This window comes from Adiantum capillus-veneris, chromosome 23 (assembly GCF_014529385.1).
Source record: "Adiantum capillus-veneris isolate H3 chromosome 23, ASM1452938v2, whole genome shotgun sequence".
NCBI classification, from domain to species: Eukaryota; Viridiplantae; Streptophyta; class Polypodiopsida; order Polypodiales; family Pteridaceae; genus Adiantum; species Adiantum capillus-veneris.
This window is the reverse complement of record NC_140953.1, coordinates 146,949,953-147,022,041: the sequence shown is the minus strand read 5'-3', so window position 1 is coordinate 147,022,041 and position 72,089 is coordinate 146,949,953. Positions and strand designations below refer to the sequence as shown.

At 41.8% G+C, this 72,089-nt stretch overlaps 1 protein-coding gene across 2 annotated transcripts; it reads left to right on the top strand.

The window, feature by feature from the left end:
* Window positions 1-12,984: 12,984 nt before the first annotated feature.
* LIP1 (lipase 1) lies at window positions 12,985-49,612 on the top strand. Of its 2 annotated transcripts, XM_086496393.1 has the most exons (10): window positions 12,985-13,173; window positions 35,084-35,194; window positions 35,267-35,407; window positions 47,572-47,682; window positions 47,795-47,938; window positions 48,053-48,093; window positions 48,217-48,296; window positions 48,375-48,470; window positions 48,649-48,968; window positions 49,230-49,612. In XM_086496393.1, exons 1-10 carry the CDS (start codon window positions 13,033-13,035, stop codon window positions 49,233-49,235), a joined length of 1,191 nt encoding a protein of 396 aa, XP_086352519.1. In that variant the 5' UTR covers window positions 12,985-13,032; the 3' UTR covers window positions 49,236-49,612. The 2 variants fall into 2 exon arrangements, with proteins under 2 accessions (XP_086352519.1, XP_086352518.1); XM_086496392.1 differs by lacking the exon at window positions 49,230-49,612 and having other exon boundaries at window positions 48,649-49,101.
* Window positions 49,613-72,089: the final 22,477 nt, after the last annotated feature.

Sequence of the window (72,089 nt, the reverse complement as noted above, 5' to 3'; positions counted from 1 at the left end):
CATTTTCTACAAGTGCATCATATTCGGATTACATGGCAGCCATCCAATTCTATGCTTCGTCAAAAGATAAAAGTTTCTCAACATCACATAAACTAGAAACAACCAAACCATAACAATCTGATGCATAAGATGCATGGCGAGAACTTGAACGAGTACGACTATACATAGGTGCATCCAATTTACTATCATGCAAAGTATGCACCATTTATTTTTGCATACCTCTAGCCTCCTCATTCTCAACCCTTTCCACATCAAGTACATCATGTACATCTGCATCAATAATAGGCTGACCCATAGCATTTTTTTGAAACCTCCATAGGTTGTACATTTGCCTCATTGCAATTTACATTGATGCTTCCGAGAAATAGTTTGGTAGATCTTCTAAGCTTTATATATGGAGATTTGTGTCATGTGCAAGATCATGCAAGTTTTTTCAGAGATCGAGCAATACTTGCTCCGCGGAATAAAGAGGTGGATTTAATCAATGACTATGCATTGCAAAGAATGCATGGAGTTTGCAAAGAGTATCTGAGTGCAGATTCAATTTGTATGTCAGAGGAAAACACACATTTGTACACAATTGAATATTTGAATAGCCTTACTCTTGGTGGTGGTTTTCTACCTCATGCTTTAGTTTTGAAATAAAATTCTCCTATCATGTTGCTGCGAAATTTGGATCCAAGACGTGGATTATGTAGCGGAATTGGATTGATATGCAAGCAATTTTCATCAAAAGGTAATTGAGGCAGAGATAGTTACATGATCGAATATTGGAGAGAGAGTTTTTATTCCAAGGATTGACATTATTGTTGGAAACCATCAAGGGCTTCCATTTCAAATGAAGCGTCGCCAGTTTCCAATCAGGCTTGCTTTTGGGATGACTATCAACAAAGCACAAGGGAAAACACTAGGAATTCTCGGTCCATATCTTGCATCATTGATCTTCTCTCACGGACAATTGTATGTTGCAATGTCACGTTGTCGAGAAATTTGCGGTCTTGCCAGGAAAGCACCAGGCTTATGGCTGTGAGAGTTTGTGAGAGAACTCAACAAAAACTATATGAAGGAGTTAAACCATAGATGCCATGAAGACTAGGGTTTGGAAAGAAGTGCAATCAAAGAAGACTCACTCTTTCTCTCTTGCACTCACACACACAAAGAAAGAACACAAAAGAGAATGTCAAAACAACACAAAGATGAAAACATCAAGGCTATGGTCATATCGTATCATGGGTAGTATGAAAGGGTTAATAGATGAGTTAATGGCATTCAATCTTGGCTGACCAAATAGGCTACGAATTGTTCTTTGGAATTGTAGCTTTGTGCTTATCGTAGTATATATATTTTGTCTAGTGATTGGGATTAATTGTGTGTACAAATCCTCTTGGTTCATAGCAAGATAACTACGCTTACATCAAAAGAAAAATTATAGTCTATGAGAGGTAGTATGATGGGATCCGGTGATAGAAGTATTTCATTGAGCCTTTCTGGGCTAAAGAGAAACACTATACGTTGTTGAAAGTGTATTTTACGGCTAATCCATACGTTAATTCTAATAGATTGTACAGAGTGAAAGCGATAGAAATGATCATCATGTGGGTTATTCATCTAGGATAGTATGTGAGAAATATTGATATGAGAGAAGTGAAGAGATGAGAAGTTTCCCTCCCAAGCCCTATTCTTGCCCGTAGGCAATAAGGATACTGCGGGGAGAGATGTACCTGTAGCAAGAGAACCTAGAGAGGATGAATTACTAAGAATGAGAGAGATAGGTTTGGTTAAGGAGATGAGATTAGAGATATATATATATATATATATATATGTTGGATTAGAGATGAAAAAGAAAACAACAAGAAATCAAGAAAACATCAATGTAAAACACATCTTACTTGACAAACCCTTTGGCACCATTATTGATGGAGAGAGAAGAAGAGTGGATAATTCCACTTTGATTGATACATCAAGTGCAAGACCTTCTTTGATTAGAGTTGATCTTCCAAGGTTAGCTTGTTGCAAGAATGGCTAGTCTCCCTCTAGGAGAAAGTGTAAGCTTGGGCTTATGTTAATGGGGCTAAGTACAATTAGGCATTACTACTCACTCCCTCAAGAATTCCTCTTATCAATGGCTTGAATGCTTGAGTTCCCTTTTCAAGGAAGAAGAGGTCCCCTTTTATAGGTGAAGGGAACCCCCAAGGGTTTACACAAGAAGAGAGGAGCCAGTGTGAACAGGAATTGGAAAAGTTGGAAATGAGCTGCCCCTGCATGATGTGGGCAGACTGGGGTCCAGTATTTTGATCATATCTCCTCAACCGTGGCTCTAAATAAAAAAGTAAAAATATGGGCAAAAACTTCAGTTCATTAGCTACGATTTTCATTTTGAAATCGTTTTCCAATTCGGATTGGAACCTTGTGTAAAAAATTCATCAAAATAGGGTCCATTTATGGCATCAAAAGTCTTCATGTGGTCTCCTTAGCCTAAACTTTCATTTAATTCCAAAGGACACCTCATGCCATATGAAAGCATGACATTGCTCCTTGACAAAGTTTTGTAATCATGCTTGCAATAATGCATTAAAATAAGTGTATCTTTGAAATCATGCCACCTAGTGTCCCACTAGGATTTGATTCTCTCCTAGTAGCTATTTAAAAAGAAATATAAGAAAAGTATAAAAAATACATAGAATATATATATATTGGAGTTTACCCTAGATATAGGATCTAGCTAGGGTGTGAAATGATAATGAAATAGTAGAAATAAAGAATCAATTCTTTTTGCCCCAAGTTAAAGAGGCGGAGCTATTGAGCTTTTCCCATAGTATTTTCTGATGGTAAAGTAAGGATAGGTTACCCTTGAGAAAAATAATAGGATGAGATAGAAGGCTTATTATTATACTTAAATATGCATATGTACATTATAGGAAAGATAATTATGTATCTAAAAAATTACAAGATAACTCTTGTAGCATGCGTTCCCACTATGTACGTGTCACAGCACGACATCCACCCCCTCTAAACCTGCACATCCTCCGGCATATGCCAACCTCATGGTAACTTGTGAAAGCAATTGTATCCCCTGTCATCCCATGACCTCCTCGAGGATCATATGGGTAACTCAAAAACTTGTATTGTACTAAGCATTGAGATTCTCCGCATATTTTTATTGCTCTCAGATCAGAAGGAATTGTTATATACATCTGTCTCCAAAACATCTGTAACAAATCTCCATTATGCGCAAAATCTTCATGACGTAGAGACATAAGTTCCTCATCCTCCTCTTCAAAAAACACTTCCAGGCTTCCTGTAATATACTTGAAAGATTTTTGAAACTGCACTTCAACCTTCTGACCAACCTGTAAATCCATATGTACCTCTTTCGCATAGAAGTCTGAATCTGCATCTTCATTCTCAAAAGAATCCTCTAGATAGCCTTTCTCAACATCGAGAGAAACTTCAGAAATGTGCATGGTAAACCTCTCATCAATTCTCTCACCTTTTACCAAATACCTCTCCAGATTTATAGCATAAAACTTTGCATACCTCTCAAATATGGTGTCTAATTCCCTTTCCAAATCATCTTAGTAGGTATGCTCCCGGTCACTTGTAACCGACTGCTCAAAAACCTCCTTGGAGTTAGTCTCTGACACAATATCTTCACCCCTTCTTCCTTTTTGACTCATCGCTAAATTATCTTCAACTGAATCATGTCTCCACTCATCTAGGGAGAACCCTTCTTCATTACATGACTCTGGTGTCAGCATAGAGCTAGCATCCTCTTCTTGCTTCAAGGAATCACCATGTATACCCTTCCTATCCATAGCAGATAGATGCTCACAAACCTGCTTGCAATTTATACCCTGTGACACAAGACCTAAATCCCTTTTATGCCTCAGATATTGTTTGCATTCCTGCAGGCAACCGAATTTCTTAGAACCCTGTATAGTAGGCACTTTATGGCAAGCATCTTTATTTGCATCTTCACACAGATAAGAAATATCACCCCCATCACAGACCATATCCGAAGAGGTTTCCTTCTCTTCTACTCTATCCTCTAATGTCACTTCAACCTGTATAGCATAACCAAACACTTTTCTATCTTTGATTTGTGAATCTTGAAGATTCATAGCTTCAACTGCAGAACCCCAATCCTCATGCAGAGAATCTGCATCTGTCATTCCTTCCTCTACCATGGAATTGTGAAAGCTTGTTGCATCTAGCTCTAAATAAGGCACAATTTCATGAGTCATCTGCATCACATCTGCTACTCCATATATACAAGACATACATATTACTATGTCAATGCACTCCTCTTCTTCCACCTCGTCTAACTGAGGTACTTCACAATCCGCAATGCTACTAGCAGAGCTATACTCACAAAGGAAGAGATTTTCAGTCACCCCCTCTAAATTAGCACTTTTGCAGCTAGGCATATCCATTTGGGTAGTACCACATGCATCAAACTCGCATAGGAAAGCATTGATAATGGCTTCTTCATCCTGGTATATGTCTTCGGTATAGGCATCCGACTCTTCTAAAGTTGGTAAAAGTTCCTGGATCTGCTCAAAAGTAGATTGTAGCACATCACTAATATAGCCGTCTTCCACCTGTTTTCCCTTCACATCCTCTGTCAAAACCATAGCATCCTCATCCTTGTATATACACTCATGTGCATCTTCAAACGAATCAAAAGGAGCGTCCAAATCATCTATCATAGCCGACGAGTTTGCATCATCCTCTAAGTCGCTTTGAGCCGTTTCAGGCGCTTGGATAGCATCATGAGAGTCATTATCTTGAGATACGAAGGTTACAAGACCCAAACGTGCATAAATAGCTTGCACTATGTCTGCTTCATCTGCATAGAATAAATTTGCATCTTGCAAAAGATATTCATCTATTACTGCTTCTAAATTGGCCTGTATGGATGTGTTGACACTTGCATGGCTTACAGGAGACACCAACTCTAGCTGGTCACATCCAGTTCCACTCTGCTCCATCTCTTGGTCTTGATGTTCCAAGCATACCTGTGTTATAGCTGTAGAAAACTCACCCCAGTTGCTTGCATATACACTTGCATAGTCTTGAACTTGGTGCTTGAAATCATCACTCACAAGTTCAACAAATGTTGCAATCATTCGAGCTTCTGGAATTGCTTGAAGCCTCATCTCTGTCACATAGCACTCAAGATATCCTTCTGGATCATAGCCTTCGAATATATTAAGCTCATTATATACGGATTGCATAGCGCTTTCAATCGCTTTTTGAATCCGGTCTTCTTCTTCAAGCCATTTGCATCTGTCTTCAAGCTCTTTCAATTCAGCATATAGCTGCTCCACTTTGCTAACCATCTTTATGTACTCTCACCCTGGCTTGTTCGCGTCGGGTTCACCAAAAATATGTCGAGAAATTTGCGGTCTTGCCAGGAAAGCACCAGGTTTATGGCTGTGAGAGTTTGTGAGAGAACTCAACAAAAACTATATGAAGGAGTTAAACCATAGATGCCATGAAGACTAGGGTTTGGAAAGAAGTGCAATCAAAGAAGACTCACTCTTTCTCTCTTGCACTCACACACACAAAGAAAGAACACAAAAGAGAATGTCAAAACAACACAAAGATGAAAACATCAAGGCTATGGTCATATCGTATCATGGGTAGTATGAAAGGGTTAATAGATGAGTTAATGGCATTCAATCTTGGCTGACCAAATAGGCTACGAATTGTTCTTTGGAATTGTAGCTTTGTGCTTATCGTAGTGTATATATTTTGTCTAGTGATTGGGATTAATTGTGTGTACAAATCCTCTTGGTTCATAGCAAGATAACTACGCTTACATCAAAAGAAAAATTATAGTCTATGAGAGGTAGTATGATGGGATCCGGTGATAGAAGTATTTCATTGAGCCTTTCTGGGCTAAAGAGAAACACTATACGTTGTTGAAAGTGTATTTTACGGATAATCCATACGTTAATTCTAATAGATTGTACAGAGTGAAAGCGATAGAAATGATCATCATGTGGGTTATTCATCTAGGATAGTATGTGAGAAATATTGATATGAGAGAAGTGAAGAGATGAGAAGTTTCCCTCCCAAGCCCTATTCTTGCCCGTAGGCAATAAGGATACTACGGGGAGAGATGTACCTGTAGCAAGAGAACCTAGAGAGGATGAATTACTAAGAATGAGAGAGATAGGTTTGGTTAAGGAGATGAGATTAGATATATATATATATATATATATATATATATATATATATATATATATATATATATATATATATATATATATATATATATATATATATATATATATATATGTTGGATTAGAGATGAAAAAGAAAACAACAAGAAATCAAGAAAACATCAATGTAAAACACATCTTACTTGACAAACCCTTTGGCACCATTATTGATGGAGAGAGAAGAAGAGTGGATAATTCCACTTTGATTGATACATCAAGTGCAAGACCTTCTTTGATTAGAGTTGATCTTCCAAGGTTAGCTTGTTGCAAGAATGGCTAGTCTCCCTCTAGGAGAAAGTGTAAGCTTGGGCTTATGTTAATGGGGCTAAGTACAATTAGGCATTACTACTCACTCCCTCAAGAATTCCTCTTATCAATGGCTTGAATGCTTGAGTTCCCTTTTCAAGGAAGAAGAGGTCCCCTTTTATAGGTGAAGGGAACCCCCAAGGGTTTACACAAGAAGAGAGGAGCCAGTGTGAACAGGAATTGGAAAAGTTGGAAATGAGCTGCCCCTGCATGATGTGGGCAGACTGGGGTCTAGTATTTTGATCATATCTCCTCAACCGTGGCTCCAAATAAAAAAGTAAAAATATGGGCAAAAACTTCAGCTCATTAGCTACGATTTTCATTTTGAAATCGTTTTCCAATTCGGATTGGAACCTTGTGTAAAAAATTCATCAAAATAGGGTCCATTTATGGCATCAAAAGTCTTCATGTGGTCTCCTTAGCCTAAACTTTCATTTAATTCCAAAGGACACCTCATGCCATATGAAAGCATGACATTGCTCCTTGACAAAGTTTTGTAATCATGCTTGCGATAATGCATTAAAATAAGTGTATCTTTGAAATCATGCCACCTAGTGTCCCACTAGGATTTGATTCTCTCCTAGTAGCTATTTAAAAAGAAATATAAGAAAAGTATAAAAAATACATAGAATATATATATATTGGAGTTTACCCTAGATATAGGATCTAGCTAGGGTGTGAGATGATAATGAAATAGTAGAAATAAAGAATCAATTCTTTTTGCCCCAAGTTAAAGAGGCGGAGCTATTGAGCTTTTCCCATAGTATTTTCTGATGGTAAAGTAAGGATACGTTACCCTTGAGAAAAATAATAGGATGAGATAGAAGGCTTATTATTATACTTAAATATGCATATGTACATTATAGGAAAGATAATTATGTATCTAAAAAATTACAAGATAACTCTTGTAGCATGCGTTCCCACTATGTACGTGTCACAGCACGACAACGTGTGCAAAGTGCAGCTGCTATGAGGATTGTTGTCAATATTGAAAACACTCAAGAGGAGTGTTACTACAAACATTGTATTCAAGAAAGTATTGCAACTAGCAAACTCAGAACAATAAGTTCAAATTGACATTGTGGCTCTCACTTAAAGTTAGACACACTTGATATTAAATTTTATTGATATCTCTTAGATCAAAGTATTGGCCACAAATGGATCCTTGAGACAATGCATCCTATGTAGTGGGTCACATCACTGAATTAATTCGAGGTATTTATCTTCTTTTTAAAATTAAAGTATTAACTTGACCTATTATTTTCTTGAGAAGATTGGCTTATACATTGACTTAATTTGTTGAAGATCCACTGCGATGGAGGGAAAGTGTTCTTGCTATGTTTTTGGTGATCTTATTTCATAAACTCTATTATATTGTAAGAGTTTTTATGTGGTATTTTGGTAGTTTTAAGCTATTCTTACTCTACATAATTCATGGATGCCTTTGCAAAGATCATTGCCATTGAGGATTTATCATCGTAGGTGTTTATGAAATGCTATACTTAGATAGAGATATGTCTATGAAAGTTCTTGGATACTACCATGTTGCCTTTTCTTTGGACCATGAAACATCGTCAAATTCAAGTTAATGTTTGGTTTGTGAGTGATGAAAGGCCAATCAATGCACAATAGGTGGGGGTTGCTGAGACCTCACTACACCATATTGATTGTGGATATTTACTCAAGTTGAAACACCCCCCTGTATCTTGCAAAATGTATATAACATAGGTCCTTGGACTTATAGAATCCCTAACGTGGTCTTTCGAAGGCTACACTTTGAACTCTTTTGTATTGTCTCTAGTACATTCAAAATATTCAAATCATCTTTGTGAAGTTGTGAAATTTCAAAGTCTTTTGAATTGCTTTCGTTCCTCTCTCTCTCTCTCTCTCTCTCTCTCTCTCTCTCTCTCTCTCTCTCAATATTTTAAATCCTTCTTTTAAACAAAAGAAAGAAGGACACAATTCTCTACGGTATGATCGTCAAAGTCTTCTTTATTCTATTTCATCTCTCTTCCTCTTAAACTTCTAAATTTCTATTGTTAGAGCAGATAAATAATGGCATGATACATCATGGTTTTGTACACCCTCAATGATGTAATTCTTATATTAGAGGTATGCAAAATCTTATCTTTGACACTTACTTTTACCATGACTGAGAAATTTATGGTCCTTATTTTGTGTATTTACACGTATGACATTTCCTTCTAGATCCTCCATTGTGGAGGGGTCCTGCACATGCTGAGGATATTGTTTGTATTATTGAGGATTTTGAGATCTTTCGGTTCGTATAGCTTGAACTTGAATCCATATGATGCTAAATAAGTTGTTACTTTTTATGCCCGATTAGCTGGTTGTTATCTTCATTGCAGGCTTCAGTATTATTGCAGACATTCTATCATTCTACGAAGCATGATATTTTAGAAGTGTTGTAGGTTATTATCACATAAAGTTTGATATAGATGATATGCGAGTCACCGTACCAGAGTTAGGTATGCAATGGCCTCTCAACTGCAACTTTTCATACGGTCCATATGGAGTGAATGAATGGATGTTTAGAATCTATTCTTTGGGTGACTCACCTCGACGCCTCGATCGCAGTGTTTGACTTGTTGGACCTTGGATCTTGAGAGTTCCAAGATGAGTGTATCGTAGGCTCAACTTCTCTAGATGATCGAACACTCTAATCCATTGTCTATGCTTTTTAAGAACCATATTTTTTACTTACTGTTGGCTTATTGAAGTGGGTTTTTATCTACTACGTAAAAACTACATACGTTAGAGAGAGAGAGAGAGAGAGAGAGAGAGAGAGAGAGAGAGAGAGAGAGAGAGAGAGAGAGATTTGCAAATTGCTAATGTAGGTTAACATGGGTCATGATGTATTGGCTATTCTCCCAATAATATAAAGATGCTTATTTATTTGAAAGTTAAGGATGAGTACATTTGTCAAAGAAATGGTACATGGTGCTGGTGGCATCATTGGATGTATTCATATGCAGATGTGTGGTATGGAAATTGTGGACGCTTAAACATTTCACTATGCAAAGTGTCACAAGTATTGAGCGAGATAAAATTGATGAGAGTCCTACAAGACCTACATGTGGTCGATATTTATTATGTCAATGTTTGTGGTTGTCATATTCAGTTGCGAAAGATATATCACAATCATAAAATCTTATATTTTAGATGGAGAGTTTGAAGTTTTGAAATCAATTGTGAAGTTTATCAATGGGATATATTGGAGTGATCCTCAGCCGTCCAACTATAGAGTAGAATATGAGTTGTTGTAAACAAAAACATTGAGGTTGTTGTAAAGACTTTGACTTAATGGATCTCTTGACACTTTTTGGCAATGCATCTCTATTTTGGCATGACTTTGAGTAATGAAAGTGTTTGTATTGCGCTTATACTTTTTTATAGTGTTTAAGTGCACGTTTAACAAGTGGCCATGTTGATCATCTCTCTCTCTTTCTCTCTCTCTCTCCATAATTTTAAGATTGAGTACTCTTGTTGCCCCCTTTTTTTGCAGCCAAATAAATGATCCACAAAATTGTGAATATTTTTCCAAGTGTAAAAAAACTTATTGTTGATGTTTTTGAAGAAAATTTGTTACCTGTTGAATGGGGATGGCAATGGGCATGGGAAGTGATTGAGAAAAACTACACTATTTGGGAGTCATATGTAGATGAAGAGTTGGACACGATTTACATCAGGTTGCTTGATCACTATTTCTTTACCAATCTTAAGCTCATGCTCTTAAAGCAAGAGCTTGGGTTGATTTTTCATTACAAAATTTACTTGAGCTGGGTTCAGAAAATAGATTTAAGAGAAGTGTGTAGAGCTCCAACTCAATATCTTGATCCTATTGAAATAGCACGACTAAGAGTGCTATGTAGATATATTCCTGAGCCTTTTTGGCAATAATGTTTTTTTTTTTGGTTTGAAATATGTCTCTTTAGTGATGTGCTTTTATATAATCTCTCTCTCTCTCTCTCTCTCTCTGCAAAAGGGGGAAGGAGAAGAGAAAGATGCAAAAAGGTTAAATGTAGCAAGAGTAGTCTAAAGGGACCAAAGACAGAGTGAGACAAAAACTTACATTTGAACAATGGGTAAATAAGTATTCGTAGGTTATTGGTGATAGTGTCGATCGTGTGTATGTGTGTCATGAAGAGATGTATAAAGATACACACACACAAACACATACAAAGTGAGGTGATAAGAGCGAACGAAACTCGTCGATAGGCGGATCGCACGAGCTAGTAAGAGTAAAAAGCTATAGCAAGTCGCATTTGGGGATAAAGGGGATATAGGAAGTTGGATGTCCAACGGGTAGCGCGAACTAGTAAGAGTAAAGGGCTATAGCAAGTCACGTTTGGGGATAAAGGGGATATAGGAAGCTCGATGTCCTTTTTAAGGGCCCTCCAAAAGCTAATGGGCTCATGCCGCTTAAGGAGCCTATGGGGGAGTTGAAGGTCCCGTGAAGGGGCCTATGGGGGACCCTGTGACGCCCCAGAATCTGGGCGCGTCGGGGAGGGGTCTTCTTGGGCCTGGCTCGGACGGGACCGGCTGAGGTCGGGGTGTTTCTTCAAGGGGTCCTGGCGCAGACGGCACCGGCTCAGGAGGGCCCGGCTTGGACGGGACCGGCTCGGGTCGAGGTGTTGCTTCAAGGGGTCCTGGCGCGGACAGCACCGGCTCAGGAGGGCCCGGCTCGGACGGGACCGGCTCGGGTCGAGTTGCCTTCACGGGGGCCCGGCTCGGGCGTGGTTGCGTTCCATGGGTCGACGGTCGTTTGCGTTTCGCGGGTCTTGCGTTCTGGGTCCCTAGCCCCACGTAGCCTCAGGCTCCGCCGCACTCACGGAGGGTCATAGCGTGCCCCGGGGAACCTTGCGTGGAGTCCCCACGGTGTGCGAGTGCGTGGAGTGAGGCTAGCGTGTCTAGGTGGGGGGTCCCCTTCCGTGGCCGTTCTCGGGAGGCTCATACCCCTTATATACACCCCCGGTTGAAGAGAGTTCGACGACCTCGTCGAACGGAGGGAAAAGAGTGTTTGGCTATGCATGAGGCCAAGGGACTAAGGGGTGCATATAAGTGCAAGTGAGCAAAACTGTTCCCAAAATGCAAGTAAGTAGGCATGCTTTGTTTTTGTACTTTTTGAAATGAGTGAGTGTGTGTATTTTTGGGGTTTTGGCAGAAGGCTGAAAAAGTATGCTTTGAACACTCAAGTAGAATTCCCCATACTTGAGCATTCCCCGAATAGGTAACCCGATGTGCGCGGAGCCACCTGCTGCGTTGGCCCGCGCGGAGACTTCTTGAAAGTCGAGTTGGAAGGAGAGTCCGTCGCAATGCAGCACTTGCGAAGTTGGTCCCTGTGTGGACGTCATTTGGAGGGCAAGCTCGGGGCCCTGTGGTCTCTTTGTAGACTTGAATGGGTCTTCAGCTCAGCATGGGCCACAAAAGTGGCCGGGGCGCGACGAACACCGTTGGCTTGGTTCGTCGCGTTTTTGGTGGTTCTCTGTTTTTGTTATAAAGAGCCCTGTCTGGCTCGCATCTTTCATGTTGGAGGTGTGACGGCCCGCGGGTTGGGCGCGTCCTGAAGAGCCCTGTCTGGCTCGCATCTTTTCCTTTTTGTGTTGGAGGTGCCCGGCTCGGATCAGGGCCGGCGCGGGTCACGGGTGACGGCCCGGGGTTTGGACGTGTCACGGGGACGGAGGGCGTGGGTTGTTTCTGGAGCTCTTTTGTACCAAGATTTTGACGACCCGGGCCATTGCGGTTGGAGTCGTCGTGAGGATCGTGCGCGTCGGGCACGTCGGTCTGCAGCTCTTTTCCTGGAGCTCTGGACGGAACATGGAGCTCTGATACCAAGTGTGACGCCCCAGAATCTGGGCGCGTCGGGGAGGGGTCTTCTTGGGCCTGGCTCGGACGGGACCGGCTCAGGTCGGGGTGTTTCTTCAAGGGGTCCTGGCGCGGACGGCACCGGCTCAGGAGGGCCCGGCTCGGACGGGACCGGCTCGGGTCGAGGTGTTGCTTCAAGGGGTCCTGGCGCAGACAACACCGACTCAGGAGGGCCCGGCTCGGGTCGAGTTGCCTTCACGAGGGCCCGGCTCGGACGGGGCCGACTCGGGCGTGGTTGCGTTCCATGGGTCGACGGCCGTTTGCGTTTCGCGGGTCTTACGTTCTGGGTCCCTAGCCCCACGTAGCCTCAGGCTCCGCCGCACTCACGGAGGGTCATAGCGTGCCCCGGGGAACCTTGCGTGGAGTCCCCACGGTGCGCGAGTGCGTGGAGTGAGGCTAGCGTGTCTAGATGGGGGGTCCCCTCCCGTGGCCGTTCTCGGGAGGCTCATACCCCTTATAGACCCTCCGAAAGGTAATGGGCTCATGCCCCTCGGGAGGCCCCCTTAGATGCTTAATTTTCTCCACAAGACCTGGCATATTTAGGCCTATGTACGACGCCGCTTTTAATAGAGCCCTTGCCTTTGGAATTTGTTTGACGACGAAGTTGTAGATGAAGAAGTTTCGGCTCTTCTGCGTGTGCTTGCTTGTAGTGGGGTTTTGCTTTTTGAGAACCTTCGGCCTCGCACGTAGCTACGATGGTCTTTGCTCTGCAATTCTTCATCCTTGGGGTTACCCCTGCCTAGAATATACGGTCTCTCTCTCTCTCTCTCTCTCCCCCCCGCCCCCCGCCGTTAAACTTTAGTGCGAACATTTTGGTGTTTGTGTGCTGAATGTCTGAGTGAGACTCTCCACGTTAAGCTTAGTGGTAACATTTTGGTTTTGTATGTGCTCTCTGAGAGAGAGAGAGAGAGAGAGAGAGAGAGAGAGAGAGAGAGAGAGAGAGAGATTACGTTAATGTGCTCAATCATATTAATATCCTCTTGAGGCAGAAGTTGGCCTATAGGTCAAAGTGGATATTATCATTGTCAGTTTATTCCACTTTGGGATGACATGAAATAAGGGGGGGAAAGATAAAACTGCTCCACATAGAAAATGCTCTCCATGAGGATGAGCTACTACATATTACGTAGTGGTGCACCTAACTAATGTTCTGTATCCTTCTTTGTTCCTTTCTTGGAGTTCTTTTGTTGTTGCTCTACCTCATGCCCCTTTGCTTTGTTTTCAGGCTTCCTATAGTTTGGCAAGTTCTTGTTTCTTGTTCTGCAATTGTGTGAGTTGTGTGGGTGTGAGCCCATCTGCCATCCATAGCGTGGTCCCTTGTAGTATTGATCTTGTTTGCTTCATCACCTCGATCTGGTCATGTAATTATATGAAGGGGAGAGAGAGAGTAAGAGAGAGCCACGGCCATTTTTTAAACTGGTAGAGCATCTTTGGTAATATTGAAGCGTGAAGCCTTGTATTTTTGCATGCATGGAGAGAGAGAGAGAGAGAGAGAGAGAGAGAGAGAGAGAGTTTGAGCCACACCAACCTCACAATCTGCAATTTTTGGAATATACCATACTCCAAGGTGCCAAAGATGTACTGCAAAGTACGTTGAGCTGACAACACATTGCCGATGTCGCTATCGAGGCTTGGTAGAAATGAACTCAAGAATGAAATTGAGTAGGCAATGTTTGAGCGAGAGTACTTCTACCATACAAGACAATGCACAAATTGTGAGACAGTGATTGATCAACGAGGGGTATGGAATCATACAAAGATACATTCTTTCTGCGGTCAAGAGGAGTGTTAATAATTCTATATGGCTCATCTTGAATTTGTCGAGGATGTCCTAGAATACTTTCGCTAAGAGAAGAAAATGCCTTGTGTAGTTTGATAGATCTCAAAACCGAACAAGAAGTGTAACCGGCCTGTTCAATCCGAAAAGGGCGGTAGACTTTACTTCAAACCTTGATTTAGCTTTCACCCATTACTAGTCGTCTATTATACCTGTGCTATAATGACACAAGAGAGGGGAATGGGATACAGATGCTAGAATGCACCTGTATGAGAAGACCGACACCAGATTGGCCCCTAACTTAGGCGCCCCTTTCGGTATTTCTTTATTGTTCAAAAGAGGGAATAAAACGCTGAGGTTCTTTCCAAGCTGCCCCGCACCACCTTGGCTGAATTTTGTTGGTTCTGGCCTGATTTCGACAACATAACTGTACTAGAACCCTTCACGGTCAGTACTCCCACGCATTAAATGACTTTCCCGATGCATACGGGCACTTTGCAAAACCTGGCGAGAATCTGCAGCACGCTGAATTCTCTGTTTTCAGCCCTGAAAATGCGCCAGAACACCTGTACAGCGGTCCCCTTGCGTCCCCGAACCTCCTGGGGGTATTAGGGTCCGTTTAGGGCCAAAACCCTAAACCTGCAAAAATACACAGTAGGCTGTAATTTACTGTTTCGGGCTCCGTTTCGCGTGCCGGTCGCATCCGTAGCAAGTCCTCGAGCTCCCGCACCTGTAGGGCCACTTGCCCTTTGAATCGGACGAGATTTCTGGCGTGAAACCTCTCCGAATTCACCTGTACCTGCGGGGGGATTAGCCGCTAGCTAATCCAGTACCTGTGCAAGAGGCTCTTGCCTCGGCAATCGCGCATGAACCCACACAACTGTACATTGGTCAAATGAAGAGCCCACTAGTGGGGCATAACATACTGCCAAAGGGGAGAGAGAGGGCAGTGCGTAGCGTGCAGGGCATCACTCCTGGCACCGCACTATGCATAAGAGGGAAAGCAAGCACTCCATAGCTCTTAACCTGTGACAAAATCAGCAAATGAGCCCTTCTTCCCTTTAAATTCAGCGCCAACTCCTTCTTGCATTGGAAACTGCACCAGAATGTGGCACTTGACACATTTACAAGCATTTTCTCGTTTTGGGGTTGCCGCCTAAAAATCTCCCAACCGGTTGCCCAGTTGACTTCACGGCAGAGTAAGAAAATGTTCCCCTTGTCATTCCGAAGGTAATGACGCCAACACATTTTCAGGTCCCAAAATAGCAGTTCCCTAAATTTTAGGAGATGCTACCATTGTATCTTTCTAGGTCATCCGACCCTCTTTGTACACTGCGGCCACTTCCAGAACTGAAATGTAGCCTCTGTAGCAAAGGATTCCACTTTGGCTAGTCAATGACCCCACTTGGCTAACCATAGTCCTCGTCCAACCTTAGTGCTCTCTTGCCCTTAGGCCTAGACTCCCTCTGAACAGTTCCACACTAGCTATGCAATGCAGGGCAGTTAGATTTCCCGAGGGGTGCTTCCAAAAAGTGAAAGTAAATAAATAATAAGAAAGAAATCAACAAAAAGGATAGATAGTAGTCACACGCTGGTGACATACGCCCCTCTTGAAATCTCAAACGTCCTCGTTTGCATCTATGTCGTACATGCTCATAGTCAACACTGATGTATTCAACACCTGTCGACACATATATCACACATACATGCTCGTTGTCAACCCTGGTGTATTCAACACCTCGTCGACTCATGTATTGCCTGCGTGTGAACCCTGTTCTAATGACATAGTGGTAGCTGGCACTCTGCCATTGCTTTGAGTCAATAACTTTCCAATGACAAAATGGTCGTCACACATTTTGCCACTGTCTTATAGTACACGTTGGATTCGTAACACTTTCGAGCATACCAAACCAACAGTTTAAGAATGCAGTCACACATGTACCCTTTAATAGAAGCAATTACTGTATCCTTGACAAAGTGACAAGAAATACTCACTTCTATAGCACTAAGCACACTTTTGGACATTCCATAAGAGCAATTGCCAAACTGACAATCTGTACAGCTCTAACATTCATGTAACAGGTATTTCATTTGAGCTCACTTTAAATACCATGTACATCATTTGTTTCAAAAGCCATTGTCACATTGACAATCCATGTAGCTTTGAAACTCATGGGGTCAGGGTAGGTTGCAAATCGAAGGCTTCCAGGTAAAGCGATAACACAGTTGGTGACTCTGCAAGTTCACCTTCTTCCATCCACTTAGCATCCATTGGTGGATAGTTTCTGAACTTTACCAAGTACCGCCTAGCAACCTTGCCTTTCACTTTCCTTTCTTTGTGTGCCAAAACCTGTTCCGGGACCAAGATCTCGTCAAGTTCCTCGACTTCCGGCTGATCTTCAGCTGGCATATCCTCTGGCACATCACCCACATAGGGTCTGAGAAGACTCACATGAAACGCATTGTGAATCTTCCAACTGTCAGGCAATTTCAGCCTATATGCAACATCACTGATTATGTCGCATACTTGAAAAGGCCCATGGTAACGCATGCTGAGCTTTGGAAACAATCTTTCCTTGCCCCTCATCTTCTTTAACCTTGCCTTTTCAAAGCGTAGAAGCACCCAATCACCAAGTGAAAATACCACTTCACGACGGTGACGATCAGCTGCTTTCTTTTGCTTTGCCTGAGTCCTTTCTAAGGCCACTTTGACCTTCTTATACATTTCATCCATGTCCTGAACATACTTATCTGCTTCAAATATCTTATCCTTTGTATGCAGTATGGGAGGAACTCTCTTGCCACCTTCAACTATCTCGAAAGGTGCCTTGCCAGTTGATGAATGCACTGTATTATTGTATGCATACTCCACCAATGGCAAATACTGCTCCCACTTTCCTTTATGCTCTGACACATAACACTTCAGCAGATCTAGGACAGTAGAATTTGCCTCTTCTGACTGCCCATCTGTTGAGGATGAAATGACGAAGAGAATTTGAGCGTTGTGCCCATATTCTCAAACAAGCCTCTCCAGAACAAACTTGTCATGCGTGGATCATGGTCGCTAATAATCGACTGTGGCATGCCATGATACTTGAAAATATTGCTCATAAACAAGCGTGCCATCTGATCTGGCTTTATCTTCTTCCTGACAGGAATAAAATGAGCCTGTTTGCTAAATCTGCAAATAATGGTCCAAATGCCATCGTTTCCTGTCTGCGTTCTCGGAAGATCAAAGATAAAATCCATAGCAATACTTTTCCATGGTTTATCTGGAATAGGTAGTGGTTGCAATAGCCCTGGTGTCTTTTGCCTGTCAAACTTGACCTTTTGGCATATTAGGCATTCTCGCACAAAGGCATCCACATCTCTTCTCAATGTAGGCCAGTAGAAGAATGTCTCAACCGCTTTAACTGTAGCATCGATACCACGATGCCCTGCATACGGTGGGACATGACTCTCTTCCATAACTTTGCGTCGTAATGGCTTTGTGACACACAATCTGCCATGCATCATCATGAACCCATCTTTGAGAAGATAGTGTTCATGACGTTGTCCATCCATTAGCTGCTCGAAGACCCTTGCAAAATCTTCATCATTTTCATACTGTTCCCTCATATCATCAAGTGCATGATGATAAGGAATTGACACAGCTGAAATTTGTGGCTTCCTTGACAAGGCATCAGCCACAACGTTCTTCTTGCCTTCCACATGCACAATCTGAAAATGGAACATAGACAAGATATTTGCCCATCGCATATGCTTCTCAGATAACTTTGTCTGTGTTAAGAAGTATCGCAAGGTCTGATGGTCCGTTTGGACAACGAAATCTGCTCCCAGCAGATAGTGTTTCCAACTTAAGAGCGCATGAATCACAGCCAGTAACTCTTTCTCATAGACCTGCATGGTCATTTCTGGCCCTTGCAAAATTCTGCTCTCATAGGCTACTACCCTGCCATCTTGCATTAGCACTGCACCAATGCTACTACCGCAGGCGTCACCCTGGACCACAAATGGCTTCCTAAGATCTGGCAACACAATGACTGGATCTGAAGTCATCTTTTCCTTTAAGAGATTGAAAGCTGAAATCTCTTTCTGTGTCCATCTAAAGGTGACTGCCTTCTTTTGAAGAGCATGTAAAGGTGAAGCAATTTCAGCGAAATTTCGGATAAACCTTCTGTAATAGGAGCATAGTCCCAAGAAACTTCGGACATCATGCACCGTCTTCAAATTTGGCCATGACTTGATCGCTTCAACTTTTGCAGGATCCATTTTGACACCATCCTTTGAGACAATGTGTCCCAGAAAGTGAATCTCTTCCAGAAAAAATTCACTTTTCTTTGCATTGACGAGCAACCTATGACTGCGTAGCTCCTTGAACACAATGGCCAAGTGATGCCTATGCTCCTCTTCATTCTTAGAGTAGACTATCATGTCATCAAAGAATGTACCAACAAACTGTTGATGTGGACGGAAAATTCTGTCCATCATCCTATTGAACGTAGCAGGAGTATTTGTAAGACCAAAGGGCATCACTAAAAATTCGTAAAGGCCAAACGTTGTTCTAAAAGCAGTCTTGTGCACATCCTCTGATCTAATGCGGATCTGATGGTACCCACTCTTTAGATCTATCTTGCTAAACATAGCTGCTCCTTCTAATTTGTCTAGAATATCATCAATTCTAGGTATAGGGAACCTATTCTTGATGGTATTCTTGTTCAGTGCACGGTAGTCGATGCATATACGCCACGAGCCATCCTTTTTCTGTACCAACAACACTGGAGAACAGAATGGAGATGAACTGGGCTGAATCAGCCCCTTTTCTAACAGCTCCTGTACTTGGCCCATTATCTCTTTCTGCTGAGCCGCACTAACCCTGTACGGAGGCTTATTTGGTGGGCTACTGCCTGGCACCAAATCTATCGCATGGTCCTCGGGTCTCTCTGGCGGTAATTGAGACGGTAATGAATCGGAAAAACAGTCACTATACTGTTGTAAAAACATTGACCTTTCTTTATCTAGCATAGATAAATTTGATTCATCACAATCTGACACTTCACGTGCAAAAACCAAGTACGCAGAAAGATGCTTTTTCATTACAGAAGTAATAGCAGAAGCTGATATAGTGGGAATAGACTCCCCTTTAAGCTTTACATCCAGAATGTGAGTCTTTCCCCTGCTCTGTACAGTGATCTTTTTGTTGTAGGCATCCAGGATTCCCTGTACACGAAACAACCAAGGAATACCTAACAACACATCACATCCGTCCAGTGGCATGATGTAAAATTCTTCAGCATCTACATAGGACTGGATATGTAGACGCAACTTTCCGATGATGGGTGTCACAGCCTCTGTATGGCCAGGGCATGTCAAACCTACCTCTGCTGTATACCCCATCTCCTCAAGTCTAATTCCCAACTTTGAAGCCAATTCTGGGGAAATAAAGTTGGCTTTGGCCCCTGGATCAAAGAAGATAAGCACTGTTTGATCCTTGACCTTTCCCCATGCTTTGCAAAGCTCACTTGCATCTGAATTTGGCTTATCGCCCACCATATCGGGCACTAGACCAGCCATGGGCTTCTTTCCTTTCTTGTCTTCCTTGTCATCAGAATCAGCTGGCCTTTTCTTTGTAGGACAATTGTAAGCAATGTGGCCAGGTTGCTCACATATAAAGCATTTGTTCTCTGTCCTCAGGACCTTCTTTTGCTCTTCCGATTTACGAGGAAAACGTCTTTTCCATTTCTTTGTTGGTCCCCTTTCTGATTCAGCCGTAGCTTTATCTTTCCCTGCATTGGCTGACTCCTGAGTCCCTTTAGGAGCCTCATTAGGAACGTACTTCTTGGCTGAATTTTTCTTGCCTGATCCTGCCTTGACGCCAGTGTTAAATTCACAATCTTCTCCCTTGAGCAAACCATTGCCAGTGTTTGCTACCTCGATGAGCTGTGTCAAAGTAGTGACTTTTGTCTTCGTACAGTACTTTCTCAATCCTTTAGGTAGGCCACAACAGTATTTTTCAATCTGTTCTGTCAATGGCACAAACCTATAGGAAGTTACTGGAAGTAGAGCTTTCCAAAACTTCCGATTGTAATCATCCAGATTTCTGCAAGTGGCAGCATTAAGCTGGTGCCATTGTGTCATGACATCTGCTTCAAAGTCATCAAATAACCATGCTGCTGCAAAAATCTGCTTGAAGTAAATCCATGTGGACGGAGCTTGCCCTTGAAGCAATAAAGTTGTCCACCATTGTCCCGCATTCCCTGTCAAGAAAGTGGCTGCCTTGCGGACCTTTGAAGCCTCTGTAAAGTTTCCCCCTGCATAGGCCTTGTCAAACTGCTGGAGGAATGAGAGAGCCTTCTTCCTGTCATCAAACCCTGTAAAGGTCGTGAATGACACACCTTGCCACCTTCTTTATACGGAGTTGGCTTCTCTAGCGGCGTTAAATTGTCATATGGAAGTGACTGAAACATAGGAACACTGTTAGGGTTCATCTGTGTTCCTTGGCCGCTATTAACTGGACCTGGAAATGCCATATTTGGCTGCTGATTTGTAATTCCAGTCATACCAAAATTTGCCTGTGGCATCCCAAATTGGCCCTGAGTGCTTTGAAACCCTGGTTGCATACCCATGACAAGGTTGCATAGCTTGTAAGTTGCTTCCCTGCCCATTAGAACCAGCTATAGGCTGCTGAAAGGTGGTGGGCTGAATTGGTACAGCTTGAAAGACTGGCATTTCAGCCACCTGTTCTTGCACCTTAAGCACTGGTTGTGGAGACTGCATATTCTCCGTCAAGTGTACAGGTGTTTCCATTGACTCTGCAGTATGAATCACCTGTGCTTGAGCCTTAACAGGCTTTTGAGTATGATCCAGTGACCCAACTTGCTGCGATTGAACAGGAGGTTGCAGAAAAGCTAAAAACCTCGGGTTCTGCATTACTTGTGTGAACATAGTGACAGCAGTAGCCAACTGGGTCCTGAATATCTCATCATCCGTCTGTGGTGGTCTTGATGACTCGCCCACTTCATGTGTCTGTTGACCCTGTGAAGAGGAAACCTCTTCAGTCACATCATCTGGTCTGTCAGCCATAATTACAATTCCCTATGTCTGGTCTATGATCCCCTGTGTCTTCAAGCCCAATCTGACCAAGGATCACTTCTATGGGAAAAAGTGATTTAATCTCGGCGATGGAACTATGTAACCGGCCTGTTCAATCCAAAAAGGGCGGTAGACTTTACTTCAAACCTTGATTTAGCTTTCACCCATCACTAGTCGTCTATTATACCTGTGCTATAATGACACAAGAGAGGGGAATGGGATACAGATGCTAGAATGCACCTGTATGAGAAGACCGACACCAGATTGGCCCCTAACTTAGGCGCCCCTTTCGGTATTTCTTTATTGTTCAAAAGAGGGAATAAAACGCTGAGGTTCTTTCCAAGCTGCCCCGCACCACCTTGGCTGAATTTTGATGGTTCTGGCCTGATTTCGACAGCATAACTGTACTAGAACCCTTCACGGTCAGTACTCCCACGCATTAAATGACTTTCCCGACGCATACGGGCACTTTGCAAAACCTGGCGAGAATCTGCAGCACGCTGAATTCTCTGTTTTCAGCCCTGAAAATGCGCCAGAACACCTGTATAGCAGTCCCCTTGCGTCCCCGAACCTCTTGGGGGTATTAGGGTCCGTTTAGGGCCAAAACCCTAAACCTGCAAAAATACACAGCAGGCTGTAATTTACTGTTTCGGGCTCCGTTTCGCGTGCCGATCGCATCCGTAGCAAGTCCTCGAGCTCCCGCACCTATAGGGCCATTTGCCCTTTGAATCGGATGAGATTTCTGGCGTGAAACCTCTCCGAATTCACCTGTACCTGCGGGGGGTTTAGGCGCTAGCTAATCCAGTACCTGTGCAAGAGGCTCTTGCCTCGGCAATCGCGCATGAACCCACACAACTGTACATTGGTCAAATGAAGAGCCCACTAGTGGGGCATAACATACTGCCAAAGGGGAGAGAGAGGGCAGTGCGTAGCGTGCAGGGCATCACTCCTGGCACCGCACTGTGCATAAGAGGGAAAGCAAGCACTCCATAGCTCTTAACCTGTGACAAAATCAGCAAATGAGCCCTTCTTCCCTTCAAATTCAGCGCCAACTCCTTCTTGCATTGGAAACTGCACCAGAATGTGGCACTTGACACATTTACAAGCATTTTCTCGTTTTGGGGTTGCCGCCTAAAAATCTCCCAACCGGTTGCCCAGTTGACTTCACGGCAGAGTAAGAAAATGTTCCCCTTGTCATTCCGGAGGTAATGACGCCAACACATTTTCAGGTGCAAAAATAGCAGTTCCCTAAATTTTAGGAGATGCTGCCATTGTATCTTTCTAGGTCATCCGACCCTCTTTGTACACTGCGGCCACATCCAGAACTGAAATGTAGCCTCTGTAGCAAAGGATTCCACTTTGGCTAGTCAATGACCCCACTTGGCTAACCATAGTCCTCGTCCAACCTTAGTGCTCTCTTGCCCTTAGGCCTAGACTCCCTCTGAACAGTTCCACACTAGCTATGCAATGCAGGGCAATTAGATTTCCCGAGGGGTGCTTCCAAAAAGTGAAAGTAAATAAATAATAAGAAAGAAATCAACAAAAAGGATAGATAGTAGTCACAGGCTGGTGACAAGAAGTGTGGAAGTCCAAGAGTCGTTATCTTAAAATTCGACTCAGGTGTTTGCATCATGTTTCAAATCTTGTCAAACCATGAACATGCAAAGATGAGGTCATTAACACATGATGATAATGTCAAATGTTGTTTGTGGGAAGCAACATAGTTGTTTGAATCTCCAGGAGTACGTTGTAGCCCTAAACGTGTGAATAAATCGTCAATCCTTGGGTACTTGGGGCCTGCTTGAGGTTGCACAGTGCCTTGTGCAATCGATACACATGATCCTCTTTGAAGTTTGCCTACAACTCTGAAGCCAGGCGATTGCTCCAAATAAACCTCTGTGGAGAGTGCGGTTGAGTGACAAACTCTTTACATCCATTTGATATATAGGCTGCTTATGGTGGGTTGCTAAAGAGATCACTATCCGAATGGTAGTCATGCGAGCAGTAGGAGCAAACATGTTGGACAACCTATACTGATATAAAAGCGAGCTCTTGTTATTTTTAGTTGATGGCAGGAGGTTTTTTAATTGTTTTGCCGACTCATGTCTCTTGGAAGTTAAGTACTAACTGTAAGTCTTGAATTTGATACTTTTGTAAGTGAAACCCCTAATTGAATGTGTCTATGAATGTTTATGTCATGTCATACAGTTCATGGTACATATATCGTACCTAACTTATGTCTAGGGCTATGCAAGAAAATTATACGACATAAAAAAATCAGGTTGCTTGTTGAAAAAGACATTTAATACACGTATTATACTTCAATGTACTATGCTTCCTTTCCCATGCTTGGTTGCTATGGATGGTGTTGCCCTTAGCCACAAGTCTTACCTTGTGCTTCTTAATGGAACGGTGAGTGTTGTATCTCGTCTTGAAGATTCTATTTGGTCTCGATGACTTTCTGCTTTGTAGTCTAAGGATCGAATCCAACATTACCATGCAGTCTTGGACTTCCGCATCATGGGCCTTGAACATGTAGATGCTATCTTAGACATGCATGGTTTTACAATAAGATAGCTTCTTTGTCTATCGATTATGCATCGCATACAGTTTTCTTTGAGCTTGATGGTGTGTAGCATGTGGTCAAGGGATCCGTCCATTATGATGTAAATTTGCTTTCAGCTAATGAATTCAATGCGTTGTCTCATGATCTCGGTGTAGAACTTGCAGTTTGTTGGATTAAAAATTCTATTGTTAATCTTCCATCTCATTGTCATTCTCTTCTTTCAAAGAGTGTTGTTTATGCATTAAAAACTTCTGAGTCTTCGTGTGATCATGATGTAACTATTAAGCTTTATTTGGATTCCGTTTTGGCTGAATTTGCAGACGTACTTCCGTCGGATTTATGGATTTTCTTGACGGGCTTCCATCGTCTTAGGGACGTGATCTTGGTCATAAGATAGAGCTTTTGCTCGGTAGCCATCTCGTCTCTCGGCAACCTTATAGGTTAGCATGAAAGAGGAGGACGAGATAGCTAGGCAACTTCAAGCCTATCTTGCCAAAGGTTTATTGAACCTAGTCAGTCTCTGTGGGACACTCTGGTTCTTCTCGCCAAAAAGGACGGATGGATGCGCTTATTCGTAGATTACAAAGGTCTCAATAAGGCCATTGTCAAGAATAAGTATTTGTTTCCTCGCATGGACGATCTTATGGATCGACTCTTGGACGCTCGTTATTTCACTAAGATCGATCTACATTGTGGATACCATTAGATATGGATATATCCACATGGTGTTCCGAAGTCCGCGTTTCGTACACGGTATGGATATTACCAGTTTTTGATTTTACTCTTTGGGTTTAACCAATGCTTTTGCCACTTTCCGACAGATGATGAATGATCTCTTTTGTCCATATCTGGGAAAGTGGGTGGTTGTGTTCCTCGACGATATCTTAATTTACAATAAAGCACTCAAGGTGCATTTGCAACACCTTTGTCTTGTCATGTGAAACAAACTAAGTGCGAATTTTTTAGAATTATTGTATTTAGGTGTCAGGTGCAACGCACACAGAGCTCTGATACCAATGTCAGGTGCAGTGGAAGAGAATAAGGATTTGCTCGGATCTAGTACTCCGCCCACGAACACAAGGGGCACTTTACTTCACTTGAAAGAACTGACCTGAATTGAACTGAAAGAAAGTGAGAGACGAGAGAGAAAAGAGACGACACAGGGATGTCGGGTCCCAATCCTCAAGGGCCCCCTTGCTCTGTTGCCAGAGCAAGTACTTTCTTTATTCTTGCACAATGTTGCTACAATGACTAAATGTTGAGATGTTGATGCTAATGGGTATTGATACTATTGATGCTGGATACCGAGGTATTGAAGGGGACTATGTCGAAGATGATGATGTCTGTGACGGGTACTACGGGTTCTATGTCGAAGACGGGGAGCTCGAAGACGATGAAGTCGACGACAAGGTACTAAGGCTCTTTGTGGATGACGAGGTACTAAGGGTCTTTGTCGACGATGATGAAGTCGACGACGGTATCGTGTCGAAGAGGGTGATATCGACGACGGTGGTGTGCCGAAGACGATGATGTCGACGACGGGGTCTATGTCGAAGATGATGATGTCAACGACTGGTACTGCTCGTCTATGTCAACGACGACGACGATGGTGACTGTGATGATGACGATGATGGTGTCGTCGTCAAGTGCGGGATTGTGATGACGATGACGTAGGTGTCGTTGTCAAGATAGGGATCTGCGATGACGATGACGATGTCGATGACAAAAATGGGGTCGACGGGGTCTATGTTGAAGATGATGATGTCAACGACTGGTACTGCTCGTCTATATCGACGACGACGATGATGGTGATTGTGACGATGACGACGATGGTGTCGTCGTCAAGTCTGGGACTCCGATGACAACGACGAAGGTGTCGTTGTCAAGATAGGGATCTTCGATGATGATGACGATGTCAATGACAACGATGGGGTCGACGACGACGACGTCAAGGCTGAAAAGTGAAAACGCTAGATGCTCTGCTATGGATTTGCTACTGTGGCGGTACTGCGGCCCGCGGGGTTCATCTGCAACCGCCGAGTCATGCAAAGGTTGATCTGGGCTGGAATTGCAAAACGTTGGCTGTCTTGGTTGAAAATTGAAAAACGCTAGGTTGATCCACTGTTGGTTGGTCAATGCGGCGAGGAACTGCAACGGGGGGTTGCAGTCCGGCGAAGCTAAGGGTTGAAAACTAAAATGCTAGTGGCTGTGGGCTGAAAACGTTGAACTGTTGAGAAAACGTTGGGAGCCTGAGGGTGCTTGCCGGTCTACTGCGGTGCCTGCCCTTTTTGTGTCCCCGCTTCTTCTGCTTCTGTTGAGTGCCCAATGGGTTCCTTTTATAGATCTTTAGCAATTTGCCCTACCTACTTTTTCAACAAACTTATAAAAAGAATTCCAAAAGTCACTTTTAATAAAATGACTTATAAGAGGTGGTTCACGCGGTAAAATACTTGCATGATGAAATGACCGTTCTTGTGTAAGAAAGGGTATGCAAGTGTGACTGGCCTGGACATGCACGTCCTGCTAGAGAATCACAAAGGTGCCAGGCTCAGTCCTAAGCTAAGATTGACGCTAGACTATGACGCAAGTGAAGTGCGCACGTAACATCCCCCCTGTTAAAAGTGAGGCACAGTTGCCGAACTTCTGTCTGTACTTCTGATGCTGTGGATACACAAACCAATGCAGATTCCTCCGAAACCAGGGACTAATGGTACTGCGGGTGCTATGGATACTGTTGGCGATGCAAACATCATGTAAGGGTCACTGTCCAGCCTTACTACGTGTAAGGTGCAGCGGAATGAATGTTGAACTTTGCTCAAGATGAGTGCTCCGAACTGTGCTCAAGGTTTCTTTTGACTTATGGCAGGGAGAGCCTTTCATTCTTAATGAGAGAGTGCAATGGATACAAACAAAGTGAATGGACACTGTGAGTGAAGGTGCATGAGACTGAGAGATAGAGAGAGAAGAGAATACGGCATCGGAAAGTTGTCAAACCCTCCTCCACGGGCCCCACTCTTGATGGCGAGAGTGGTCTACTATTGATTGCACAATCTGGTACAATGGCTGATGCAAAACTAAATGCTTGCTATGTCGATGTCGATGGGTGGAAGACAAGGACGAGACTATGGCTGAAAACTGAATGCTTCGAACCGGTACTGTTGTACTAAGTTGGGCCGATCTGCTATTGTGTCTTTGTATTCCAAAAACGCTGTCTTTGCTGGGTCTTCAACCACTGAATTTGCTGATGCAAACGCTGGTATAGCTGAGTGGAAAACGCCAGATCTTCAGGCTGAAAAACGCTAGGGGTTCTGGTTCAAAAACGCTGAAGCTACTGGCTGAAATGCTGGTGTAGGAAACGCCAATTGTAGGGCTGGAAAACCGCTAGATGTAGGGCTGCAAAACGCTGGGTTTTGTGGTGAAAACGCTGGCCTTCCTTTGCTGAAACGCCAGGCTGACGGGGGTCCTTGTCTTGCTTGAGAATTGGCGTGCTGAGCAATGCTCCTGTTGCCTCCTCTGCCAGAAAGTGCTAACGCTAGGTTTCTACTTATACAACTTAATAAATTTGCCCTACCTACTTTCCAACAAAAGTCACTTAAAAATAATAAGTGAAATGTCAAAAATAGGGAAAATAGGTCTATGCATTGTAAAAATGCTCTTGATGGGTTCTGATGTAAATCTGATGATCATGCTGTGTGCAACCAGAGGATATGCATCTAATCTAAGTGTCTAGACATGCACGGTCTGCGAACAGGCTCACAAAACTGCTAGATCACTTCCTAATCTAGACTGACTTGACTGAACTGAACCCTGGTCATGCTGTAGCTTGTCCACAGACACATAGGGTTGGATGTGTCACGTGACATCCCCTCCTTTTCAAAGTGAGGTATTGGTACCGAACTATATGGCGTCGAGGGAGATCGCCAATAACATCCGGAATCTTGGAAAGGACTCTTCGCCGGTCCACTCCGATGCGTGGGTCATGCGATACTTGAACTTCATAAAGGTCTGCAACGCTTGCTTCTTTGGGCGCGCCGAAAGCGACAAAGTCTGTTGTGGCTCCTTCAATGCTTCAACTTCGTCTAGAGTCATGCTTCTTCCTTCTTCAAGAATCTCCATGGCTGAAAATTCCTGAAACCACTTCCAATACAAAAACATGAACATACCTATTCCATGTAAGGTGACTGGAAAAAATCTCGTCTTTCTAAAAGACTATGCATGCAATGTCGATGAACAAATAGATGGAGTGCCAAACCGTTCACCACACACACGCAAACGATGAGATCGAATCTTTCTCTTTTGATCTGAATCAATCAACTGTGGCAATTCACAACGGAAATGCCCATGCTTGGTGCTCATACTTTCTTGTGCTCTTTCTACAACTGTGTCGTGCCAAGGAAGAGACATGGAATGTGATTTCCTTGAAATCATACTTTTCAGCTTTTCATGAATAATCCGCATACATCCGTGCTCATTCATGAGTGAAACGTGCTCAACGTACAATATGTCATGCCTAGGAAAAGGGACCATGTAAAGACGTTGCCTAAAGTACAGGAAACGATCACGAATGAAACACTCGGCAAATGCGTACTGACGAATCGTTCGAACACATAGCACTTCCTGTGAGGGTTCTTTGGACCTAGGCTTGAGAGCCAAGATCGGTTCTTCCTGAGGGGGTTCTTGGGACCTCGACTCGAAAGCCGAGATCGGTTCGTTATGTTTGATCAAATCTGCAATGAGGTTAGCTTCACTAGAGAAAGTATCAACTAACACATCATCCTTGTGAACAATCACATCATCTTCATGCAAATCATCATGCTTGTGAGAAATCACATCTTGATCATCATGCAAATCATCATGCTTGTCATTGTCATCCAAATCATCGTGCTTATCATTGTCATTCAAATCATCGTACTTATCATCATGCAAATCATTATCATTCAAATCATGTGTGTCATGCTTTGGAGAAGAGACTAAGAGAGTCTCCTGTTCTTGATTTTGTGCAAACTGCGCCTGCACAATAGAAAAGAGTCGCAAGAATTCTTTCATGTGTTGGTCGCTCTTTTCTTTTCTTGCTTTGTTCTTGCGGTCAAATTTTGCTTGACTTTCTTTGGCTTCCAAGTCGTACTTACGCTCTATGGCTGCCACTCTTTCTTCGTAATCACGATGTATGGCTGCCCTTCTTTCTTCGTAGGCCTTTCTTTATGCTTCTCTTGCTTCACGTTCGAACTTGTTGTCCATAAACAACTGCGTCAACTCCTTCATAGGAGTTAGTGCAATCCTTGGCGTAGATGAGGAAGGGGGAGGGTCGGAAAAACCTCTTGGTGGGGAAAATTCTTCTTCGCCTCTCTCATGCTCATCACCTACAAGTGAAGTATCCATTCCGCTTCGAGTGATGACCATCCAATGAAGTCTTGACTCTTGGGTTCTTGTGGTCTTGGGTTCTTAAGTTCATAAGGAACTTGGGTCTTGGTTCTTGAGGGTCTTGAGGTTCTTGAGTTCTTGAGGTTCTTCTTTCGCTTGCAATCTGTGTTAGAGAAGGATCTTCTCTTCACTCGAGTTTTGCTCTTTTCCGCGGGCGCACACCTTGGCGGCCTTGCGCTCACACCAAGGTTGCTTTTTCCCACCTCACGTCGATTGGCCGGCTGCTAAGTGCACGGTCCACTCTCAATGAGTGAAAAGAGACAGAAGGGGGAGGCTGGACAAGCCCTTCTTTCTTGGGTTTCCTGTCACTCTTCAAAAACACGATTAGGAATCGACACGCCCAAGTGAACTTGGGTTCGTGCGACCTCAACAAACAAAAAAAGTTCTGTGGTTCTCGTGGTTCTTTCCTTGAGTGATACAGAACACTGCCAAAGCTCTGATACCAATGTAAGGTGCAACGGAATGAATGTTGAACTTTGCTCAAGATGAGTGCTCCAAACTGTGGTCAAGGTTTCTTTTTACTTATGGAAGGGAGAGCCTTCCATTCTTAATGAGAGAGTGCAATGGATACAAACAAAGTGAATGGACACTGTGAGTAAAGGTGCATGAGACTGAGGTATAGAGAGAGAAGAGAATACGACACCGGAAAGTTAAACCCTTCTCCAAGGGCCCCACTCTCGATGGCGAGAGTGGTCTTCTATTGATTGCACAATCTGGTACAATGGTTGATGCAAATCCAAGTGCTTGCTATGTCGATGTCGACGGGTGGACGACAAGGACGAGACTATGGCTGAAAACTGAATGCTTCGAACTGGTATTGTTGTACCAAGTCGGACTGATCTGCTACTGTGTCTCTGTATGCCAAAAACGCTCTCTTTGTTGGGTCTTCAACCGCTGAATTTGCTGATGCAAACGTTGGTATAGCTGAGTGGAAAACGCCAGATCTTCAGGCTGAAAAACTCTAGGGATTCTGGTTCAAAAACGCTGAAGCTACTAGTTGAAATGCTGGTGCAGGAAACGCCAATTGTAGGGCTGGAAAACCGCTGAGTTGGCTGGCTGAAAACGCTAGATGCAGGGCTGCAAAACGCTGGGTTCTGTGGTGAAAACACTGGCCTTCCTTTGCTGAAACCCCAGGCTGGTCCTTGTCTTGCTTGAAAATTGGCCTGCTGAGCAATGCTCTTGTACCCTCCTCAGCCAGAAAGTGCTAGCGCTAGGTTTCTACTTATACAACTTAGTAAATTTGCCCTACCTACTTTCCAACAAAAGTCACTTAAAAATAATAAGTGAAAATGTCAAAAATAGGGGAAATAGGTCTATGCACTGTAAAAATGCTCCTGATGGGTTCTGATGGAAATCTGATGAACATGCTGTGTGCAACCAGAGGATATGCATCTAATCTAAGTGTCAGGACATGAACAGACTCACAAAAGTGCTAGATCACTTCCAATCTAGACTGACTTGATTGAATGGAACCCTGGTCATGCTGTAGCTTGTCCACGGACACATAGGGCTCGATGTGTCACGTGACACTACAATTGCCGAGTATCAGCCTGGTGTTAGGTGCAGCGGAATGATTGTTTGTGCTTTGCTCAAGATGAGTGCTCCGAACTGTGCTCAAGGGTTCCTTTTAGTTCTTATGGAAGGTAGAGCCTTCCGTTCTTAATGAGAGAGTGCTATGATCACAAACAAAGTGAATGGACACTGTGCGTGCAAGTGAATGAGACTGAGAGATAGAGAGAGAAGAGAGATACGACACCAGAGACGTAAAACCCTCCTCCGAAGGCCCCACTCTCGTCGGTGAGAGTGGTCTGCTTTTGATTGCACAAAGTGGTACAATGCGGATGCAATGGACTGATGCAACTTGGGACTATGCCGATGACGACGACGACTTTATGGCTGAAATCTGTGTTTTTCTAACTGCTGAAAATCTGCAAATCTTTGGGCTATTTTGGGTGGCTGAAAATGACTGTTTTGGCTGCGTTTTTTGAGGCTGAAAATGGGGTGTATCTGCAACCAGTTAGGCTGAATCTGCTGGTTTCTAATGGCTGAAAACGCTGGTTCACCTGCAGCATATGAGGCTGAAAATGAAAATGCTGATTTGCTGTTCTGTAGCGTTAGTAAAACGCTGCTGTTCTGCTTCATTCAAGGCTGAAAACCAAAACGCTGATTTGACTTCCTGCTGTAGTTGTTGATGAAATCCAAAAACGCTAATGCATCTGCTGCATTCACGGCTGAAAACCAAAAACGCTATTGCCTTTGCTAGCGTTAGTGAATTTCTGAGGTTCTGGAGGTGATAGCGATGCCTAGCAGGAAACGCTAGGGCTTAACTGTTGATGGCGATGATGCAAGGGCTGAAATCGCCAGGGATCTGGGGGTACTGCTGGGGAGGTCCAAAAACGCTAGGTTGATGGGTTCTTGCTGAGAAGGTGCCTGTTGAGCATATGCTCCTGCTGCCTCTTCTGCCAGAAAGTGCTAACTTGGGTTTGCTTATATATTAACTTAGCAAAATTGCCCTACCTACTTTTGTTGGAAAGTCACTTAAAAATAATAAGTGAAAAATACCAAAAATAGGGAAAATAGGCTAAATGCACTGGAAAATTCCCCTGACTGAATCTGATGGATTCTGAAGGGAATACTGATGATCATGCTGTGTGCAACCAGAGGATATGCATCTACACTAAGTGACTGGGCATGCACGGTCTACGAATAGACTCACAGAAAGTGTTAGATCACTTGTAATGTAGACTGACTGGACTGATTGAAACCTGATTATGCTGTAGCTTGTCCACGGACACATAGGGTTGGATGTGTCACGTGGCACCTGGGCTCTATACTAGATAGTGCTGATTCTTCCTGCTGTAGTAAGAGCTGTCTCCGAACACTCACTGTGGTGAAAACATTACCGATGTTGATGGATCGAGGTTTGGTTCCAGAGTCCTATCCAAAGGTTCAATGACGAGGGAAATGGATGCACACTACATACGAATGCGAATGCAGAAGAGGTTAGGGATCCTGTCTCCAACTCCTTCCATATCCGCATAAAAGGCTAGGAGATCTTGGTACTCAAGATCTGGGTTTTCGTGTATCCGATGTCGATCTTCCTTCAAAGACATGGCAATGAAGATGGGATGTAGTAAGTCCATGGTCGGCACTCAAAGATTCTTCAAGAAAAAAAAATTGAGAGGTTCCTTGGGTTCTTGGGTTCAATCTGGGTTCTTGATGGTTCTTGGTTCTTCTTTAGGTTCTTCCCTTGAGTTCGTGAAGCCGAAGCACACAACGAGCTTTGATACTAATGTCAGGTGCAACGCACACAGTACTCCGCACACAAACACAAGGGACACTTTACTTCACTTGAAAGAACTGACCTGAACTGAACTGAAAGAAAGTGAGAGACGAGAGAGAAAAGAGACGACACAGGGACGTCGGGTCCCAACCCTCAAGGGCCCCCTTGTTGCCAGAGCAAGTACTTTCTTTATTCTTGCACAATGTTGCTACAATGACTAAATGTTGAGATGTTGATGCTAATGGGTACTGATGCTACTGATGCTGGGTATTGAGGTACTAAAGGGGACTATGTCGAAGACGATGATGTCGACGATGGGTACTACGGGTTCTATGTCGAAGACGGGGAGGTCGACGACGAGGTCTATGTCGAAGACGATGAAGTCGAGGACGAGGTACTAAGGGTCTTTGTCGACAACGATGAACTCGACGACATACCTACAAACTTACAAAAAGAATTCCAAATGTCACTTTTAATAAAATGACTTATAAGAGGTGGTTTACGCGGTAAATTGCCTGCATGATGAAATGACGGTTCTTGTGCAAGAAAGGGTATGCAAGTGTGACTGGCTTGGACATGCACGTCCTGCTAGAGGCTCACAAAGGTGCCAGGCTCAGTCCTAAGCTAAGATTGATGCTAGACTATGGCAAAAGCGTGTCCACGTGGCGCAAGTGACACTGGGTCATGTCATTTCGGCAGATGGCAATCGCATTGACCCCGAAAAGATACGTGCTATGCTTGATTGGCTCATTGTCCGCACGATTAGGCAAGTGAGATGTTTTTTGGGTTTCATGGGCTTCTTTCGGAAATTTATCAACAACTATGCTCGTATTGTCACGTGAAGCAGAATTGAAACGGTGAAGATCTAGGTTTTACACTTCCATAAATCTTTTACTTCATTCCCTGCGTTAATGATTGCTTCCTTTTACTTTTCTTTGTAGAGAGAGAGAGAGAGAGAGAGAGAGAGAGAGAGAGAGAGAGAGAGAGAGAGAGAGAGAGAGAGAGAGAGAGAAGGGGTCCCAACCAATCCTCTCAAGGGTCCCCCACACCATTGCCGATGTGGCATTTGCTTTTGATTGCTAAATGGAATGTAAATTGATTGCTAAATGGAATGCACATACATGTAGTACCTCAAGTGCAGACTCTGTTGACTCGAATGGGGAACTCCTCAAGATGAGGTACCTCGGGGTAGATTTGATGCACCTTTGGATCCTTCTCGATGTGGGATTGCGGATGGCCACCAAGGATCTGGGGCTGATTTGCGCTCCCAATGAGGAATGAAGGGCTGAAAGCTGGCTATAAAAATGCAGATTTGGCATGCAAAACGCAACAGATCTATCGTGTAAAGCAGGGCTGAAAACGCAGATCTGGATGATGGAGAAACTGATGGGCAGCAATGGGAGTGCTCGATGCGGCGAGGGAATGACCAAGGAGAGGCTTGATGGGCTGCCGATAACTCTGGGCTGCAATGGGAAGGTAGTGTCAGCGAATTCGTGGTGTCTTCGACGAGGAGATGGGCTTAAAACAAAAAACACTGGGCAGATTTGTTGCAGTTTGCACGAGTTGGGCTGATCTGGAGCTTTTTGGAGCAGAGCTGATCTGCTAGTGTCAAGTGCTAGCTACAAATGATCCAATTGCTAGTCTCCCCTGTTCCCTTTATAGGCGAGAATTGGGCTAAAGAACTTCTGAAGGATTAGGTAGGGCAAAACTAGAAGACAAAGTTATAAAAATAAACCATAAAATGATTTTTCAATAAGCTTGACTTTCGCTAGATTTTTGGGTGAAACTGTCATACATTTGCCCACCCGGAAATCCGATTGACGCGGGGAATGGCTTGTTGGATATCTCTAGCCTAAAACTACATGTACTTCATGCCAGATGCCCACCATAGTGTAATAACATTTGTCAAATCGCGTGTACAAACCATTTATGCAAGAGGGTTTCAAAATTGGAAAATTGGCTCTAGAGGTCGACGAAGCATGTCCACGTGGCACATACAGCTATGTGCATGTGATACGTATTACCGAACCCTTTACTCGTTTGTTGAAGGGCATCCAAAGCAAAAAGCGTAGTGTTAGTGCGTTTGTTTGATGAACCGATGAGCTTGAGCCTTGATCAATGTTCCCAAACATTAAATGACTTGTTACTATTGCACTGGATGTTGCAAGTTGTGGATCCGAACAAACACTTTGTGGTGGAAACGGAACGAACGCCAATGACTATGCAATTGGTGCTGTCCTATACCAAAATGGGCGGTCTGTAGCATTTGAGAGTTGCAAGCTCACAGACGTGCAAACACGTTATTTCACATAGGAGAAGGAATTGTTGGCGGTCATTCATGCTTTGAAGGTCAGATTACAACTTATTAACAGAGTGTATAATTTGATTGCTAACTAGCTAATGTTGCTAGCACCCATCAACAATGTTTGGCGTAATAAGAACTTGCATTGAAAGAATTTTTTTTTGAATGTATATTTTTGTAGCTTTTAAGGTTTTGCTAATTTTGTCTGTCCTGTCGTTAGGTCACCACAGATGATGGCTTTATCTTGGGAGTACAAAGAATCCCACATGGGCGTGTGGAAAATGTCATAGAGTCACGACGACCTGTGTTTTTGCAACATGGATTATTTCAGGTCAGTTTCTAGGTTGAGATTTATTATTACTGTGATTTCTTGCTAAGAAACTTTTGTTCTTCTGTTTTGTAGGGTGGTGATACATGGTTCGAGAATTTTCCAGACCAGTCCCTAGGCTTCATACTTGCTGATGCAGGCTTTGATGTGTGGGTCGGTAATGTGCGTGGCACACGATGGAGTCATGGCCATGTCTCTTTGCCAAGGGGTGCTAAGGTCAGTTTGTTTCTTAGTCCTTTTACCATATCTTCTTTCTTGATACAAGGGAATACTACCGGTTTCGTGAGCAGAATTTGGTTTCTTGTTAGTGTTAACAAAGCTCTCTCTCTCTCTCTCTCTCACACACACACACACACACACACACACACACACACATGTGGTAGATTGGTTATTTTAATCCCTTTTGAGTAATTGGTCTTGCAGGGATAGATCTTTGACGTCTCTTGGGTTTGTTCCTACGACGCTAATATTTTTCTTCTTTTCTCCCTCCCTCCCCCCTTCTTTCCAATGAAATGGACCTGATATTTATTACTTCAAAGGCTCCAAAATGCCCAGACAGTGTGAATTTTGAGGGTGCAAAACTGTTTACTAAGCAAGCTCGAAGGCAATATCTGGAAAATATGACTAGAGCCAAAGCTACAAAAAGCCACCAGTGGTGATGTGGAGTAAGAAACATCTGCAATGGCGATAGCTCGATTTTGGGCAAACGCCCACCAACTAGTACCATCCGATAGCAAAGATAGGGGAAAACAAAACGGAGGGAGCAATGGATGATGAAGATGATAGAGAAAAAACAACTGACATCACTAAGAGAATTGCACAAGATGACTACAAAGCGCTTCACTGGAGTAGACAAGGAGTTTTCTCAGCTTTTCTATGAGGATAGTGACCAATCCATTTGTTGGTGGCTCTTGAAATCTTTTTCTTGGGTTTGTGTTCTTACTACCGGCGGTTCATCCAAAAGTTTGCAGAGGTAGTTTCTCCTTTACACATAAAGGAGTCCCTTTCTCGTGGGAACCCACAGAGGTGACTGCCTTTCAGACATTGAAAGAGAAATTGACGATTGGACCAATATTGACTTTGCTGGATTTGCAAAAGTCATTTGAAGTATATTGTGATGCTTGTGGTCGTAGTCTGGGAGCGGTCTTAATGCAAGAAGGCCATGTCATTGCCTATGAGAGCCGATTGTTTTCAAGGCCAGAATTGACAACACAGGTTTTATGAGAAAGAGCTTTTGACAGTGATCCATGCTCTTACTCAGTGGTGGCTTCACGGTTTTCACTGATCATCAGAGTTTACGCAACTTCTTGTCACAGAAACAACTTAGAAAAGCAGATGCGGTGGGCTAACAGCTTGTCACAGTTTCACTTCTAGATTGTCCATGTTCAGGGACAGAAGAACTTGGTGGCAGATGCTTTGTCTCGGAAGCCGCTAGTCTTGGCTATTTTTGCGATTCATCATAGAAGCTTAGAGGACATGGTTGATCAGTACGCCACAGATCCGGATTTTTTTGACGTTTTCACTCGAATAGAGAATGGGGAGGTAGTAGCGCGATATTCCATACGGGATGGCTACTTGATGAAGAAAACGATGTTGTGCGTTACATAGCCATTGAGGGAAAAGGTTTTGATTGAGTGCCATTGTTCATCTTGTATAGGTCACCGCGGCATTGTGTCACCACCTTGAAAGGTGTGGAGCGTTACTTCTTTTGGCCGAGACTCAAGAAAGATGTGGACGACTTTGTACGCAGTTTGGTATGCCAGAAGGTCAAGTTTGACAGGTATAAGGCACAGGGATTGTTACAGCCTTTACCCATTCCCACCCGCCCCTAGGGAAGTATAGCAATGGATTCCATTTTTGATTTCCCGAAGACACAGAGTGGGCATGATGGCATTTGGACTGTCATTGACATATTTAGCAAGCAAGCTCACTTCATTCCAGGAAAGAAAACAATCAAGCCAGATCATTTAGCGAGACTATTCATTGCACAGATTTTTAAACTACATGGCATGCCTGAGACGATAGTCTCTAAGAGAGATCCCCGATTCACGAGTTTGTTTTGGAGGGCTATTTGGGAGAACATTGACACGGTTGCAGTTCTCATCATCTTTCCACTCGCAAACAGATGTGCAATGTGAGATTGCAAATTCAGTTGTATTGGAGTTATTGAAGTCTTACATTTCTGATCAGAAGACTCAATGGAATTTTTTTTTGCCCTTGGTGGAATTTGCCTACAATAACACGATCCACTCTTCGACGGGGAAGGCGCCATTTGAGATCATCGAAGGTGCTCCAAAGGCTCCACCCTTCCTTAGCACGAAAGGTAAATTTTTTGAAGCCGACTAGTACACGAGGGACTTGGACACTGCATTTGTCAAGGTCCGGGAGGCTTTAGCGAAATCTCAGGAACGACACAAGAAGGCAGCAGATTGACACCGTCGCAATTTGAAATTAAAGGAAGACGTTGCGTGCTCTTACATTCTGAGAAGGCACGCCTAAGAAAGAAAAAGGGAAAGGAGCGGCTTTTTCCAAAGTTTCGCATGAGGTATTATGGCCCTTTCCAGATAAAAGAAAAGATAGATGATGTCTCCTTTAGGCTGAAGCTGCCCGATACTTGGAAGATTCACAATGCATTTCACGTGAGTCTATTGAAGCCTTTCAAAGGCGACGTGTCCGATGATGGGGAGCCAGATGAGCAACCCGAAGTGGAGGAAAGCGAGGAGATACTCCTTCCAGAACAGATATTGACACACAAAGACAGAAAGATAAAAGGTAAAGTGATTAGGCGGTTCTTGGTTAAGTTCAAGAACTATCCTGCGTTGGATGCGAAGTGGATGGAGGAGGAGGACCTAGCAGATACTCCTCTCATTTTGGAACTTTACCTTGAAGCATTCGGTTTAGCATAGTCTACTTTGATAGAACCCCGACTTCAGCAAGGGTGAATCTAGTGCAGCCGGTTTGCACAAGAGGGGAGTCACTCCGCTCCTATGTCAACGGATTACCCCGATTTTGAATAGAGTCACCGATGTCTTCTTTGGGTTTCAGGGATACTAAGGGACTGAGTAGTATTCTGCTGTATGACTTTATAACTGGAATTCCCGAAAATGAAAAATGATTGATTTGTACTTGACTTGTTAAAGTGCAGGAATTGAAAGACGAATTGACTGCAGCATTTCGGTCTCATAGATCTCTATAGACATGATTGCAATAAGGATTAGTTAATCGGACATCCGTGAGGTCTCGGAATGGATCTAGATGCGATTTCTAAATACGTTGCCGATTGATCATGGTCTAAGATTTGGAATGAATTTGTATGTGATTTGTCATTTGATGTCTCGTGATGTCAAGTGATGTTCGGTGATGTGATTGTCGTCTTGTACAAGTGCTAGATAATCGGGCAACCATGAGGTTCGGAATGGATCTAGATGCGATTACTATATACGTTGCCGATTGATCATGGTCTGAGATTTGGAATGAATTTGTATGTGATGTCAAGTGATGTTCAGTGATGTGACTGTTGTCTTGTACAAGTGCTAGATGTCACAAGACGGGGGCACCACATGCCAATAGAAAAGAACAGACTGAACAACTTTAAGCACTTCAAATAATGCATCAACACAGTACAAGCCGGAACTCCAGGTTCTGCACCTTCTCCAGAGAGCATGCCAGAGAATGAGCCGGAACTCCAGGTTCTGCACCTTCTCATATCTAAAGGCCCTTGGCCTGAAAAGCAGTTATAGTGAAAAGCCTTCAAAACTCAAAAGTGAAAAGCCTTCAAAACTCAAAAGCTTATGGTCCAAAAGCAATGCCAAAAAGCTGCCAACGAGTTTTGCGGAATTCCACACAACTGCCACGTTCGTCGTCAACGCAAAACGTGGAGCGTCCGTACAGTTGCCACGTCATCAATTTTTGCGTGAGTGTGTGTGTGGGTCCTGCTTTATTTTACTTCCTTTATGTCATTGGGGCCCCTTCGGACGGGGTCCCTATAAGTTGGTAGGACTTCTTCTTCTGGCACTTGTTCTTCTTAGGGTTTAAGCCCCTCGGCCATGATCTGCAAGTTGGCTCCATTCTTCAGGGCTTTGACACGTCAGTAGTTTGTGACACTAGATGTGTCGTGTCTAGTGCGTTTGTACTAATAGTCAGTGTCTACTGGCCTCTATGTGTTTTGCAGGTGTAATCGAGGGCGATTACAATTCTTTCAAGAGGGGTGTATGTCACAAACTGGTGACGTGGTAGGCGGACACACACACACACACACACACACACACACACACACACCCTGCTGACATAACAACAACATTTAAAATGCGCCGACAGGCTAACGGGGCAAATTGTACGGACCCTCGTAAATTGCGCTGACTGCTGATGTGGCAGATTTTTGCAAAACGCGTTGACTTGCTGACGTGGCAGTGCGTACGGATTTTTGGAAATTACGATGGCTGAATTTGTGAGCTTTTGGGTTACAATTGCTTTTGAGTTTAGACTTTTGGGGCTTTGCTCTTGAGCATCAGTTGTAAGAATAAATATGTCCAAGGGCCTCATTACTCAAGGCATCTGGATGCAGAGTCTGAGTGTGAGTTCTCGCGGACTCTCTTGTACTTTGCGCACATATTAATATAAAATGAAATACCGAAAGGGGCGCAAGTCTTTGGGACCAATACCTCTTGGCATGGAACTATGTCAGGCTGTGTCGTCTTTTGTGAACTGTTTTTAAGTGAATCACTGTTGTGTCGCGGTAGAATCTTGACTTGGGGTGTCCAAGTTTGTTACATTCCTGTAGTGGAAAATGCTAATGCTGAGTACCGATTACTGATGCTAGTGACATGGGTTGTGCAATCAGAGGGTATGCAGCCACTCGTGCTTGGACACGCACGGCCCGTGTACAGACTCACAAAGGTGCCAGAACACTTCCTAGGGTATTTAAACCCTAGAAGTAAAAATAGCTTGTCCACATGCACATAGGGTTAGATGTGCACGTGACATCCCCCTTTTCAAGGTGAGGTATTGGTACCAAGCTGTATGGCTTCCATAGAGTCCGCCAACAACTTCTGGCATCCTACGAAGTACTCTTCGCCGGTCCACTCTGCTACGTGGGTTGCACGATACTTGAACTTCATGAAAGTCTACAATGCTTGGTTCTTTGGGCCGTGCCGAAAGCGACACAGAATAATCTGTTGCAGCTCCAATGCTCTAAACTTCGTCGATGATCTCGGGTTCATCTTCTTCAAGAATCTCAGCTGAGGAATATTCCTCAAGCCACTTCAAACACAAACCATAAACATATTTCTTCCTTTCGAGTGACTGGAAAAGGACTATTTCTCCTAAATAACTGTGCATGAAATGCAGATGAACAAAGTGACAGAGTGCCAAACCGGTCACCAAATACATGCCAAAAGTGAGATCTAAACTTGACTTGTGGTCCTAAAGCTATCAAATGTGGAAAACCGCAACGGAAATGCCAATCATGCTTGTGCGTTTTTAGTGACTGTGTCATGAACATGCAAAAGCGACTGACAAAACAAACAATCGTGACACATTGTGAATTCCTTGAATGCAAATTTTCTTTCTTTTCTAGAGTGATCTGCATACATCTGTGCTCATCCGTGAGTGAATCATGTGCATTGTGCAATACGGCATGCCTATGAAAAGGAAACACATAAGGACGGTGACAAAAATACAAGAGACCGTCACGAATGCGAAACTTGAACAATGTGTACTGACTAATCATGCGAACACAAAATACTTTCTGAGTGGGTTCTTTGGACCTCAACTCGAGAGCCAAGATTGGTCCTGTGTGATTGATCGTATCTTCAACTGGGTTAGCTTTACTAGAAACATAATCATCCAAACCACCAAATTGCTCACAAGACTGGAATTATCTAGCTAGACAATCACTCCAAGGTGTACTCAGTATAGACTGGAGCAACATGAAGGTTTGATGATCCGGACAAACAGTCACAGTGCTATCATGCAAAAAATGCATGTCGTGCTTTGGAGAAGGAATGATAGAGAGAGAATCCTTTCCATGCAATGACTGATTCTTTTCTAGACTTTGGGACTGTGTACTGAGAGAAACTATGATGCTACGTGTTTTATCCTCTGTCAAAACATGAGAGTGAGAAACTAGTGGCAAAGACGGAATGTTCTTGTCACAATGAAGAACCATGGGAGGTGCTCAACTGAGAGAGAGAGAGAGAGAGAGAGAGAGAGAGAGAGAGAGAGAGAGAGAGAGAGAGAGAGAGAGAGAGAGAGAGAGAGAGAGAGAGAGAGAGTTTTCTTTCCAATCAATGCGTGGATTATAACCTTTAAACCACTTAATGCCAAAAATCAAATCACATCCTTTGAGAGGAGAAACCACAAATCTACGACGAAGACCGACATTTTGAACTAACACAATCACATCAGTTAATTCATGCGTGAAAGAAGAGTGCATGCCAGGAGCAAAACCAGAGATCACAATGAGATCTATGGATAAAACTTCTAAACGTGCTCTCGTCAGGAGGAGTCACTAATCACATTATGCATGGTACTCGAATCAAACAAGATCACAATGCGTTGACTATTCACATGACCATAACACTGCATGAGAGACTCATCTATATGATCATGAGAAACTGGGGACACATTAGTGTTCTCACTGAGTGGATTCACAGATGATGTGGATTCTGTGGGTTCTTTTGGTGCTTTCTTAGGAAAAACTCGTTTAATGTGACCTTTAGTGTGACATTCAAAACATCTTCCTTCTTTAGCATGCACAGCTCGTTCTTCAAGAGTTAACCTACCTCCTAAGATTCCTTGAGCAGATTTTTCATCAAGCATCAACTTAGAGGTTTCCGGAGTTTTAGCCTTTACTTTATCATCATTGTGAGAGTTCTGTGCTCTAGATGTAGAAGAAGATTGAGAAGAAGAATTATTGTCATGCTTACCAATGGTCTTACCGTTTGGTTGGTTTTGAGAGGTACTCGACTTGTTCTCCTTCGGCTTAGTTTGTTGTGCTTCATCTCTTGTGCCAGAGCAATTCTGATGACGTCATTGTAGTCCGTAGGGTTGAAGACTTGTACATCAAACTTGATGTAGTCGTCTAACCCAAAAAGGAAAGCCTCTTTTCGGTCGGCATCTGATTTGCGCAATTGGACGTCTATCTGCAAAATACGGTTAGAAAAAGACATGACAGGGGTACCATTTTGCTTAAGACCACGCCAATCTTCTTTTAACCGATCCATGTATCGTGGCGGCATGAAGCATGCCTTGAGCTTGTTCTCGAAGTCGCTCCAACTGAGAGAGAGACGTACGCCCGGTGCGGCACTGTTAAGGTGCTCCGCCAACTGTAACTCTTGCCAAGCTTGATATCAATCAATGGCCATCGCTCGCTAGATACATGGCAGCAGTCAAAACTTTATTGTTGCTTGTGTTCTTGTTAGTCACAAAGTAAGCATTAAATTGATGCAACCGAGAATGAATCACAAAAGCATCCATCTTATCATCATACTTAGTGAACTTCAACTTCTCAGTGATTGGATTGTTGGAGTCGTCTTCTCTACCTGTGCTACAGATGATTCACTGGCCTCCTTGAGTGGCTCAGTCTTCGGGGTGAGTACTTGTAGGATCAACTCCTATAGGCATTGGTCCCGCTTCTCTTCGGCTGCTATGTGTTGAGCCTCGCGTGATTGCTCACACTCGATTTCCATAGTTGCCCTTTGTTCTTTGGCCGCCATGCGTGCATGCTCACGCTCAAGCTCCATGGCTGCTCTTCTTTCTTCCATGGCAGCTTGTTGCGCCTCTTGTTGTAGCATCATCTCCATCATCGACTTGACCAAAGCTTCCATAGGGTTTGGTGCAATCCGTGACGTAGATGTGGATGGGGGAGGATCGGCCCTCGGGGAACAATCCTCCTGGTGTAGAAGCTTCGTAGGCTCCAACTCCACTCTCATCCCCTTCACGCAAATTATCCATTCTGCTTCGGGTGATGACCATGCACTGAGTTCTTGGGGTTCTTGGTTCTTGAGGTTCTTGAGTTTCTTGGCTTGCATCTCTGCGTTTAAGAAGACTTTGCTCTTACCCAAGCTCAACTCCTTCCTGTGGGTGCACTCCTTGGCGGCCTTGCTCTCACACCAAGGTTGCTTTTTCCCACCTCACGTCGATTGGCCTGCCGCTAAGTGCAAGGTCCACTATCAATGAGTGGAAAAGAGGAACGAGGGGAGGCTCGATCAACCCTTCTATTCTGGGTTACCTGCCACTCTTCAAAAACACAGATTAGGGATCGACATGCCCAAGTGGTCTTGGGTTACGTGCGACCAAAAGAAGCAAAAAATAATTATTGTGCTTCTTTCCTTGAGTGATGATACCGAACACTGCCAAAGAGCTCTGATACCAATGTAATGTGAGCGGAAATGAATGATGGTGTGTGGTGATTGCTTACGCTCGATTTCCATAGTTGCCCTTCGTTCTTTGGCCGCCATGCGTGCATGCTCACGCTCAAGCTCCATGGCTTCTCTTCTTTCTTCCATGGCAACTTGTTGCGCCTCTTGTTGTAGCATCATCGACTTGACCAAAGCTTCCATAGGGTTTGGTGCAATCCGTGACGTAGATGGGGATGGGGGAGGATCGGCCCTCGGGGAACAATCCTCCTGATGTAGAAGCTTCGTAGTGATTAATCTCCAAAAGAAATCCACAGCAATACCTTTCAAGCTATTCTGCAAGCGAGACTTGTTAGTTCCTTCCTTAGAAGTGTTGGCCTCAAGACGAGCGTCTTGAAGGGTATTTCTTTTATATTGCAGAGATGGCCAATACAAGTTGTTGTCACAAGTGCTCAAAGCCTTCTTGACGTTTACAAGTCCTCAAACCTCCTTCGTCTTCAGAGCAGTTGTCCTCAAACTTTAATATAATAAAAAAATAATGAAAGGAGCACCAAGTTTTGGGGCCAACGCCTCTGGGCACGGAACTATGCCGGGCCGTGTCGACTCGAGTTTTAAAGTTGTGAATTATTTTAAGTGATTCTCTCGTGTGTCATGCCGGATTCTCGACTTAGGGTGCCCAAGGTTGTGACAGTGTTATCAGAGCACGACCAATTTCTTTTCTACCGGGAAATCCGATCCTCTTACCACGACACACATGGATTCAAAGGACGGATCTCGCAAGAATCAGATGGACTCTCGTGACGTTTCTGGTACGAGAGGCAACACGGAAATTCGAATAAACCGACAGATCCAGAGTACGACCCCCCTCGGCCTACAGGATATCAATTGATGGAAATGCAACGTTAACAAGAGGTTGATGATTGTGCAAAGGAGATGCTTTTGTTTGCAGAGGATCCCTAGTATGCCAAATTCTTGACCCGGCACCTGATTGATGAGGTGCATTCCCATTGGCAGAAAGCCATCGATTCCCCAATAAAGTCAGCCGTCAAGAAACCTCCTGCCCCATGGATGTTTACTGAAGATGAACTTGAGGACGTGGTCGGAAAACAATCAACCAACTGTTGGGGGCAAAAAAGAAGCAATTGAAGAAACGCAACAAGGGAACTGACTTTCCTCGTTACTTGGGCCGAAAATCCTCTTTTGAGAACGCACGAAAACAGAAGAAACGTGTATGTTTCAAAGGATTGTCCAGCTCGTCCTCATCTTCTTTTGACAACTTGGACAACTCATCCTCTTTTGAATCGAGTGATGAGGACAGAGGGCAAGAAATGACGAAAGGACCATACGTTTTATTTAATAGGGAAGCACTTTTATAGAGCCAATCAATATAATTTTCTCGACGACAAGGGCAAAAAGGCCAAGGAGTTCAATAAAGTTTGAGTATTTTCAAGGTTTCGAGATGCCCCCAAGGCTTTAGCCTTTATCCAACAGTTTGACATAGCATTTTTTGGAGGCCGCTATATAGAGCACTCCAAGATTAGACGGGCAACATCCTTTTTGAAAGGCAATGCACGGACATGGTGGTCCACTCTTTTGTCAAGAAAAGAAGCATCGACAAAGTGGCTGAAGCTTAAGAAACTCTTTATTTCTTCATGGCTCACTCAAGAATACGAATGAGATGTGATTATTGACTGGAATCGTATTTGGATGGTCAAGGCAAAACCTTTGGATACTTACTGTGAAAGGTTTTGGGATACTTTTCTACTTGCTTCATCCTTAAGAATATCAGTTTTAAAGAGCAAATTGAGTGGTTTTGCTATGGATTTTCCAAAGAAATTCGAGACTACTATCTTGAGAAGAAGTTAGAGTCCATACAACAATTGATGGGACATGCTAAGCGGGGATTTGCTATGCATTTAGGTAACTTGACTTATCCACCAAATGAACCTTCAACAAGTCATAGCAGAAGTAGACGACAGAGAGATACACCATCTCGGCTGACAGAAGAACAAAGAGACGAATATTTCAAAGCAGGAAAATGTTTTGAATGTGGAGAACAAGCACATATCTTTGCACGGTTTCCCAAAAAGGCACAAGAATAAGGATGACTGACATATTGAAAATACAGCAGCGCGAGGAGATACTCGTTCCAGACTAGACATTAGATAGAAAATTATGGATGAACTAGCATTATTTTGCTTTACGAAAATATAAATGAAATAGGATTTTTAAAGATGACTTTGAATTATGTATAAAACTAATGTTTTATGGAAGAACTTGCTATTTGTGAACAGATAACATGATTGAAAATGAGATGATGATGATTTTGGAGCAATGACAGCTCTTGAATGAACCTGATAACAAATCATGAATTTTGAATCACGGATGATTCAATAGAACTGTCCTGAGTGCATCAAGAGTTCCTGCGGGATGAGATGGCCACACAGCTAGATCTGAATGATTGAACCACTTTGTTCAGTATGAACTTAGTGTGTGATGGATTGGGATCCCCGAAAATGATTACTCGCACACGATAGTGCTCGAGTGCAAATGGAATGATTGACCAAATGACTGTAGTATTTCGGTCTCGGAAATCAATGGACATGATCGCAATATGGAATTAGTCAATTCAACATCAGTGAGATCTGGGGTAGATCTATATGCGATGGCAACGTATACGGAATCCATGACGTGATTACAATATGCGATTATTTAAATCGACATCAGTGGTCCGGTGCGGATTTAGATGCGATTGCTCAATACGTTGCCAAGAATCACCGTCCTAGATTCTATGTGATGTGATTTGAATGTGATGTGACTGTGATCTGAGTGTGATGTGACTGTCGTCTTTGTACAAGTGCTAGATTTGTGTCGTCTAGTGTGTCGGTACTTAAGAGTCAGTGTCTACTGAAATGGTTTATTGCTTATGTCTAATTTTGCAGGCGTAATCGAGGGCGATTACAATTCTTTCAAGAGGGCGGTATGTCACAAAATGATGATGTGGCATGACCACCGTGGATAGAGGATGCTGGTGTGGCAAAACAGTAGGGCAGATCCGAAATTTACGCTAATAATTGATGATGTGGCAGCTTGTACGGCCTTCTGCAAAAATCACACTGACAGTTGTACGGACCGTACGGATTATCCACATTGCGCTGGCTGCTTTTGCTGGCAGATTTTTAATCAGTTGCTTTTGGGACTCCTTGCTTTTGAGTTTACTGTTTTTGTGGCATCCCTTGTAAGAATAAAAAGACCCAAGGGGCCTCACTCTTCAAAGCATCTAGACGCAGAGTCTGAGAGCGGAGGACCCCTTCGGGTGTTGTACTTTGCTCAAGCTTTAATATAATAAAGAAATACTGAAAGGAGCGCCAGGTTTTTGGGGCCAATACCTCGAGGCACGGAACTATGCCGGGCCGTGTCGACTCAAGTTTTAAAGCTGTGAATTATTTTAAGTGATTCTCTCGTGTGTCGTGCCGGACTCTCGACTTGGGGTGCCCAAGTCTTTGACACTTTTAGGGCTGAATTGTGTTATGCGCCTCACTTTTAGTGCTGATTTGTGACAACTGTTCATGAAAAGCATGATGAAGAGCATCAATGTTCAAATGACGAATCCGATAATGCCATAAATCACCTATAGGAGTACAAGTCAATGAAGAAAGTGCATGGAGCCTGTAGAGACCGTGCTCCAGCCTCCACCATGCTCCTTGCTGGACTCTCGATCCCGAATGGACACTGCATCTTGTGCGAAAATCACCTCCATGCCTAACTTGCACACCTCGTGCACAAACATAAGATGAAAACCCAGCTTTGGAGCATAAAGAACCTTGGAGGTATGCATATCCCCTTCGCTATCTGGAATCAATTCCTCGGTACCCTCGTTGTGAACAATTGTCACCAATGATAATGGAACCGTGTGTTGGATAACTGATCCTTCAAAGGTGTCATGTGCTGTGAAGCACCAATATCTATAATGATTTGCATATCCATCTATAAAGGTAGGTTAACGATAATGCTTTTATGTAGGAGTTTTGGGATTGGAGCTTTGATGAGTTGGCTGAGAAGGACCTTCCTGCTATGCTGGAGCTAATTTACAATCTGACACAGTCTCAGATATATTATGTTGGTCATTCGCAGGTGTTGCAGACTCAATTTACCTCTATTGTGATTTCATGAACGGCCATTTTCACATACTTCAATGATATTGTGGCACCTAATTATGTGCTTGATTTTATATGTTTACCTTTAGGGAACCATAATGGCTTTTGCAGCCTTCACAAATGCTAAGGTGATAAAAAGGATGGCAGCAGCTGCCCTCCTAAGCCCCATTGCATTTCTTTCCAATATCACTTCTCCGTTTGCTCGAGCAGCTGTCAACCTGCACTTAGATCAGGCAAGTGTGGTGATCTGTTTAAATGTCATTTGACGTGTGAGATTTTGGCTTTTGATAAACTTTGGTTATCATAGCATGATTTTTCAATCAATGCAGTGTTATTTGTTTGTGCAGGTTGCTAAAGGCATGGGAGTTCATCAGCTCAATCTTCGAAGGTTAGATATCCTTATTTGAGAGGATAAATAAATCAGTATGGCAACTTCAATGATATGCTTCAGTTGCCTTCCAAGACTCTTATGCCCATGAGCATTGGAACTTCCCTTTTTGTTTGTGAGCAGTGAGTTTGCTGTGGAGATGGTTGATCGTGTGTGCAAGTCCAAGCAGGTCAATTGTGGGGACCTCTTAACATCAATCACAGGTGGAGTAATATACTAACCACAAGTTGGCATGGACATGGACGGCATGGAGTGAGCATTGTCTCAAATGGTTTGTGCAGGACCTAATTGCTGTTTTAACAATTCAAGAATACCGTATTATCTTGACTTCGAGCCTCATCCGTCATCTACAAAAAACCTTGAGCATCTTTTTCAGAGTAAGACTAGATTTGTATAATGTTACAGAAGTTGCAATCGGATTTGTGGCGAGTAGTCTTTGTGCAATCAGGCCTCCTTGCATGTCGTTTGCACATGCTTGGGCTTGCTCTGGATATGCGTTGCAGACTGAAAAAGTTTTTTAAACATCTTTCTAATGTATGTGTGTTGTTTTGTCAGTGATCAGGAAAGGCACATTTACAAAGTTTGATTGGGGTTGGTTTGGAAATTGGAGACATTATGCAAGCAGCACTCCACCAGAGTATGATCTTTTGAGCATTCCAAAAGAGTTTCCAGTGCTGATGGCATATGGAGGACTGGATGCTATGGCTGACTTGAATGACGTGGCACTCATGCTTACAAAAGTGTTGTGCAAGGTGGAGCTCCTCTATCTTGAAAATTATGCTCACCTGGACTTTGTTCTGAGTGTGAAAGCGAAGGGGGACCTTTATGATCCTCTGATTGCATTCTTCAAAGCACAATCAAAGCTCGGCTTTCAAGTAAGTTGAAGGATTCCACTCAGGTCACTCTGACTTCTGTGCAGTTACATGTAGTTGGCAGTAGCGTGTATAGGATGTAAAGGGGGTCTAATTCCCTAACTGTACATATTGTGATATACCATATTGACTGTCATTTCTCTCTCCTCCCCGCCCCCAAAACAAAACCACCACCACCATTAAAGCTAGGTCTCCAACACCCTCGTCTCTCATACACATGTACACACACTCCGGTTACTTCATTTTTATTGTATTTTGTTGCAGGTTTAGTTTTGGTAACTCTAGTCCTTTCCTAAGGAGATCCAGAGGACACACACAAGTAGAGCACTAGGATACAAGGCCCAAAGAGTACATCACCAGGCTATCTGGGAGATTTGAGCATACTAGACAAAGGGTGATAGAGCGGCTTTCTCAGATCTAGCTGCTATACTATGAGGACGACTCACCCCCTACCCACCTATGCACACCATACTACACCTGTCTTTTGCATATCTTCCCTGCGCATATAGTTTCTCCATCCCTGCCATCCCTTGTACACATGTATACACCCCCACATCAATCTATTTTATTTTGTAGCATGTTCCTTCTTTTTGGCTACCCAAGGGACACTTATGTAGATGGTTTTGTCGCATATGCTAATTGTGGCCTCTCTCTCTCTCTCTCTCTCTCTCTCTCTCTCTCTAAGCTCAAGTAAAAACCATCTCTATTCAAAATTCTGAAAAAATTCCGCCAATAACCTTTGGCTCTCAAAATTGTATCAGTTACAAAGTTCAAAGTTGCGCAGAGAAACTAGCCTTTGACGTACCGGTAGTTTTAGTGTTAATTTTGCTGTTTCGCATGAGCAAGCTACAAGTCTAATGGTGCCTTTGGCTATCAAGTCCCTGATGGCTTTATGAGCGAGTGACCCACTAATCCTTAACAGGATGGATGGGGTGATAAGTGTGTACTCGGAACGTCAGGAAGCAGCTTGTCATACGTAGCCTAATCAAGCAGTACCATATTCGTCACCTTCTCTTGCTTCCCTTGCTCCACTTTTTCATTCTCTCTTTGTCGCCACTTCCACTGCCCTAGTGGGCTTTGCAGGGGGTTGACAAGCTTCTTTGGGAATGTCAAATGAAAGAAAATCTCACATACGCGCACGGAGAAGTGGATTGAAGAAGCCAAGAAAGAGGAGCAAGGAGCCTGTTCCAACCCCGACTATCATTAACATGACGTTAAAACAAGGCTGTGACAATGATGGGGGTGATGGCATCCACACATACCAAAGCTTGGAGGGTGGGGAAAAAGGTGCTGGCACATCCTTGGTCAAAGAAAGGGTACTAAACTAATTCTACGCTTCTCCTCAATGGAAGCAAATGCATTCTCCACAAAGAGGCCAATTTTAAAGAAGATAGGTCTCTTTGATCTTACCTTGACACAACTAGCACACATGGAGGTCATGCTAAATATCATGGCGGCAAGAGAGAAGGGGAAGGTGGCTTTTTACATACTGTCACGTTGTGTTCATGGAGGGGCATACTAGGGGTGTATCACATGACAGTGCGAGGCCTATGGGGCCAAGCTTAACATTGTTGCTTGGAATTGTAATGGGTCTTTGAGAGCAGCCTTTGAGGACAATTTCATTGGGAGGGACATTGTATTTCACTTGGAGACACATCAGGCACCTATATAGAGTTTACCACATCTTAGTGGATATAGATGGGAGTTGGGCAATAGACAAGAGACGAGATCAAAGCTTAGGGGACGACGGTTTGGTAGAGTTTGCAAGGAGCAGCTATACACATTGTTTGCAGAGATGATCATGCAAGGTATATATGGGTGAGACCGAGGCCAGAGATTGACAAATACCTATATATTGCTATATGCTATTACGCCATCTTATGTGGTGCTTAGAGGGCAATCACCATTTACTAATTTGGATGAGGATATATGGGAGTTTTCCATAGATGGTGATATCATGATTTTGGGAGATTTCAATGCCAGGACAACTTAGTACCAATCGGTCTTCTATGACACCTCTATGGATCCATTAGAGGCATGCCCACATACTTGCGCTTTCTTTACTACGAAGATGATAAAGTCGCTATGGATAGAATGAAGACTGGGAAAGCATATGATCATGATGGCTTGGTAGCTGAGCATTTTATACATGTGAAGGATCTTGTGGCTGATCTTTGTTGATGTCTAATAGAGCTATGTGTGAGTCTTTCCATGATACTTGGAGCATGTCTACGATTGTACCCTATTTTCAAATTTGGACACCCTAGTTTGCATGGGAATTACTTCACTATGGACGAATCCATCATTGATCGTGAGATGAGTATAGAGAGAGAGAGAGAGAGAGAGAGAGAGAGAGCATCCAAGCGCTAGCCCAAGCTAGTTTCAAGAGGGCTTTCTCTACTTGAGATTACATTCTCACATTATGAGCTATCATTAAGAAGGGTAGATTTCATGGGGGGAGGATTTATTGTAGCTTTGGGGATTTCTACAAAGCTTTCGACATAGTTTTGAGGGGCAGATTGATGCACAAAATACAAGAGCTGGGAGTTCTTATAGAGCTCAAATGGAGGATCACTTGTACATGACAGCTACTAGATGAGTGTGTACGTCCTACTCAATTTCAAAGATTATTTACTTCATCATTGGGGTGAGACATGGTTGCCCACTTACGCCCACTCTTTTTGGCATATATCTAGATGAAACTTTTGACTACATAGAGAGGGAGGGTGATAGAGGAGCTTAGTTGGCAGGGACACATGGGTACCCCTATTGTTTTATGTGGATGATATTGTGCTTATTTCAAATTCACCTGAGGGGATGTAGCACCATCTTGATGCTTTACACACGTTTGCATAGGGTAGTGGCATGTTTGTTAAACTTGGGAGGAACAAGGTTATGGTATTCAATACTACGATGCAATGGGTCAGGCGATCATCACCCAATTTTACTTATGGATAGAACTGAGTGGAGTATATGGATATGTAAAGTTAGCATGGGGTGGTTTTTAATGGCCTAATTTTGTCCATGACGAGAGCAGTAGAGACTAGATTGACTAGAGCATACTGTAACAGGCTTGGGCACTGCAAGCGAGAAATCTACAACAACACTTAAGAAAACTGCAAACAAGTGAACTGAACTTGAAAAGGGAGAGTGAGAGAGAAGATGAGAGTCGACATGAAGCTCCTAGATGCACTAGCCCTAAAGAGTGCTACCCCTTTCGGAATTTCTGAATTACTGATGCTTCATGGGGTACAATGTCCGAGGGTCCTCTCTCTGCAGTAGCTCCCAAGAGAAGAGGTCCTATCACACTTATAAAGGTTTTACAGAGGCAAAAGCACTACAGGTGAAAACCCTTGGCCTTTAAAAGCTATTGCCCAAAGGGTTGCCCATAAACGGCGAAGGGTACGTACGGTGCAACGTCAATACTTTCACAATTTGGGGACGTCTGTATAGCAACCACATCAACATGATTTGCGACTTGCTTTAATTTTGTCCCCTCGGCCAAGCTCTTTTAAATTGGTAGGAATTAGGTTTTCGATCCTAACTCCTATTGGCCTCTCGGTCAAAATCTATAAGTTAGAGGCCATCCCACATCACAAGCTTGTGACATATCCTCCTCAGCCAAGCGCTTTTAAATTGGGAGGGGTTAGGTTTTCAATCCTATTTCCTTTTGGCCTCTCGTCCAAAATTTGTAAGTTAGAGGCCATGCCAAGTCACAAACTTGTGACATATCCCCCTCTTGAAAGAATAGTAATCGCCCCCGATTACGCCTACAATACAGACAAAGGATAGAAACTAGCTCAATAGACACTGACTTTAAATATTGACGTACTAGACTTCACATATCCAACACTTGCATGAAGACGACATTCACTGGACAAATAATGCATCCTTGATGACATACCGCATGGCATAAGCACTAATTGCCTATATATCCAACTATTGTACTTACTCATTATAAGCATAATAATCAAGTTGTCTACTTTGCATTAACTCTCTCTCTCTCTCTCTCTCTCTCTCTCTCTCTCTCTCCCCCCCCCCCCCCCCCCCAATTAAACTAGGGCTATTCCTATTAGTATTTCCAATCTATTAGCCATGAATGCCTCCTTGGCTAATCCACCCTAACCCTTCCATCTCTTCCACTTCAGGTTGCTCGTTTGGCTTTCTATCCTTTGGCGCTTCTCCTTTGAAAGGTCTCAATAGTTACATGGAATGCATTGTGAATCTTCCAAGTGTCTATCAACTTTAGTCCAAAGGATACACCGTTGAACTTTTCTTGTACCTAGAAGGGCCCATAGTATTGCATACTAAGCTTTTGGAAAAGCCTCTCCTTACCCTTCTACTTTCGTAAGCGTGCTTTCTCAAATCGGAGTAGCACCCAATTGTCTTCAATGGCAAGTAAGGTCAATGCTTGTATGTTGCCTTCTTATGCCATGTTGGATACTTCTGCAAAGCCTCCCTTACCTTAGCAACATGAGTGTCTAGATCTTGTGTATATTGGTCTGCTTCAAAAATCTTGTCCTTGGTGCTTAGAATCAATGGAACCTTTATGACACCCTTGAGAATCTCAAATGGAACCTTCTCTGTGGATGTGTAAATAGTGTTGTTATAGGAAAACTCCACCAGAGGCAAATACTTCTCGCACTAAGTCTTATGATCAGAGATAGAAGACTTCAACAAGTCCAAAACTACTGAGTTGGCTATCTCCAATTTCCCATATGCCTGTGGATGAAATGATAACAAGAATTTAAGCGGAGTGCCTATATATTCCCACACTGCTCTTTAAAATAGACTTGTAAACTATAGATCTAGGCATGCCATGTAATCTAAAAATATGTGAGACATAGTTTAGCCAAGTGACCAAATTTCAGTGTCCTCTTTACTGTAATGAAGTGAGCTTGCGATTTGAATTTGTCAATGATGGTCCACATTCCATCATGCCCACTCTGAGTTTTTGGAAGATTAAAGATGAAATCCATTTCTATACTTTCCCAAGGCCGGTCTGGAATAGGTAAAGAGTGTAGTACACCTGTGGTTTTATGGCTGATAAACTTCACCAAATAAGCGCGTACAAACTCATCCATGTCGTTCTTGAGCTAAGGCCAATAGAAATACTTTTCCACCCCTTTCAAGGTACTCTCAATGCCTCTATGCCCGACAAAATTTAGATTATGGCACTCCGTCAACACCTTTTTCATCTATTCTTGTGTTTTGACAACACAATCTTTCTTATCAGATAACCTTCCTTGATAGTATTATGCGTAATTGTCTCCCCACTATGTATCTGGTCAAAAATATTACAAAATTAAATTTTGTAGCATATCTTCAAAGTTTTGGTGACCAATCGCAAAGATGGACTATACCAATGGCTTTTGAGACAACGCGTATGCCACCAAATTCTTTTTACCTGCAATGTGAATAATTTGAGAATGGAATTGAGATAAAATGTTCACCCATCTCATTTAGGTCTCCATTAAGTCAGAGCATGTATCATTGCTAACAACTCTTTTTTGTAGATATGTGCAACCCTCTCAGGTTTGTGGCCCTCCTATATTAGGACAACTCTCTCAAATTGCTACCACGAGCATCTAGTAGTTATGGAGATCTTTGTGGCAGAGAGAAGAGTGAGCCTTTTGAGTGGGAGAAGAGCCTTGCTTTGCAAGATGTGATTAGCCTCGTGGGGGTAGAAGTAATTTGCGTTTTTTACCCTCTCCTACTCCTTCACTCGAAAAGTATTCAACACAAAAGTTGTAGATCTCGTTGTTTCTAGTTTAAAACGTGGAGTGATTTTAGAGATCACCTCTCTATCGTGAGATATTCTCACCAGGTCTCCTTTTGGAAATTCAACTATGTATGGACCTTCTCTTTAGCTCTTTGCCCACAATTTTCCTCTTAAGAGGAGTGTGCACCACTCCTCCTTAAGAGATGTATGTGGATGGAAAATTAGGGGTCCTCAAGCTATGTTCAACCTAACATACATCTCCCATTTAGCTAGCATTCCTCCACACTTTTGAAGGCATTAAGGACATGGTTTTTAAATCACTAAGGACCCATTTTTTAATCATTTTAGTCCTGTAAAGGCACGTTTGATAAGAATTTCATTAGCACTTTTAAAGCTTACATCATCCTTTTGGTACCCTGAGATCCTGAGATGCACCTTAGACTATAATATTGGCACTTTTGAAGGTTTCTTCACCCTCTTAGTACCCTAAGGCCTTGAGATGCACCTTAAACTAATTTCATTGGCACTTTTCATTAGAAAGAGGATGGGGTGTAGGAGGGCCTCTTTATTTGCCATGAGCTTATGAAGGTGATTAACATTTTGACGAATAGGTGTATGCCATGTGTGCAAGAATGGTGGGTGTGTAAGAGTAGTCAAAGCATGCACTTTTTTCCCCAAAACGGAGGTGGAAAATTTAATGATCTTTTGCTTTCTATAACTCCCACACATGATCTCCGATTTGAGCAAAAAACATAGATTTGCAATCTACATGTCGAGCTCTTTCCATAGATATGCTACATGATATGGTTTTATCTCTTAGGTTTAAAATTCCATTTTGGGGAGAAACTTTGAATTCAAATAAATTAGTTGTTTTGCCTGGTTCAATTCAAAAATTGTCTTTTGATTACTTTCTTACTACTAAAGGTTTGATTCCGTAAACTGTCAAATAAAGAGGCCCTCCTAGACCCCATTCTCTTCCTAATGGAAGGTTTCTTCACCCTTTCGGTACCCTAAGGCTCTGGATGCACCTTATAGTCATCTTAGTCATCCTCGTAATCTTTGTCCCTCCACTCTTTTTATTTTATCTCTTTCAAATGGCCAATTCTAGAGAGAGAAATATTTAAGTAGATCAAATTTGGTGACATTACCTCACCCTTGAAATCATAGTCATCCTCGACTATGCACATATATAAGTGATGGTGAACTAAGTTAGTTGGCACTTAGCTAAAGATTCAATTTTAGCACATTGATACCATTCCATAATAGTAGATAACTAGTCTACTCGGCACTTGGAAGGCAATAATTTTGCAAGCATGCCGAATCATTGTAGCTAGCACACCTTTCGAATGTAATAGCAAGTCTACTTAGTACTTGAGAGACATAATTGCCGCAAGTGTGTGTCCTTTTGTATGCATATACTTTAAACATAAACGAGAGCATTTAGGAAAATTTTCTTTTGCAACATTTACATCCATAATTATTTTTCATGCTATTCAGTGTAAGCATTAATTAAGTATATTCAATCCTTTAACTCAAATTAGCTTAATATCACAAAAATATATTTTTTATGACTTTTGAATGTTCCAAAAACATCAGCTCATCTAGAGTCTGGTAGCATGATCATTTCCGTTACATTTGAATCTCCCATTTAGGCATTACGAAGTATCTTCTCTCTTTAGCCTAAACAAAGAAAATCATGTTTTGAACAGAAACATTGTATAATGTTAGAGAATGAATTTCAATAATTAAAAAAAATTATTGGGGCTCTTATCAAAATAGAAATGAGTGACATTAAATTTTCCTTACATCATAATCGTCCTTGACTATATAAGTCATCCTAAGGAAAACAAGGACGTGGTGCTCGTGGATCCTCATTTGAGCAACGACACCATTCCGCAGTAGGTGGCTACTCTACTCTGTGCTAGAGAGACATAGTGTGTCGCAAGTGCATTTCCATACATTAGCCTACACAACCTTTGCACAGTAGATGGTTAGTCTACTTGGTGTTTGAGGGACATAGTCCACCGTAAGCGTGTTGTTTTGCATGCAAATTTTAAATAATTTTACCGTTAATGAATACATAAGGGAAATAAAGATAAATTGTTTCTTCATCAAGATTATTTTTACATCGATCTCTTGTTTGGTGTTCAACTCATATGACTATTTCAATCCATCTACATTGGTCATTGGATCATTTAGCTTTGAGTGGCAGCTTATGAACATACTTGAGGAACCTTGAATGTTCTCAAGCTAATCAAATTCATGCTATGAATAATAAATGTCTCCATAAAAGGAATTCAAAGGGCTTGCTTGAAAGGCATAACTTTCAACCAACTAGGTGGTGGAAACTTTAGCCTAAAGGCCAATCATATACCCTTTCCATAATTTGAGTAACTTTCTTTGTGACCATTTGAGTAACTATAAGGTTGTTGATGTATACATTTCTCACCCTTCCAGTCCTTGCTTGTGTTTACTTATTTACAAGCCTTTAGTTGGTGAATGAATCTTAAAATGTCATCGATACATTAGCCAAATATTTTTCCCTTGATATCATGTAGTATGGTGTGCTCTTATCTTTAGAATAACATCTAGAAGACCGTACACATACTTTTTTGTAAAGAGTCATTGTCTTGAACTCAAAAGAGTTACAATGCTTTAATTGAGAGTGGATTTTTTGATACAACATTTCTATGTAAACATTTATCTCCAAAAAAATCTTGAAGATTACACACATATTCATTTTCCAAAAGTATTAGCAAATATTCATCTTGTCAATGTGTATAAGCTTGCTACTTATGTGTTTGATCCATATTGAGATGGTGTCTTTTATCTTTACTAAATTGGGTCAAGGATCATACCCATACTTGCTTGTAGAAAAGTTTGTACACTTTGTGACACATCAAATAAGCAACAAGTGAAAACCCTTGTCTATAGAACATCATGTATACCTTTGAAAAGTTTCGGATCCCTTTTCAATTGCACATGACCACCATGAAAACCCATCTATGAAAGCAAAGCTTCACATTTATTTTTTGAATTCATCTGCAAGTATTGTTGGCTTTATTGTATATGCATAATCTAAATGTAAGCAAAGTAATATGTTCGAAATTCTAATTTCAGCATGCAATGTACAAATATGTACAATTTCAAGCTCTATTAAAAGAATGGGATCCCAAATCATGGAAGAAGGAGGATAACAAGATAAATTAACATTTTGTCTATAGGGTGGTTTTCCAATTTCAATTGCAGCCATCCGCCTTTCTATTTCCATGCTTGCCATACAATAAAGACATGGGTATTCTGCCTTGGCACCTCTAGATATGTTGAACATGCATTTTAGAGCTTTCATATCTACACTTAGATGCCATTTGATAGAAAAGAAACCAATACAATCAACATGAAGACGTTCACCTGCATTCCATCTTTCCAAAACATTAGGAATGTTCAAGCCATGGTCACAAACCTGCAATCTAAAATGGACATACCTTCTCATATTGGGAGACGGGATCTAATGTTGGACGATTGTAGCATTTTGTATAATGTGAATGAAGGAGAAGAAGGTTACCTATCCTATGTTGTCTATTATCTCTATTTTTTAGTATTCCATTTTTAATTTTGGTTCAATTTTTAAATAGTAGTGCAATCGCTTGAGTGTTTCTTGATTCTTGTTTGTTAACTGAATACTATATGGTGAAGGATTCTATGGAGTGAATGGAAGAAGTAAGTGTTTTTATGCATTATAATTCTCTTGTTATGGTCCCCTATAACACGTGGCAATCCTGCTAATTGCAAAACGTATTCCGAAGCCATTTGGGCAATGGGAAGAATGGAAATGATGAAGCTTTTCTTAAATGAATCCTTGAAGGAGTTTTCCAATTGGGTGAGTGAAAAAGAAGAGAAGGAAGAATACAATAAGGTTTTTTGGATACATACTTTGACCTTTGATGGTTTAAAATTGAAGATTGTCTTGGGGCTACATTAGTTTAAGGTGAGCCTTGTACCATTTAAAGTGTGTAATAACCCACAATGTTTATCATTTTATTGTAGAAGACAGGTCATTCGGTACTTAATGTTCCATAGGAGAAGGAAAATTGCATGAGTGATGCAAGGAAGGACCCACTAATAGCCACGTATGGCACCAAATTTCAGAAAAGGAGGTGGGATTCTTGTCTTGAATCACAATTGCAGAGATCAAGGAGGGAATCAAGGGATGGCCTGAAGTATGGGGTCCAAATAGTCCACCAATCCTTGAGGCAAGAAGGTGATTGTAGTTCACACCACCTCAACTATCATTACAACCTCTACCACCATTAATATTCAATCCATTATGGGGTCCAACACCTCCTCCACAACCACGAATGACTCAACCACCACCCCCAAATCGTAAGGTAGAGACAACAAAATTTGGTGGGAAAGAATCCTAGGATGCTAACAGTCATGTGGGATAGTTTGAAACCACGTGGTTTCTAAGTGGGTATGATGAGTATAATGATGCAATAAAAAAGGAAAATTTTGTAGCAACATTTCAAGGAAAAGCCATGGCATGGTTCATGCAATATAGAATAGCAACCTTTGTAGATTATGATAATCTGAAAAGCAAATTCTGGCAAGATCCAAGGTAGAAAAGACACTTGATGATGTACTGAAGAAGGTCAAGAAGATTAAACAAAAGGAATTTTTGGAGCCTATGGAAGTCTTAATGGAGCTGAACCTTAGGTCTTTTCAGCTCCACTGAAGCACATTTCTCTTTTGCAGACTATCCCCCTTTGTATCCCTATTCTCCCTCCTTTAGATCCCTGGCAAAGATTGATCTGGCGGCCTTACCAATATTCTAGCTTTTACTCCCCTGGTACTTCGCCATATTAAATAGTCAGTTTAACATGAAAGAATCACTTGGGAGTATTAAATATTAGTTTTTATGACAAAGATTGTCGCATATGGCAAAAAGAAAAGAAAAAGTTTCAAGAAAATAAGAAGTACGACAATGAAAGCAAGGGCAAAGCTAAGATTGAGGAGCTCAATGTGCTAGAGTCTCTCAAAATTATAGATGTGCATGAGGTCCACAAATGTTCTCATTTTTAGAGAGCAGATCAAGATTATGCCCAACAATTCAAAAACTAATAAATACATTGCAAGCAAAACAAAGGCCATCTTGGGAGTAATAATGTGTATACTTTTGCAAGGGACTGAGGAAGCAACTAACGTGTTGTTGCAGGCCATGCACATGTCAGTCAAGTCCAAGATTCTGACAACTTGGTAGATGTAGCCATGAGAGCTAAGAGAAGATATGGAACAAGTGAAAAAAGGAGAAACAAGACAAAGAAATCCAAAGAAGATTCAAATTTTGACAAGGAGGATGAAAATTCATATACCAAATTTGATGATAAATTAGATATTGATGAGTATGAGGACAACACCTAGAGTACAAAAAAGAATAAGAAGACAAATATAGAGAAGAAAGAAGACAAAAGAGCAAGGGAAAGAAGAGTAACAGGGAATTAGATTTTGAAGATGCTTCCACTATCGACAAATTGATTGTGTAAAAGTTGAAGGATATTCAATCCTCACCATTCAAAAATGCTTCCAAACCACCATTTTGCTAGGTATGCCAAAGGACTCAGCATGACTATGATAATTATATCCTAATGTCAAAAGGAGGAAACCATCACACATTCTAACCAAGATGGATTTAGGAACAAATGTGGTGGCACCACAACCTTTTAGGACGAGATTTCAAAATAGAGGTCCACTAAGAACATTTTAGCAAGGAAATTTTTAGAATATATAGAGATATACATAACCAAATAACCCACTTTAACCATGCATCTAATGTGGAACTTTGGGACACAAGCAGGGACCTACATGTGAATTGTGGTGCAAGCATAGAAATGGAAGAGAATTTCATTTTTTCTTTTCACACCTTATAATGTAGGAGAAGTTCTCCAATGAGGGAAGGATGAAGCCACCTTGCCAATTGAATGCAATGGTTTTGGAAGAACTACCCTTTGATACCAATGATCGGAAGATATATGTCAAGGATGACCACTTGAAGCAGTTTTCTGACACTGGAAAAGAAAATTTAAACCAAGAAGTAAGGATATGCTACATTCCTTTGAATGAGATTGTGTTGACTATGTTGAGGTAGAAGAGATCCATGAAAAACCACATAAGTGGAGACATTGGAAATAATTAGAGCTAAAGCAAAGGTTAAAGACAAGCAAGAGGAGCAAAATGAGCTTTTTGAAGCCTTGTTGGAAACACCAATTTCAGTCAAAGTGGGTCAATTGTTGAAACTTGTTTCACCCAAAAATTCTTCAAAAGACTTGCCAATCATTCCAAAACAAAAGGGGAGAAAACCTCAGTGGAGGGAAGCCAAGTTGATTTGACACAAATTGAATGTGGGGAAGTAGCCCGAATAGATGTGGATTTACAAAGTTCCAATAATTAACATTTACATTGGAAAAGTATAGTTTCCAAGCGTATTAGTGGATGGGGGCTCATGAGTAAATATCAAGGGTTGACCAAAGGAGGGTGCAACCTTTAAGAATTATCAGGAGTCAAACAATTAGTATGGTGTGGATTGACTTTTATGGTCAATTTTGTAGTTTTAAAGATGGAAGAATCAACTTGTTCTTATTCACCAATAATCTTGGGTAGATCATGGCTACCACATGCAAAATTTAAGCAATTGGGAGCAGATACAATAGTGATTAAGTTGAAGAAAAAGAAGATGAGAATACAAATGGTGCCAAAAAAGAGCATTCCTCCAAGATTTAGACCTTTGTATGCATGCAGCCATTGAAGAAGATGAAGAGAAGGAGTTTCTTAAAGAAATGCAACAATAGTCCCAATCTTTGAAGTGGATGTTAAAAAAATTAGAGATGCAATAGAAAATCAGAAACAAGTACCTGAACTGAAAGAAGACATAGGAAAGACAACCAATGAGCAAAGCTTAAAAGAGAAAAAAGATTTTGAAGCAATCATTTATGCAGAAAAGATGTTTGAAGAGCAAATGTCTAAGAGTTCTAGACTCAGAGAGGATGATTTGAAGGACGTGAACTTGGGAGATGAGGATAATCCCAAAATGGTTAAAGTGTCTACGGAATTGGATACTAAATTTAAAAGCATATTAAAAACATTGGTAATAGAGTTGAAAGATATCTTTTCTTGGCCATACGCTGATATGAAGGGAGCAGATCTAGCTACATGCCAACACACCATCAATTTGAAAACAAATGTAGTGCCATTGAAGCAATAAAGATACAAGATGAACCCAAATTATGCCAAATAGGTGAAAGAGGAGCTTGACAAATTGTTGGAAGTTTTTTTTATTTACCTAGTGGACAAAGTAACGTGGTTATCACCAATTGTGGCAGTTCCAAAGAAGAATGAAAAAATCAAATTGTGTGTACATTACAAAAAATTTGAATGATGCTATCATTACTAATCCATTTCATCTAACCTATTGTGACACAATGTTGGATGCAGTAGAGCTAGTGAGGAGATATACAACTTCCTTGATGGATTCAGTGGGTACAACTAGATCAGTATGACACTCAAAGATAGAGTCAAAATTGCATTTATTACTAAATGGTGCTTCCACACTGATGAATTATGGATTAAAGAATGCATCACCTACTTTGTGATTGAAATTTTTGGTCCTTATGTGACAACCTTCATGAAGGTGTTCCTGAATGACTTTAGTGTATCAAAAGTAAGGAGGATCACATGAAGCATTTAAGATTGTGCTTTGAAAAGTGCATCAAATCCAGATTATCCTTGAACCCTGTAAAAAGTGCCTTTGGTGTAAAGAGAGAGATTTTATTGGGACACATCATAAGTGAAGAGGGCATTGCAATCAACCCAAGAAAGGTGGAGGCTGTCTTGAAAGCCCTACCTCACAAAATAATGAACAATTGATAAGATTCATTGGTCAAGTGAAGCAACATAGGAGGTTTCTGAGGTGCCTAGCTCATGTGTGTTTGTCATTGAGACAATTAAAAAGAAAAGGTGTGATTTTTTTTTGAAAGGAGGAACAAGAAACTACATTCAAGCTACTGAAGAAAATGTTGGTAATTGCATATATCTTGATTTGACTAATTGGCATTTATCATTCCACTCATTTGTAGATGCATCCCATGCAATAATGGAAGCAATACTCATGAAAGAGGTAGAAAAAGGTTGGCTTAAGCCAATCTATTATGGTAGTAGAGTCTTGACACCTATAGAGAAGAACTACATAGTCATTGATAGAGAATGTTTAGGGATGATTTTTAGTTTGCAAAAATTCAGGCATTACTTGTTGGCAAACAAAGTGGTGATTCATGTTGATAATCAAGCTTTAATTTCCTCAGTAAACAAACCTCATCCATTAGGGAGATTGACCATGTAGTTGATGCAAGAGTTTGATTACTTAGTGATCTATAAAGTAGACCAAGAACATGTTGTGGGTCATTACTTTAGCATATTGGTAAAAGGAGAAGCCCCAACTGAGTCAATAGATGAGTTACCAGGTTTAGAATTGTTTCTAACTGAGTTGGTAGATTCACATGATGCTTGGTATGAAGATACTTTGGAGTTTTTGATTCAAAGAGTCCTTCTTGAAGGCATGCCAATGGACGAAAGAAATAAGTTAGCATTGAGAAGTAAATCATTTTCAATAGTCATGGGAGTTCTTTACAAGAGGGAATTGATCAAACACCGAGAAGATGTGTACCAAAGTTTGAACAAATTATAATTTTGACTAAGGCACATGCAGGTGGCCACTTTTCATAGGAGATAGCCACAAAGAAATTTATTTAGATATGTTTGTGTTGGCCTTTAAATTTTTAAGGATGTCCATGAGTATATGAAGGCATGATTGATATGTCAAAGGGATGACAAATCTTTGGGTGCAGATAGAATTCCATTACAAGAAATCCTTCCACTTTAACCATTTCAAAAGTGGGGCCTTGACTTTGTGGGGCTAGTGAAACTAACTACAAACTATACAAGGAATAATTATATTTTGGTGGTAATAGATTATTGTACCAAATGAGTGGAAGCACATGAAATGAAGGACAACACATTTGAGAGTGTGGAAACATTCTTGTATAAGAACATAATGACTAGGTATATAGTATACTATCCCCTGGCAGATGGTCAGGTAGAGTCCACAAACAAGACTTTGAACAAAATCTTGAGAAGAATGGTTTCAAAAAATAGGTAGGACTAAAATAGTAAGTTGGATTTTGCATTATGGGCATTCATGGTAGCATTCATGATAAGTACAAGAATGACACCATTCAGGATGGCGTATGGATTAGAAGCCATTGTGCCCATAGAATTTGTTGTGCCAAGTTTGAGAGTGCCAGTGCAGTATAAGTTATCAAGAGATGATTTGGAAGTCTTCAGGCAAGAGTAGTTACTAAAGCTAAAAGAAAGCAAAATTCAAGAAACATATGTAACTGAAGAATTGAAGGTAGGCATGGGTGGATAGAAACTTGAACCATAAATTCTTTTTTGAAGGAGATTGGGTTTTGATGTACAAAAGAAAGCTGGGAAAGAGACCACAAAAATTAAAACTCATGTGCATGGAGCCATTTCAGGTAGCTGAGAAAATTGGTCACTCTACTTATTTGCTTGCAGAGTTTGAAGGCCATATTTTTCCAAAGTTAGTAAATGGATTTGGCTTAAATATTTTTGTGGATTCAAGTAAAATGAACCCTTATACTCAAATCAAGGGAAATATTTGACTGAAGTTAGCCTAATAAGTGGGAAGGTGTCAGATCAATGTTCACCAATTTAAATCTGGTACTTGAATTAAAAACTAGAGTGATTCATATTTTTTCCTTGCTTTTCCACATGTGTTTATAGTCTATTTTTTTCTACATTTCCACTACCTTTCATGGCAAAGAGAACCCTCTTTGTCAAAAAGTGGCGGACTCACCCACAACACCCACCAAAGCTAAGGAGCCTGAGGTGACGGTGACCAGACACTCAATGTAAGTGTGTGTTGACATATTTTTCACCACAAAATGGATCTTTTCCCTAGGAATTATGCATGCCTAGCCATCCCAAATGATGCCCATACATAGGTACATAGCCCATGGATGATTCTACATATGTTCCACTTGCATATGCAGCTAATAGGTAGGTCAAAAAAGCCCCTAAAAGGATTCATACAATTTTTCCACTTGTGCTGATCTTGCGTTCTCTCACACCTCATCTCTCTAATCTAAGCAACAAGATCTAGCCTATGCCTATATAAGAGGCACTTTTGTAGTCATTTCATCTTCAATAATCAAGCTCGGCTATGTCATTTTCATCTATGAATGGTTCAAAATTGTGTATATCCACTATAGCTTCATAATTGGTATCAGAGCCAATAGTGTGGCTAGTATTTTCTAATCACCCCTTGATCCAAATAGACTTCATAGGTGGTATCATAGCCAATAGTGTGGTTTGTATTTCCTAATCACCCCTTGATCCTAAGATATTCCTGCCTATGCTAGATCTTGTGTGATCACTACATACTTGATTGCTACTCAATTTCTCAATTGGGACCAAGTCCATGGGGAACTTCTCCCATTGCAAAAGAAGAGTGGTAATCAAGAGCGACTAGTGGTTATTTATTCACAAACTAGGTATTTTCTCTCTCAGTAGGTGTATGTTTTCTTTAACTTTTCGTCTTTGCCCAAGAGTCTTCCTTGAATGAAATAATTATTGAGTTAACAACCCTCTACTATAGCTTTCAATTGAGCCCTTAAGAGCTGGAGTTGATTAGCTCCCTAATCCCCTCCACCAAGAACAAGTGTGTATATGTGAACACACATTGTAAAGGTCAATTTAAATGCTTATTTTTTGGCATCCACTCACATGGAAAGGCAAGAGGTTGAGTGGTCCAAGGAATTAAGAATATGGTGCTCATTGGTGAAGTCTTGTAGTCAAATCTTGTGAACCTATCTTTAGAAGTGGCGCTCCCTGGTGGACCTCAAGAGCGGCACTCAATTGTGTTTAATGGCATTTTGGGTCCACTAAGAGATTCTCCAATGCATCCAACTTTAAAAGCTACATCAGACTTCAAATTTTGCACTCAAATAATTTTGAAGAAACTTTCGTGTTCGTTGGGCATCATTTCCATGTGTTCTCACCCAAGGCCTTAAACCCAAATCAGCCTCCTTCCCACAAACGTTTCAAACTGCCTACTTTGGCACCCAATGCCACATTTAGCAATGGGGCATTCCCGTGGTATGTTTTACTGTCGTCTCTTATTTGGAGCACATTCACATGGTAGTAGAGCAAAACTCCACTCCGCCCAATTCACTCTCGCTACTTCCATCAGTCCTCGCACTTCATTTTTGAAGTATTTTCCCTTCCAATTCAAATAAAATTCCAATGTATGTATGGTCCTCACATATGGGGATGGTTATATGATCTTATGCTTGTAAATGGAGATTAGACACTGCCCTTTCACAAATTGAAAGGGTTAAGACCTTCTCCTCACACACGAAGAGTTGCACCATCGGGAAAGGAAGCCTAGACAAATTTGACGGCACATGATTCCACGATACCTTATGAAAAAACAACTTTGGAGTATAGTAAAGCCCCTAGGGTAAGGGAAGACCGTAAAAACTAGAGCATCCATAGCACAATTTTAAAGCAAGGATAACCAGGCACTTGGGATAATTCTCACCGCAATAGAAGATAAATTTGTGCACTGCTTGAATGAAGGTAGCTACCACTACAATTAATGCTTGGCAAACACTAAACTTATGTTTGGTGCTAAATAAAAACACTCTAAAATTTCACTCAAAATCCAATTATATGGTTTAATGATGAAAGAAGGAGAAAATCTCCCTAGCCTCATCACTAGGCTAAAGAGAATTTTCACCCAACTCATTTACATAGAAGGAGAAGATCTCCCTAGCCTCATCAATAGGCTAAAGAGTATTCGCATGCAACTCATTTACATAGAAGCACCAGATGATGGAGAAGACAAAAAAGTGGTTCTACCCAAAGCTCTTCCTAAAGAATAAAACCAAATTTTCATTGTTCTTAAAGATAAAGAACCCATACCAAGATTTGAAAGTATCATAAATTCATTACAAGAAGAAGACAAGAAGCACAATTACTGAAGGAACCTCCAACAGAGCATATGTAGTCACAAGTAGCAAAAAAAGTGGTGTCAACACTGTGGAAGAAGCAACCATTTGTCAAAGGATTGTTACAAGATCAATCCTTGCAACATATGTGGAAAGAACATACATTCATCAAAGTTTTGCTTTTACAAAGACAAAGAAGTTGGAACAAGCATCAGAAGCAACTTGAAAGACAGAGATCGAGGTAGAAATTCCAACAACAAAGACAAATTCCATATGGCATTTGAAGACTTTGATGATGAAGATGGTGAGGCCATTGCTACATCGACGATATACTCCAAATTTTTTGCCAAAACCTAGATGGAATACACTCATCAAGGGGAGACAATCTGCATCTATTCCTATTGTTAGATTCTCTAGGATAGATATTCAATTTCCTACACCCTATTGTTCAAATTCTCTAGGGAGGGACATTTTGTATTTGTTGAGTGCTACATATGACACACATGGGGAGTCTTGTAGGGGTCTGTGTGACATATTTTGCACCAATGTATGGAGATTTTTCCTAGACATTATGTATGCCTAGCCATCCCAAATGCTGCCCATACATAGGTACATAACCCATGGATGATTCTACACATGCCACCACTTGCATACATCCCAAATGCTGCCCATACATAGGGACATAACTCATGGATGATTCTACACATGCCACCACTTGCATATGAAGCCAATCAGTAGGTCAAGAAAACCCCTAAAAGAGTGAATAAAATTTTTCCACTTGATTCTCTCCTCTTGAATTGATGTTTGAGATCTCTCACACCTTATCTATGTGAGTGTAAATAGGAGCATGTGTGTGTGAGTGCGAGTGTGAGTGTAATGCAGTATAGTAGAGACAATGTTTGGTGGATCTCTTGGTGAGAAGATTGCTCATTGCTCCTTATTTATCTATTTTGTCCAAAGAATAAGGTATTAAGGGTAGTGATGGATTGTCAACCACTTGGCCTGAACCCCAACAATCTCCCTCTTGAAGGCCAACGTGGCCCAAGTGGCTAAAGTATAAGGGTTATTATGTAAGATTATACAAGTGTGAACCATGACCACAACTTCACCCTACACCCATCAACTCTATGCAATGTGCAAACCGCTCTGAATGATGGACACTTTGTTAGAGCACCTACAGGGTTCTCATCCATGTGGACTTTGGCTAACTCAATGCATTTGTTAGCCAAAAAAATCCGTATCACATGATATCTAACCTTGATGTGTTTTAATTTGAAATGAAACACGGGGTTCTTTGATAATGCAAACACACTGTGGCTATCACAATGTAGCACTGGAGTGTGGTGTACACCAAGGTCTCCCACTAGACGAGCTAACCACACAACTTCCTTGCTGGAATTGGAAACTACAACATCAATGGTGGAAGACGAAGTACAATTTTGGAGACACAATCTCCAAGATACTACCGCTCCAGCAAATAAGAAAACATAGCCAGATGTGAATCTCCTAGCATCCACACAACTTGCATAATCAAAATCGATGTATCCAACTATGGATGCATCACTATTCCCAAAGTGTAAGCACTTGTTGGTTGAACCCTTGATGTATCTCAAGATATGCTTCACTGCTTCCCAATGCTTCCACCCTACTTGCTGACCACTCCCACTACATATGCAATGTCTAGTTGTATGCTAACCATGGCAAACATGAGACTGCCAACTGTCGAAGAATATGGCATCTTTTCCATCTCTGCCTTTTTAGCATCCAATTTGGGGCAATCATTCTCGCTAAGTTTTACATATGCATCCATTGGGATACTCAATGCTTTCCCCCATTGCATGTTAAAACATTGCAAGACCTGTGAATATAGAGTACTCCACAATTATGATCTCTCTTGATACACATACCAAGAAAGTGATGTGCATCACCCAAATATTTCATGGAAAGTTGCTTGCTTAAGGCATCCTTAATAAGTGCAATCTCATCTTTTGATTTTCTAGCTATAAGCATATCATCCATGTACAAGATTAGAATGATGAGGGAACCATTGCTCCACCTCCTTGTGTACAAGCAGTGATCCTCTTGGCTCCGTACATAACTTTGGGATTGAATGTACTTATCAAACTTGATGTACCATTGCCTTGAGACTTGCTTTAGTCCATACAAAGATTTATTGAGTCTACACACCCATTCTGTCCTTGTTGGCTTCTCAAGCTTTATCTCAAAACCTTTTGGCTGCTTAGACGTTCTCTTCGAGATCCCCATGAAAAAACGCCATCTTTACATCCATTTGGACCAATTCCATGTCCTCTATGGTTACTCGACCAAGCACAAGACGCAATGTAGTCATCTTGATCACTGGAGAAAAGATCTCATCAAAATCTATGTCTTTCTTCTGCTTGAATCCTTTAGCAACCAAATTAACCTTCTATTTAGGCTCGGAATCTTCTACCTTGTACTTCTTCTTGTACACCCATTTGCAAGGCAGTTCTCCCTCTGGTAACTCTATCAATTCCTAAATCTCATTGGCTAAAATCAAGTTATACTCAGAATGCATAGCCTACTCCCACTTCACGCTATCTTCCAACTAAATATCTTTTTTATAACAAGTGGGCATGCATGGTGTGTTGATCAAATAAGGGTTTGATAGCACCATTGTGTGAGAGAAAAGAGAATGCCTACACTGATAATGAGTGGGAAGATCTAAATGAGCGTGTTATGGCGACCATTCGCTTGCACCTTGGTGATTACATTTACTCTACTATAATGGATAAGAACAATGCCAAAGATTTATGGGATGCCTTATGTGCATCATGGGATGGTAAAGAGCCCCGAACAAGGTTTTTTTTTATAAAGAAACTTATGCACATGAATATGAAAGAAGATACCGGCATCAACTCTCATTTGAATGAGTTCAAAAATGATTTTTTTTATCTCATTTCTAAAGTTCTTAACTTTGATGATGAGATGAGGCCATCTTCTTTCTATGTTCACTGACATTGTCATGGGATACGGTCAATACAACCATAAGTAACTCAGCGCCTGGTGAGAAGCTAGTGTCCAATGACGTTACTAGTGCATTGCACACTGAGGAGATTAGATGTCAATCTCTTGATGCGAGTGGGCATGGTGATGCGTATATGACTAGTGGCAGTCATGACAAGCCAAGGCAGAGTGTGGTCCTAGTTGTGGTCATTCTTAGGATCCCTGGAATAGTTGTAGCAAGAGTCGTGGAAGAGACATGAAGAACGTTAAATGTTATCACTACCATAAAAAGAGCAATGTGAAGTATGATTGTCGTGCATTATAGTGTGAAAAGAGCAAAGAAAAGATAAATTTTGACACACCTGAAAGCACCATGAAGATATAAGAACTTAATGGTGTTGAGTCTCTAACTATTAAGACTATTCTTTATGTAGTGAAGCCATCAAATGTGTTGATCTTCACCTCAAAATTGAGTCTTGATGCATTGTCAGCTCTTGATGAGTGTTATGTCCAAAATTGGATAGTGGACTCAGGTGCTAGATTAAGGCAAATTTTGACACACCTAAAAGCACCATGAAGATATAATAACTTAATGTTGTTGAGTCTCCATCTGTTAAGACTATTCTTGATGTAATGAAGCCATCAAATGTATTGATCTTCACCTCAAATTTGAGTCTTGATGCATTGTCAGCTCTTGTTAAGTGGTATGTCCAAATTGGATAGTGCACTTAGGTGCTAGCTTCTCATCTAACTCCTCATAAGGAGTGGCTCTCCACATATACTACTACACATGATACAGTGAAGCTGGGGAATTCTTATGAGCTTGTTGTATGCAACATTGGGGCCATAAAAAGTTGTATGCATAATGACAACGAGTTTATGTTGCAAAATGTCAGACATGTACCCAAATTAACAAAGAGTTTGTTTGGGTTACACTAATATTTTTGCACATGGCTCTTAAATAATCAAGAAAGGAAATCTGGTCATGCTTAAAGGCCATAAGCCTAGCTCATGTATTCACTATATGTCTCTTTAGTGAAAGAGAATTCTATTTGTGTAGTCAAGCTTCCATCTACGTCATGTATGAGTGCATGAGTGGGGCATGCGTGTGCACAAGTGGGAAAAGGTGTAAGAGTTGGAGTGAAAGGAGGAGAAAACAAAGGAGAGTTTGCCACTAGGAGCTGTATTCTTCTTTATGCATTCTTTAAATATGTATTACATATATTTATTTATTTTACTTTTTCTTGTTTTCCCCCAAAACCCTTGAAAAGCTTCAAGAGGACATTGCATGGAAAATGTAAAATGGATACAACCAAATGGGTTTTATGCATCCAAAATCTAGGTAGGTCCGTCAATGACTCATTGAGATAGTTAGCATTGAATTCTCATGAGTAGGGAGTTATGTGTGTGCCTAAATGGAATTTGGGCCAAATAGCAAGCCACTAACAACTTTATACATTGGGAGGGGTTCAAAAACTAGAGCACAAGGGGAATATATGGATGCATGCCAGTAGGAGAGCCACCTGCATGACAACTCACCACCCAAAAGGACAAGGCCAGCTTGGGGGTGCCCAAAATAAAGAAAGAGGCTCATTGCCCACTTTTGTTGAGTGGTGTTTTAGGTTTGAAGCTTTAATGGAAAGCTTGCCTTCTCCCCTATTTCTTTAGCACAAACGATGATTCTAATCACGTGCATCTCTCTCCCCCCACTGGTCGGGCTTCTCAGATGACTATATATAGCCTTATGGGTTTTATGCACATTTGCCAAGACAAAAACCTTCTAATCAAGAACTGGATTAGCCAATTGCTAATCCCCCACAAATATGCACAATTCCATTCCAATAGATTGCAAAACAAAAGAGTTTTCTCATGCAAAAACTCAATCAAATCAAAGGGGAAGTGTACCATTGTATGGGGAAGCTCCTAAAACACTCATAGACGTGTGTGCTCCACTCAAAAGCATCCAAAATAGAGAATTACAGCTTGCTGCATTTATTTGTAGGTTTAAAGTTTGCACCAAAATTGCAAGATAATACTTTGAAATCTTTGGGGAAGCCTTGGGGTGGTTATACAAGAGTTTGGACACCTATTAGTGACCACAATAAGAAATTACAACATATTAAAATTTACTTACAACTCACCAAAAAGTTTCTGCAATGCAAGGGACCCCATCTTAGAGATTTTGGTGTCGTTATGCTGCCAAAATTGGGTCAAAAACCTATAATTTCAGCCCTTGACACAATTGGATAGTGTCAAGGCTAGGGACTTGCTACGCGCCGTGTGCGAGCCACAAAGGCTCCTAGCACACAGTCACACAACAGACAAGCTCACAAG

What these genes read in the sequence shown, in the direction of transcription:
- LIP1 (XM_086496392.1), top strand. Translation starts at nt 13,033, where the DNA reads ATGAAGAAGTTTCGGCTCTTCTGCGTGTGCTTGCTTGTAGTGGGGTTT. An exon ending in CATCAGCTCAATCTTCGAAG is followed by an intron (nt 48,094 to 48,216) that starts GTTAGATATCCT and finishes GTTTGTGAGCAG; the next exon opens with TGAGTTTGCTGTGGAGATGG. An exon ending in CCTCTTAACATCAATCACAG is followed by an intron (nt 48,297 to 48,374) that starts GTGGAGTAATAT and finishes TGGTTTGTGCAG; the next exon opens with GACCTAATTGCTGTTTTAAC.